The following is a 72,089-nucleotide window of genomic DNA, read 5'->3' as shown; positions in this document are numbered from 1 at the left end:
GTCAACAATAACTTATTCTGCGCTTTTCAGCTTTGCGTTAAATTTCCAGAAGACAAAATGTGTACTTTTTGGATAAAATATAAAAATAACTAATTTTCTAAAAAAAATAATGAGGTTGATTTTTAGCAACTATCAGGCTGACCGTTATGTGAGAGTAGATTTTTAAATCAGACCCGAGTGTACAAATAGACAATATTCACAATAATTCCAAACAATATTTTTCGTGTAATTTGTGATCTCGTTCCAAAAGGTATAGCTTTCCACACTCGTTATAATGCTGTCATGGTATCGACTATAAAAAAACGACACTGAACTGAAACTTCATGAAACTATTATCGGAAAATCGTGATTTCTAGAAAAAAGTTTCTGTTGTACTGTCAAAATCAAAATCACCACAAATGAAATCAAAGCATCATCCTTCCAACTTCCACTTATATTAGATTTCTTGAGCATTTCGTTCACTCATAATTTTTCGGAATTTAAACTCCATAGCTGTAATACGATAGCTAAATCAATTTCCATATCAATGGTTACCATATTCTGGTAAAAATCGAAGCCCCTTAAATAGATAAACGAGGTATTTAATCGTTCTTAATGGATCATTGAAGCCGACTTTTCCGCTACTCACCGCATCAAAACAAAAGCGCCACCGTATATGGACGGTAACACAGTGACAGCAGTCGAGTTACGTCAAACACACTAGGCTACGGTGGCGCTATCTGTTCATTTCATAGCGGCCGTTTTAGTTATTTTAGTGATCCATTGAGCTATCATTTATTTATTCTATAAAAACGCTATCCAGCCCCTAATTCTCCCCTATGAAGATTCTTTCCCCTATAGGAATGCGGCAAGGTTTGCGTCTCCAGTTTACTGTACACAAGGTGTGGATCTTAGATAGATCGTGGTAGCACAACACAATCAAATCTAGAGAAAAATTTAAAGCGATCGTTTTATTGGAGGAACCCCTACTATTGACCAATCCAAATGACTGAGTGGTAGTGATTTGTGTTCAAACTTCCCGTGTTAATCTATCTGTAAGAACTTTGTTAACATCTTTTGTTCTCACGTATATGGATAGGCTTGCATTAGGTTTCGTGAAACATTTTTTGGACAACTCAATGGATGGGCTAATATACTTGATTGCCATAGTTTATTATTCTATTAAATTTTATCAAACTTTTCTTTGAATTAGTTCGAAATTTTGCTAGAATTACTTCAAAGGTTCTTTCTTAATTTAAGTGCAAGAGTTCTGAAGGAAGTTTTTAATTACAGAGACTTACGGGCTGTTTTTTGTTTCATATTGTAGAAAGCAAAATTAAGCTTTCATTACACCGTTTAACACTAGCTCGCGTTATGGGATGAGAAAAAAAAGAACATTGGTTTGGTACCATAAAAATGTTATAGTGAAGAATTTTTGAAAAATATTGGAACGGGCCTTCACAGTTTATGACCGAAGTTTGTATGGTGAAGTTGGGGTGTTCGAACAGTGATGTTATTGGATATGATGCGAATGCCCATCATACGATATGGGCTTTTTAGATTTCATTTCTGGAAGTTAGATCGATTTATGAAACAGAGGCGATGAACCCACTTTTACAAAAGCCATCAGGCAAGAAGTTCATGATTTAACGTTGTGTAGTCCTACGCTGGCATGTGTCAGACGAAACCTCTATCTGATCACAAGCATTTTTTGTTTGAATATGAGGCTGGTCATCAACTCACAGAAACTACGAGAAATCCAAATTGGGAGTTTTATACCTACCTACTTCAAAACTTCCTACGGGCTGTCCATTTTAATAACATTCCAAATTTTTGTTATGGGCTTGAAATTAGCGCTACAACATTTTCAAGCTTGTTTCAACAGCAGTTGTGCTCCTAAAGAATGTTCTTCAAATAAAGATGTGCCTTGGTGGAATAGCAACCTGCGAAAACTACAAAACCACCCGCAAACAATTTAACCGGGAGTACACAACAGTGGAAACAATACAAAGAATCCCACACAATTTATAACAGGGAAATCCGAAGGTCAAAGAGGATAAATTGGAGGCACACATGTGAAAACATTAAGAGAAATCCAATTGCAGCCAGGTCGCAAAAAGTTCTCGCTAAAAACTATACATTTGGCCTGAGAACTCTTAAAAAAGAGAGCGACTCTTTTTCAACGAGTACCAATGAAATTTTAGATACAATGATAAAATCGCATTTTCCGTGTTACGCTTGTTTCAGCTCAAGACAAAGATGAATCTGTATCGCAAACTGATGACAATGAACCCAGGAGATATAGGTAGTCATGACATTCATAATACAACTGGGCTAGAAAGTTCCAGGAGTGATATGGGCATAGACGGATTTCGCGCCAACTCGAACAAATGTTGGCAGCACCCTCTCAGATTACAACGAAACTTTCTTGGTGTGTAGACCAGGGATGGGAACACTCACTTTTAAACAGTTACACTCACTTGTTGTTTTCTCAGCTCAGAAGCGTGCAATCAAGAAACAATGTATGGATGACTTTTGCATTGTGGTTTTGTCTAAAACTTTGCCGAACAGAGTAGGGGTCGCAAGCGCATACCAAAGTCATGACAGAGATGTAAAAGCGACTCTCCACGAGGTGAGTGTAAATTACATTCACCTCGTGGAGAGTTGCCTTCGCAGCTCCCTCACGACTTCGGTATGCATGTGCGACCCCTACTCTATTCGGCAAAGTTTTAGACAAAACCACAATGCAAAAGTCGCCCATACATTGTTTCTTGATTGCACGCTTCTGAGCTGAGAAAACAACAAGTGAGTGTAACTCTTTGCAAGTGAGTGTTCCCATCCTTGGTGTAGACCTTGTCCAGATAAGCCACTTTACATACTCATTTTTCTAATTTTTTTTCTCGACTGACTTTTGAAAAGGGCTAAACTTTTTTTTATGGATTTTTTAAAAATGTTTTTAATCAAAAAATGACTACTCCTACAAAAAAGTGTTGTATGTGTGATTCTCAAAAAATAAGTCAAATTTTAAGAAAAAAATACTGAAAAAAATCCAAAATGAGCCCTACACTGAAAAAAATCATTTCTAAAAATTCAAAGTTGATTTAAAAAAAAACACCATTTTTGATTTTGATGAAATTTTGTCTCAAGACAGGTAATTATGTTCCCTACCAACCGTCCATACATCACAAGATGGGCACTTTTAAGGAAAAAAAGTTTTTCTAACAAAAACTTTTTCTTGTTCGAATGATTTTTTTTTTTCAGTGTATTTTGTTATCAACAATAAAACCAGTGAAGGCCATAACAATCCCAGAATCCAATGAAACTAAATTTTCTAGGAGATTTTGTGTTATTTATTCAATCATTTGGAAGGGTTTTCCTATACATAAAAAACTTCAAAATATTACAAATGTATTTTCTTAGGAAATGTAATGTTTGATCGCAATATGTATTGAAGTGCACTTTTAAATATACAATTATTTATAATTATGAATTTTTCAAATATATATATATGTGTCTTAGAGCCAATTTCAAACATGTTCTTTTCTATTTTTTTTTCGATCATACTAAATATTTTTGGTTCATCTTCTGAATTAGAATATCTGTTTGCCTTTACTTTGTCGCCAGGAATAGGCAAAAAACTATGGAATTTCTGAGTGCCTGGTATTGTTTTGGCGTTATTGTATATTTCTTCGAGATCTTCTGACATTTTAATGTACTGTTCATTGGATACGTAACAGAAATTTAATTTAGTTATATTTTTAGCTGTCTGTACAACTGCCCAGTTATATAACTCTCGTGGAGTTGTTATGGTATTTCCATAATCTCGAGCAAGACTTGCTCTCTTTGCCATTCGCTTGAGAGTGCCACCAATAGCATCACATGGACCTTTACCGTGGGACGTTGCAAAAAATGCCATTCTGCTCTTAATGCATGCTTTGACTGGAATCTACATAGGCTAGCAAAGTTCTTCTTATTTTTGTATTGTGATGCTGCCCCATCAGACATAAAATAAATTTTAGAAAAGTTCGTTAATTGTTTCATAAAATCTATCATTTTTGAGATGAACAACTGGACCGCAACTGTATCGTGAGCCATTACTTCCGATATGATAATGAAGCTAACATTTACAAGTTTATTATCTTTCATATAGTAAATTTCAAATGGGTGTATTGTTGCTTGCGAGTTGTTCCAATGATATCCTTGAGCAGCGTTTTGAATTATGAATGAATAGTTTTCAGAGAAATCACAAATTGCAAGAATTTCATCATCCTTTAATGTATCTTTTTTATTTCTGAGAAATGATGATTGTTGTTTATGAATAAAGTCGTGTGTTATAAGTTTGTCAATTTTATCAACAAGATACGGAACAAATTCATCAACAGGTTTAATAATCGTTTCTAAATTACAGCGATCAGTATTCAACCACTGCTGAAATATAATCTCTTCTTTGTCATTTGATTCTAATATCAATGTAAGTTCCTCTTCAATGTGTTCATTACAAGCACACTTTTCACAAGCACGGAAAAAGCAACTATCTGTTCTGGAGGAAATATCCCAAAGCATTTTTTGTATTATTTCATCTTGTGACACAATTCTTATACTGTTGAACATTAAATTTACATTTTCATGAATAGTACATATGCATACATTATGTATACCAGTAGAATCAAGTAAAATACAATGCTTTGGTCGCAACTGTGTAAATACTGTGAAACCAATATTCACAGTTTTGTACATATCTACAAAAATCATATAAGCCTCTTTGAGCGACATCATCAAAAGTCGTTTTTGAACTTGTTGTTTTTTCCATTTCGAACCTCAGAAACAAAATCATATGTTCCTGGCATTGGCCTGCTGATATCATTATCATCAAAAAATTCTCTTACTATTTGTTTTGTATCGTCATCAATACCATGCCCCCTTCTTTTTTCGGTGGTACAAAGAATACCCTGTTCATAAACAAGATCCTTCACCTGCCTCGCCATATACATTGGTGCGTTAAACTCTCTTGTGATTTTATTTACCGACCAAGACTTAGGAAGTACAGATAGTATTTTAATCTGTTCGCTTCTGTCAGTTGTAGGGTGATTGAACTTATCCTTTAACTGCATAATTATCTCGTCATACGCCTCCACTTTGCCAACATCCGTTGAATCTATTCCGAAGATATTTTTTCGAACTGCTTTCGTAATCTGCAATGATTTGTTTATGCGATATTCCATACTTCTCATGTTTCTAGATGAGATTGGCGATAAACTCAATGTTTCAGCAATGGTATTAAACTTCTCAATATTATGGGGACCCTGTAGTTGATCTGTTGACGGAATTGACTCCAATGATGGAATAGATGGTACCATATCTGTCAGATAAAAGTTAAGGTTAACAATATAATAATGAATGTAGTGGAAAGTTAATGATAGTTATTTATGCAACGAGTTGCAAAAATGATTTTTTGTAATTGCGTTGCGTTTTCCCCTACTTTTCACTCGCGGTTGTAACGTTAAAACGGCCTACTTTTCTTCACTAAAACAAAAGTGCCGAAAAGTACTACTTTTCGGCACTCTTAAGAGTGTCGAAAAGTAGCACTTTTCGGCACCTTTGCCAGCACCCACTTTTCGATAACTTTCGAGGCTACCGTAGACACAGCTGCTACTTCTACATCCTCTGATGAGCTCGAATCCGAATCAAGACTAAATATCCAGATTCAGATTAGGACTGCGGAACAGTCGTAGAAGCAGCAGCTGAAGCTACTTTTGCTCCTGCCATGGTGCGGTTGCGGTATGACGACGACGAGAGCTTGCAAATTTCTGACACCTACCCTATCATAGCCTACCTGATCAAACAAAAGCACCACGCTGACGCGCATGAATGCTGCCACGTGGTTCGACTTGAAAGTACGTGTAGCAAGATTATACCAAGGATTATACTGAATGGGTATTTTTTGCAATTACAAAAAACTTTGTATGCAACTCGTTGCAAAACTCGATTTTTTCAGCACTCGTCGTATTTATCCAACTCGGCAAGCCTCGTTGGATAAATGTACGACTCGTGCTGAAAAAATCATCATTTTGCAACTTGTTGCATAAATAACTATTTTTTCGCACAAGTAGTACATTTATCCAACGAGGCTTGCCGGGTTGGATAAATACGAGGAATACTGAAAAATGTAGTTTTGCAACGAGCTGCAAAATGAGTTATATAAAAGAAGCTAACACGTTGAAGGCTTACTTACCCAGCTCATGTTCGATTTGTTGACCACTCGTTGACGGTTCTGGTTCTGGAACATCATGATGTTGCTGCCCACTAAATGATGGTTGCATAGTTTCGTCGTTTCCATCCGATCGGCGTTTTTTCGTATTCGGGCTTCTGTTGTGACTTATCAATCCACGACATGACTCACAAATACTCATCGATTCGCCGATTTCATGTGTATATCCCATGGAATGAATTTTATCTATCAATCTTAATGACATGCCCCGTAGATTATGACGGTTGCACTTTGGATTGTTTATTTTTGCACTGCACTTGAATTTGTTGAATTTTGATTTATACGATTGATCCATTACTTTTCAGAACTGCCTTTAATAACCAAAGAGAAGTAACACGTTGAATGATACCGATTCATTTTCTTGTTTTGTTCATATTTGCTTTAGGTACTCTTGATTTGTTTTTTTTTTCGATTAGGTAGTTCGAATCTAATAAATAGCCTTACCTAATATTAGGTAAGAACATGGGGTAGAAACGTTTGGGTAGAAATTACAGCAGCACGTATGAAATGCGTGTTCTAATTGTATATTGTTTCGTACTTCTAGAGTGTTGCTGCGTGAATATGAGTGCATTGCATTGTCGCATATGACACAATAAGTTTCATTGCATTTTGAGATTACTAGATAACCTTCACTGGTTTAGTTTGTTTTTAAAAAAAGACACTGAAAAAATAATAATTTGGACATGAAAAAGTTTTTGTTAGAAAAACTTTTTTTCCTTAAAAGTGCCCATCTTGTGATGTATGGACGGTTGGTAGGGAACATAATTACCTGTCTTGAGACAAAATTTCATCAAAATCAAAAATGGTGTTTTTTTTAAATCAACTTTGAATTTTTAGAAATGATTTTTTTCAGTGTAGGGCTCATTTTGGATTTTTTTCAGTATTTTTTTCTTAAAATTTGACTTATTTTGTGATAATCACCCATACAACACTTTTTTGTAGGAGTAGTCATTTTTTGATTAAAAACATTTTTAAAAAATCCATAAAAAAAGTTTAGCCTTTTTCAAAAGTCAGTCCAGATAAATTTTGAAGAAACTAAGTATGCAAAGTGGCTTATCTAGTCTTGGTGTACATACCCAGAAAGTTTCATTGTAATCTGAGAGGGTGCTGCCAACTCCGAATACGATTTGGGGCGAAATTCGTCAATATTGCAAGTATGCACTGTCACATTTGAGAGGTAGCACTTATTGTAACTAGAAGCTCTTTTCCGGCTTAATGAGATGGTCATTGTCTCCACCATAGTTAATAAGTATCGTTTTACCACCATTAGCTACCTATTTCACACGACATGTGCAATTAACTTCCACTAGTGAAGTACATCAAAGCAGCACGTTAATCAACGTTCGGTGAGCATTATTGGCACGTCGTCGTATAACCCCTTCAGAATGCCCACTAGGTAGGTATGTACTAGTTGCTCACTTGAGGTAGGTTTAGACGAAGAATTTCAAATAATCCACACATGTAGACGCCTTCGCCTTTTTTTTATGGCCTACATCTCTGCACGATCAAATATTGTCCGTCATTCGAAAACCGGATAGCAAACTAGTTTGCTGTTATGATACTTTACCGCTCATGTCTAAAAGGACAGATTTAGAACCATATACCGATTAGTAGCGGAACACGTTCCAACCATCAGACACAAGGGGTCTTAGATGCAATTAGATTCGTACTCGCATGGATGTGAATATTTGCAGTCAACCGTGTGAGACAGTAGCGTACAAAAAAAGTTGACAAGTCGTTTATTGTTTAGTTTTTATTAATAAATTTACTGACTAAATTTGACCAATTTGTTCGCCCCACTGCGCACCACTTCTTCTTGTACCGGTCGGATGACTCTCGAGAACCATTTTAGTCGGGTTGTTATCCGACAACCTGATGACGTGACCCGCCCACTGTAACCTCCAGATTTTTGCGGTGTGGACGATGGTTGGTTCTCTCAGCAGCTGATGCAGCTCGTGATTCATTCGCCAAGTCCCTTCTTCCATCTGCACTCCGCCTTAGATGGTACGCAACACCTTCCAATCGAAAACTCCAAGGGTCCTCTGCACGTAGGGTCCATGCTTCGTGCCCATAGAGGACTACCGGTCTAATCAGCGTTTTGTAGATAGTTAACTTCGTGTTACGGCGAACTTTATTCGATCGTAGAGTTCTGCGGCTCGATTTTCTGCCACAATGCGTCTCTGAATTTCTCTGCTGGTGTCGTTCTCGGTGGTCACCAGTGAGCCCAAGTACACGAATTCTTCAACCACCTCGATTTCATCACCGTAGATATAAATTCGGGGTGGCGGGCGCGGTGATTCCTCCCTGGAGCCCTTTGCCATCATGTACTTTGTCTTCGGCACATTAATGACTAATCCGATTCGCCTGGCTTCACTCTTTAGTCGGATGTACGTTTCCGCCATCGTGTCAAATTTACGAGCAATGAAATGACTTTACTATTGCGCTTTATTTGGAATTATTCCAGGAAAGCTCTTCCATGCATTGTTATTTCACGAAATTTTCCTGTAATTATCGCGAAAGGAACATTCTTGCTGGAATTCCTTTTATGAGTTTCGCGCGAACTCTTCTCTTCAAACTCCAAGAAAACTCTCGAGGATTACTTCCAGAGAAACCACCGGAAATTCCATTGAGGATTCCTTGATAAATCCCCAAGATATTCCCAAAGGAATTTCCAACATAATCTGAAATGTTTACCGAAACAAGATACTCACCGGATAACTTAAAATACCTTTTTGTATCCCTTCAAAATGCATCCCTGTCCATGGATTTCTTTGAAAATTTCCTAAGCTATTCTTTCAGAAATTCCCACAGAAAGTTTCTTTTTCAATTCTTCAGGAATTTTCCAAAAAATATCAAAAAAGATTAATTTTGAATTTAGTCCATGGGTTTCCTCAGAAATTTCTTCCAAAATTCCTCCTGGGATTCGATAGCGGATTCTATTGGAAATTCATTAAATAACTAGTACATGTTTTTCTTCTTTCATGTAATTATTCGAACATTTCTGAAGAAATTCCTCCTGAAATATGGCCTGGATTTTACTAAGAGATTATCTTTGAGATTTCTCTGATATTTCTCAACAAATTTCTTCAAAAGATGCAATTCTAGGAAAAAAATTGCAATAATTTGGAGATTGTTTCAAAGTTTTCCCTAGGGTTTTCGTTTTGAAATACAAGCTTTTTTCAGAAACTTTTTTAGACATTATTGCTTGAATTGCACCCTCGATTGCACCCCAGGTTCCTACCAGTGTTACTCCATTTGTTCAGGTTTTTTCACGGGCATTTGTTTGGGAATTCCTCTAGCAAATTCTCAATAGATACTTTGAAAGCTCTTCCAAGGGCTACTCCAATATTAGGTATTTCTCCAGGCATTGCTTTGAATTTATTCAGACCTTCCTTCTGAAATTTTTTTTTCCAAAGATTCTCTTAACAATTCCTGCAGAAATGACTCCAAAATTGGTTCTTTGGAATTTTTAATAATTTTTTTTTCAAGAAATTTTTCTATGTATACTTGCAAAGGGTTTTTCAGTTCTTCCAGGTATTATTTCAAAGATGCCATCAATCTCAATCATTATTTTTTTATGTCTTCAGTGATTCTCTAAGAAGCCCTCAATTTTTTTATGTTTCTGCAGGATTTCCTTCAGAAATTTATCCAGGAAGTAGTTGAGGGATGTCTGTGTACAAATCCCTTCAGTAATTGTATAAGAAATTCCATCAGAGGTATCACCTGGAGTTCTTCCAAGGATTCCTTCAAGAAATTTTCCCAAGGTATCTCCAGGAGTTTTTTTTTAGAGATTTCTTTAAACAATCATTCATGAATTTCTTAGAAATTCTTTCATAGATTACTTTAAGAATTCTTTGGTAGTTTTGTGAAATTTTTGGAAGAGCTTCAAAACATCCCTGGAGAAATATCCGAATAAATTGTACAGGGCTTTCTCAAGCCTTCCCTGGAGATATTCCTGATGCAACCGCTAGAATAATTTCTAAAAAAAACACCGAACGATTTTTTTCGGACAATTCGTGTAGAAACTTTGGGAAGCTCCATCGGAGAAGTTAGGAAGAAATCACTTGCTGGAATTTCTAAAAAAATCTCTAAAATTCTGAAGAATTCTCCGAAGGTAAAAATATCTCCACAAAGGAAGTTCTGAGGGAATCCCAGCAAGAATTTCTGAAAGAAACCCTGAGGGGTTCTGTGATCAGGAAGGCGGACTCTCCCCCAATCGGATAGTTTTGCCTGAAGTGTCAGCTTGAACTTATCATTCCATGAACGGATGAGTACACTTCGACAAAACTTCACATTTGGGTGCATGTAGTTTTGGTAGTGAAGAAATCTTCAGTAAAATCCCTGCAGAAATCTTAGGAAGTACTTTTGAACCTCTGGAGTAATATCAGAAAAAAAATCCCCGGGAAATTCAAAAGGAATCCAAGGAGGAATGTCTAAAAACTTTCTGAGGAAACTTCTCGGTTAACCCTTGGCTGAATTCCTAGAAAAATAATTAATTTATAGGACAATTTCTAGAGAAATCCTCTTGGAGGATTTTCTTAAAGCATTCTTGCAAAAATCTTTCCTAAAAAATCCGTGAAGAAATTGTTGGGGTTATTCTTAGAGGAAATGCCGGATAAATGTCTGGGGGAATACATCGAGAAATATTTGGAGGAAATCTTGAAGGAATCTCTCTTTAAACTTCTGCAGAAATCTCTAGAGGAATTCCTGCCTGAATCACTGAAGTTGTTATTACCAAAATATCTGGAAAAATTTCTGCAGGTTTTTTTAGGAATCTCTGCAGAAGTTTCTGGGCACATTCTTGTGTGAAATTTCAATGGAATCTCGAGAACAATTCCTGAACTAATCTGTTGGAATTTCTTAAGGAACATCTAGAAAATTTTCTGAAGAAACCAATGAAAATTTACTACAAAATCATTGAAATAATTTCTAATCGCTGTAGAATACTTTGAAGAAATTTTTATACGAACGCCTGGATGAATATCTGAAGTTGTATATGTAAGAACTTATGGAGGAGTCTGTGAAAGATTTTCTGAAGAAATTCTTGGTGAAATTTCTGGAGGAACCTTTGATTTTCCTGTGTTTTCTGAAGGAATCCGTGGATGATTCTGAGAAAGAATTCTCGTACGGATTCTTGAGGTGATTTTTTAAGAAAACTAATGTAAGCTGTATTAAGATGCATTTGTTGAGATTTTTTTGGAGAATCCTCTAACGGAAATTCTGGTGGAAATTCTAGAGCAAATTCTGAAACGATACATGGTAGCGAAGAACTTTCAAAAGAAATCCGTGGAAGACTTTCCGGAAGGAATTACAGGAGGATTTTCTGGAAAGTTCTATGGAATAATATCGAAAGGAATGCAGGGAGGGAAAGGAATGCGAAAAACGCCAAGTCTTGCCTCCTAAATCAGTTGTTTTGGACTCCCAGAAGCTACGTTCAAAGTTTGAGCAAAATCGGTTGAGCCTAAGGGGGTGCTCAAAACGCTTGAAGTTTGTATGGGAAAACTTGGTCAAATGTATGCAGAAAATTTAAGTTTTCGAATTTTGCCGCTAGGTGGCGCTGTAAGCGTTCAATAATGAAACCCAATGGTATTATTGTAGGTGACTATATGCCAAACAACTTTGTCGAAGACCGCAAAGTGATCCGACGTCTGTGAAAAAAGTTATACCCTAGGTAAAGTGAGGATAAACTTTTTTGTTGTTTTTCCAATACATGTAAAGGAATAATATCAATAATGAAATCTCAATACTTTGACTCACTTTGCCTAGGGTATAACTTCTTTCACAGCCGTCGGATCACTTCGCGGTCTTCGACAAAGTTGTTTGGCATATAGTCACCTACAATAATACCAAAGGGTTTATTTATTGACCGCTTACAGCGCCACCTAGCGGCAAAATTCGAAAGCTTAAATTTTCTGCATACATTTGGCCAAGTTTTCCCATACAAACTTCAAGCGTTTTGAGCGCCCCCTTAGGCTCAACCGATTTTGCTCAAATTTTGAACGTAGCTCCTGGGAGTCCAAAACAACTGATTTAAAAGGTAAGACTTGGCATTTCTCGAAATTTTTGTTTTTCATATAAGTGTGGGCCACCATAATACACATCCACTCCTCCGGTAATACTTCCTCCTCCTAAATCTTGGTAATGACCCAGTCACTGGCGTAGCCACGGGGGGGTTTTAGGGTTAAAGAGCCAAAATATGTGGAACAAATTTTTAGAAGAAAGCACTTTGCGACGATAATTTTTTTCGGCTGCGCCGCTATTTTGAAACGACAAATACAATTGCTCATTACTGTTTACAAAAAGTAAGTGTCAAATCGAAAAAGGTACCATTGATTGTTGAAAACCCCTCCCAGAGACAATTTCTGGCTACGCCACTGGACCCAGTGTAGTGCTCTCATCAGTGCTTCTTCACCGTGTTTTAGTAACTCGTTTGGTAGTTGATCTGCTCCAGCGGCTTTGTTGTTTTCAACCGGCTAACCTCCTCTTCAATCTCTTGCAGGTTAGGGGCTGGAAATCTTTCGTCCTGCGCACGTACTGCTAGATCTGTTACCACACCGGTGCTTGCAACACCGCCATAGGTGCTCATCGTAATGCTGCCGCCACCTCTCGACCACCTCACGCTCGCTCGTGAGTATATTCCTGTGATTATCTCGGCACATGTCGGCTTGTGGCACAAACCCTCTGCGCGAGCGGTTCAGCTTCTCGTAGAACTTTCACAGCTCTTCCATCGGTTCGCGATCTCGTTCTTCCTGCTGGCGCTTCTTCATCCGAACGACTGAGTTCTGCCTGTTCCGCGCCTGTCTAAAACGTGCCTCATTCGCTCTCGTACGGTGATGCAACATTCTCGCTCATGCTGCATTCTTCTCGTTTTTCAACTGTTCACATTCGCCGTCGTACCACTCGTTTCTGTGATTCGGAGTCGCGAAGCCTAGTGCTGTAGCCGAGGTACTACCTATGGCGGATCGGAAGTCCCTCCAGCCATCTTCAAGTGTAGCTGCGCCAAGCTGCTCTTCCGTTGGTAGGGCCACTGCTAACTGCTGCGCGTAGCTTGAGTCAATTCTACGTTATGGCTGGTTTCCACCTGATAAGTACTGTGTAAAAGGATAGGACAAGTAATGCTCACGTAAAACTTTTGCAATCAAAATTACTTAGGCGTTCGCAGTTGATAAGTAATTCACAGCCAGAAAGATTTGCCAACAGATGGCACTGTCATGCGATGCTGTCAGTCATGTTGTTGATTTTCCGTACGGAATAATATGTCGATGTATTATTCCCATTATTCCGTGAGTAAAAGGGACATTTCTCTTTCTTTGTGGTGCTCCTTTCGCGCCTGCGCGATCACAGTGTGCATTAGTATTTAGCCGTGTCGCTCTAAAATGTGTACTCCGTCGTCTCTCAGCATGGCTGTATCTGAACACGAAATTGAATTTCTTGAGGTTGAATAATTTGCCGTTACGTAGTTTAAAAATTTATAAAGACACCCCAAAACTGAATTGTTTATAAATAGTTAGACTATTGAAAAAAGTAAATAGCATTTGAGTTTAGCTGATGAGGAGACAATGATTCTAAAAACTGTTGCATCATAATCATTTCATTTCGTTTGTTGAATAAAATGTTCTATGGTGCACTAGAACCATGAGAAGTAAAGACTGTATTCGATGAAATTTGGACACAGAAAATAATGTAGCTTTTGATTGCGTTCACAAAATCAAATATTTTTTTGATCAGGAATAATACATAATGTGTAGCTAATACCATAACAATGACAACAAATTCAGTTTGGTATTGGCGCAGATATTGTTAATATCATAAAATAAGATTTTAGCAAATTTTCTCATCCGTTTTAAAAATTGTAAAGGCTATAATTTTGATGTAACTCGTCAAGACGTCTGAAAATTTGACTCGAAGTTCTTAACAGAGTATCAATAAACTGGTAAAAAAAATCCTAAAATCGGTTCAATACGTTTTTCTAGTATTCAAAACTCAAATCGCTTCAAGGCATATTTTAGCTACATTTTAACCATTTTATTCCGTGTGTACTTTTTTGTTTGTACAACTGTCATGACTGCTCCGATTTTTATTAGCATTTGAAACTGTAAAACCATTATAAAAACTGTTCTTAGCCAAATTGCTTGAAAACTTTTCAAGTTATAACTGTGTGAATGTCACGATACAAAAAAAAAACATTTTTGATTATTGTGACTTAGTGCCACATATACGGCTATAACTTTATTACGGCTAGATCAAATTGAATGAAATTTTTACACAATATTTCTACATGTATACTTTACATACAGAACAGTTTTGATTGAAATCGGTTCAGTATTTTTGAATCTAGAGCTATAACGGTGAAGAAACTTCTCAAATGGCAAAATTCTTGTTTCAACGATATCTCCACCAATATTCAACCGATTTTGATGAAATTTGTATAGTATAAATGGTAAAAAATTAGTCATTTACCATTTTATTATGAAATCTTTCTGAATTCCAATAATTCGTTCCAAGATCCCTACGAGAATTGCTCTGGGATTCCCTCAGAATTTCTGCTAGGGATTCCTCCAGAAATTCCATCCTAGATCTCTCTCGAAATTAATTCAGGATTGGTCCAGGAGTTCTTTCTGGGATACCTAAGGGAGTTCCCTCAGATATTATTCCAGCAATTTGTTTAGGATTTGTTCAGAACTTCCAGGAGTTCTCTCCAGGATTACTCCTGTAACTCCATACGGGATTCCTTCAGAGGTTCCTGCATGGAATTCTCTAGAAATTCCTTCCGAGATTCCTCCAGAAGAATCATATGAAATTATTCTAGAAGTTCTTTCAGGGACTCTTTCACGAGTTTTTTTATGATTTCTCCAGAACCTTTTGGAATGTCTTCAGATTTTTATCTGGGAAGAAACTATTGAAAGAATCACTGAAATCGCTCGTGTAGATATTCCCTGCAAAACTGCTGGAGATATTCCTTAAGAAGCTGTTGGAGGAATTTTATAAGGAACTCAAGAGCACGTCTTGGAGTACTTCCATGAAGAATAAAAAAAAACTTCTGGAGTATTTCCATGAGCAAAATTTAAGAAACTTCCAGAATGAATTCCAAACTATGTAATCTGCAAGGAATCCCAGTAGAATTTCTTGGAGGAATCCCGGAAGGATATCCTGGATAAATTATTGGACAAATCTTAGAAGGAACTCCTGGAAGAACCTTGACTTATTTTCCAGGAGTCTGGAAGTTCTGAAGAAATTCCGGAAAGAACTTTTGAAAATTCCCGGAAGATACCCCGGGTAAAATTTCTGGAGAGGTCCCTGATGCCACCCCTGGTGTAATCTTAGAAGAAAATCCTGGAAAAATACCAGAAGAAACTGTGAGAGGAACCCATGAATTTACTCCTAGAGGAAACCTAGAAGGAGTTCCTGGAGGAATCCCGGAAGAAGCTAGAGGAATTACAAAAGAAATTCTTTGAGGATTCACATGAGAAACGTCCAGAGAAAACCTAGATGAATCTCAAAAAGTTGTATCTTAGAAAGAAATTCTGGAAGAATCACTGAAGGAACTCCAGGACGAATCTAAGAATGAATTCCTATAGAAATCCTAGAAGGAATTCCTGAAATGATCCCGGAAGGAATTCCTGCGGCAATCTCCGAATAAATATCTGAGTGAACCCCGGATAAAAAATACTTAAGAAATCCCGGATGAAATTATTGTAGAATAGTTCGAAAAAACTCCTGGTAGAATCTTAGAAAACACCTCTGGAGAAAACCCTGAAGGAACTCCTAGAAGATCCCAAAATAAAAAATAAAAAAAACAAAATAAATAAATCCTGAATTAGATGAAACTCACGGAGGGATTTTTTGTAGAACTTCTAATGAAAATCTCAGAGACATTTTATAAGAATCCCCTGCGAACTTCAGGTGGATTTTTCGGTGGAACATCTGGAAGAAATTCAAGAGGACTTTCTGTGAAACCCCAAAGAAAAACCATCGTACGGAATGACAAAAGATTCATCACAAAGAATCTTTCGTGGTTCTTCATTAAATTCCCCGTGAAGCTTTGTCCTACCTCGTATTTCATCTAAAACTCCACAAGGTAACCGTCAGAGTCCCAGCCGAATTCCTCCCACCGTAGTCCGAACTCCAATATTGCAGAATTTATAATTAGTATCCAACCATAGTTCTCGCTGTAATACCATTGAAAGTTTTTTTTTTTAATTTCTTTTTATTTGTGAATTTTAGCTTAGGCTAATTCTTCACACACCCATTAAAAGTTCCCTCAGAATCCCAGCGTCTCTCATTAGCATTTCCCTTGGAACTCCGTTGCACGGTGTCAAAATTTCGATTATTATCGAACTTCCATGTACCTCGGACAGAAAGTCAGCATTTTGGCTATACTTTATAATTGGAAAGTTTTAAATATTCCATCGGGGAAATTTTGATTTATCTAAGTTTTTGGCTATTTTCCATACTAAAATTAATTAAATACTGATTTTAACCAAAAAACGTCCCATACAAAATGTATGGGAAAATTTTCACCGATAAAATATTTTCTCGTCTTCCGATTATGAATATATAGCCCAAATTCTAACAATTTCCGAAGAAAAATCCTAGGTACATGAAAGTTCAATAAAAATCGAGATTTTGACACCGTGGCGTTGAAATCTCACTATCTGGATTTTCCCCATACGCGCGCAAAAATTAAATTTAAATTTCAATCACACTTCCTGAGGAAACGAACAAAATTTTCTAAGTCCAAATCGTAAACAACAAGGTCACGAAACGCCACACGAACAACGAACAATTTATCTAGCAACCGCCGTATGCAGTGCCCTTTTCTTCACATCCTTCTTACAGCATCGTTTCGTAAAAATGCTGTCGGTTAAACAAATGTCAAAATTACTTACGGAAAAAGGAGGAATTTTACTTGAGCGCTCTACTTGGGAACTGGAAACTTACCATTACGCAGCTGCTCGAGGCTGAGTCACGGCGTTCGACTTCGACGCGTGGTAATAATCGTCGAACGTTTTGAGCGCATGCATACAGCTACTAAGTAGTGATCCGAATCTATATTCGCACTGCGGTATGTGCGGACATTGGTTTTATCCGATAAGAATTTACCGTCGATTAGAACGTGGTCGATTTGGTTTTTTGTTTGATGCTCGGGTGATCTCCAGGTGGCTTTGTGGATATCTTTGCGGGGCAAGAAGGTGCTTCGTACTACCATACCACGGGAGGCTGCAAAGCTTACGCATCGCTGGCCGTTTACACTCGATACGGCGTGCAGGCTGTTTCGCCCGATTACTGGTCTGTACATTTCCTCCCTTCCTACCTGCGCGTTCATGTCGCCGACAACGATTTTCACGTCATGGGCCGAGCAACCATCGTATGTTTGGGCGTAGAACGCTTCTTTCTCGTCATCAGGTGATCAGTGATGATGCTGTAGTTGAAGAAACGGCCCTTAACTCTCAACATGCACATCCTTGCGTTGATCGGCTGTCACCTGGTCATTCGCGGTCGTATCAATATAAATCCTGTTCCCAGTTCATTGGTGGAGCCACAGCTTTGGTAGAAGGTAGCCGCTCGATGCCCGCTTTTCCACACTTTCTGTCCAGTCCAACAAAGTTCCTGCAACGCCACGATGTCGAAGTTGCGGGGATGTAGTTCGTCGTAGATTATCCTGTCACATCCTGCGAAACCTAGTGACTTACAATTCTATGTTATCTCGTCGGGTCTTTGCCGATTGTATCGAGTCGTATTTTCGCCTATGTTATTCGCAATGGGGATTTTTACGGGTAGCTTATTGGGCCTACGCCAACACTCCTGTCTCGCCGGAGGGCCATCGAGCCAGTTCTGTTAACGTCCCAACCAACACTGGGACGAAATTCTGCAATGAACGTGATTGTTAAGTTGCTGACCGATCAACTTGGAGAATTCATTGTGGGACTTTTGCTATTCATAAGCCCAAAATACTTTACCCAAAAAAAAAAAAACAATTTGTCAAATGAATTCTGAACAATACTGTATGCGTGTTACTCGAACCTGTTTATCAATGAATTTGAAATCGAAATCGTTTCCAGGCGAACCGAGTTCTACTGTGACACCTCGTTCTCCGCAAATCTTGAAATCCTCCCGCATCTCGCATTTGCATTGCGGACATAAATCTCCATATTCTCGTAGGGTTGGGGCCCCGTCTAGAGCGCAGAGTTCTCGTCGAGGTGTTGCCGGGGCTGTTGACTGGGGGGAAGTAAGTTATCTATCGGTGATCGCCGTATAAAACTAGCGCCACGATCGCCTCGCGATCGCAGTATAGTTTGTCTCCTTCGAACGAGCGTTCCGCCGTCGCCGCCGCCGCCGGTAAAAACGCTAGTTGTGGTGCTGCTGGCTCGGGGACTTTTTGGGCTTTCCGAAAGCCTGATTAATTACCGGCGACGCAGCCGTGACGTGACGCCCTAACGCGAGAAGAGGCAAAATTGTGTAATCTTCGGACGCGTGGAGGCGACCTAGTGCCAAATGCTTTGGAGGCTGACTGTGTTGGGAGGAACCGGTTATATTGCGCGTGCGGGTTGAAACTGCTGGCTGGGGCGCCGGTGTGTGGATCAAAGTGTGATTTTTGCGTTAAGAATCAGTGCCAGTCGTGAACTGTGAGACGTTGACGTGACGGTGCGAAATGAAGTTGGTGGCTGTGGCTTTGGTGGTGATTAGTTTTGGTGCTGTGGTTTCTGGAAGGACTTCAGAGCGGCTGAAAGTTACGCTGCCCCATGGGGGGACACTCGTTGGAAGGTACCTGAGTTCGTTCAGTGGCCGAGGGATTTTGGCGTTTTTGGGAGTACCCTATGCGAAACCACCAGTTGGAGAGCTGAGATTTAAGGTGAGTGTGTTCAAGGGGCTTAAGAGGCTAAGACATATTGTCACTAACACAATATCTGATAGCTGAGTCGATAGTGGCCAGTCAACGCTTTGATCTGCATGTTACAATGCTGCTTAGACAGATTAGTTATAGATACTTCGCCATCACTAGAGATCGCTCAGTACAATGAAAATTTTGTTTGGCAACATAATTCAAAACTGTTACAGATATATGATATACGCGATACGAATCACATTTGTTATTTCCAGTGACAAAAGAATGACCAGGTGTCCATACAGAGTGGACAACTAAGTTTGCTGTATTATCCACCTCGATTTGAGTTCGACAAGCGATAGCTAACGATAAGTTAGCCGAAGCAAGCACTTCAATCAATGGTAGCCTGGCTATCTGAGCAGAACTATATCGCTTTGCCTACTACGCACTGCTCAAGTATTGATTGCACCCCGCACATGAGAGCAACGATTCCATCACGAAAAACTGTGCGTTGTCTACCAAGTTCTCTTCCCCAAAGTATCTGAAAATTCGGCTTTCTGGGGTAATCCCCGTCAGGATTCTGGGGAACTTGTCTTATGATTCTGGAAAAATCCTTGGAATTCTGGCGCTATATTTTTCAAGATTCTAGAGCACTTTCTTTCAGGATTATTAATTATTGAAGAATCTTTCACGAGATACTGGGCAGAATTCTCTAGAGAAATTTGGATTTTGGAGAATCCCTCGCATAGATTTTGTGATTCCTCTTAGGGTTCGGAAGAAATCCTTCTCAGCATTCTACGAGAATCCCTGTAGAATTGTGTTTTCTGTGTTCTGGAAGAGTTGCTCCCAGAAATCCCTTTCAGGATTCTGGGAGAATCCCTCTTAGTAATCAGGGAGAATCCCTGACAAGTTTATGGGAAAATTCTGGTGTAATAGTTTAAATAATTCAAGAGGAATCACTCTCAGAGTTCTGGGACAATCCTTTTCAGAAGTTTAGGGGAGTCCTTTCAAAGCTTCTAGAGGAATGTCTTTCAGGAATCTCCGGTGTAATTTTATGTTTTATGTGAGAATACCTCTCCGAATTCCAGTGAATCCTTCTCAGGATGCTGCAGAAGTCCATTCTAGAAGTTTTCATAATCCCTTCCAGGGAGAATCCTTATCAGATTTCTAGATATATTTCTCTCAAGAATCTGGAATTACCCCTCTTATGATCCCTCTCAAGATGCTGGGATCACTCGAATTCTGAGGAATACATTACAGGATTCTGGCAGAATTATCCTCAGCATTCTAATGGATTCCATTCAGCTTATTTTGGGAATTCTGGAAGAATACCCCAAAGGATTCTGGAGGAATTCTTCGGAAGATTTTGGGGTCCTATCTCCCAGAATTCTGTGAGAGTATATCTCAGGTTTCTTTGGCAATCCCGCCCAGTATTTTAAGGGAACCTTTCTCAGGATTCTGGAGTAATCCTTCTTAGGGTTCTAAGCTACCCTTTTCAGGATTCAGGGTCATTTCTTTAAAATTTCTGGGGGAATTCATCTTAGGAATCCGAATATCTTTTATTTTTGTGAGAATCTCTCACAATTTATCTGAAGAATGTGGAAGAACCGCTCTTGGTATTAATATCAAAATTCTGGCAGAATTCATCTTAGGATTCTAGAACATTTTGGGAGGATCCCAAGGGAAAGCTTCTCTTAGGATTCTGAGACAATCTATCACATGATTCTGGGAGAATTCCTCTCGGGACTCTGAAACAATCCGTATCATAGATATGGTGTTATCTCTCTCAGGATTCTAGGAAACTCCCTAATAGAATTCAGAGGGAATTCCTATCAAAATACCGAAAGAGTTTTGCTTTCTTTTCTAGATAATGTCGCTCAGGATTCTGGTGTATTTTCAGCATTCCGAAGAAATCTCACTCATAATTGTACAGGAACTCCTTTCAGAATTCTTTAGGAGTCTCTTTAAAGATTCTGGAAGAATTTCTCTCACCAGTCTGCGGGAATTCATCCCAGTACTATATAGGAATACTTCTCAGAGTTCTGGGGAATTCCAGGATCTCAGGATTTTTCTTTCGATTAAAAAATATTGTTTTGTTCAACTACATGCAGCAAACGAATCATTTTATAGTTTTTTTAATATTTGGGTAATTCTCGCTGAGACCGGCCCACTATTTACACCTTGTCTTCAAAAATGTTTAAGGTGCCGATTTTCTGAAAGCCCTCGCCTAAAAAGTAAGAAAAATGCATTTGGTTACTCAAATTGATGGACCCCCCGTTAGTTAGAGCCACAACAATTTTTGCAGACCCCTCGATTTTGGTCAAATGGTGGCTCACTTAAACCGTTATAACTCGAAAGTTTCACCGAAAACCACCTCAAAACGAAATGATGCTGAAAAGAGGAGAGATAGAGCTACTTTTTACAATAATAAAAAGTTGGGTCGGCCATATTGATTTTGGCCGCCATCTTAGATTTTTATACAAAAACATTTTTTTCACCATGAGGGTAACCACCGATTTTCGAAATTTTTGCATCAATTGAAAGCTGGGACATTTATACATAACATATAAAAAAATTAGAGATGTCTTTTTCTTCTTTCAAAAGTTATCTGCCGTTTCGTAAATCATGCCACTTTTGCGCACTGGGCCCGGTGCCGACCGTTTACATAAATGCAGCGTTTTTCCGCAGTGTTAACGAACAAGAATCAAAATTATGAACCCACTAATGGAAAGTTGAAGGTTTAAGCTTTTCAAAACACTAAAAGAGTTATAAAAACAATGCCCAAATCATTGAGAAACAGTCAAAAACGGAAACGAACCTCCGATTTGGCCAAATTTTGCGGCACGCGCCTTTGTGTATACATGCAAACTAACCAATATGAAAAGTGCTAAAAATACCGAATTTTAGCGAAAAAACATAGCAATAAGTACGCATGTACAACTACCAAAAAACCCCATAGACAAATGCTCAGCAAAGCCTCCAAACAAAGAACGATTCCACTAATTTTCCCCTGAAGATGGTAACAACCGTTACCGAAACGTAGGGACGAATCGAAAACCGTTATCGTTCTAGAGAAAAAAGGACTGATAAGCCGAATTTTCCTAACCTAGAATATAGATCCAACAGTCGAACTCTCGCACATCCATTACAGGATTAACTTCAAGATTTTTTCCAGGACTTTTCATGGATGAATCATGAGATTTCAACGAATCAGATCTCTATCTCGTTGTTAGTTAGATCTGAGCTCGGTAATCTACCGTGTTGAACTTTAGAATCCGGCGACCCGGCAGGTATGGTAACTAGCTATCACCAGGTACTAGACGAATGAGATCATCGAGAGCGATATTTCAACAAGTAAGCCCGGAATACTTCCAGCAATTCCAATAGGGGTTCTTCCCGGAATTCCTCTTTGAGATTCCTCCTGAAATTCTTCCAGGAATTCCATCAGTCATTCTTGTAGGAATTTCTTGGAGGAATTTTCGGCCGAAGTATTGGAGCAAATCTTGCAGAAATTGATATTAGAGAACCTGTCGGAATTTTTGAAAGAATTTCTGCAGAAATTCCTGGACGGATTCTTGGAGGAATATCTGCAGAAATTCTTAGAAAAAGTACTGGAGGATTTTTTGGAGAAAATTTTGGAGGAATTCTTGGAGTATTTCCTTGAGAAATTCTTGGAGGAAATCTTGGGAGTAGTCTCGTAGCAGTTCCTGGAGAAATCCTTGAAGGAATTCTCGGAAGAATCTCTGGAGTTGTATCAGAAGTATTTTCTTGAATTATTTCTGTAGGTTTCCTGGAGAATCTAGGAGGTATTCATAAATGAATTTCTGGAGAATGTTTCGAATAAATTCTTGAAGCAATTTTTTGAAAAAAAAATCCCTGGAGGTATTCCAGGTGAAATTCATGAAGGGATTCTTGGCAGAAATCTTAGAGGGTCCTCGGGTGAAATTCTTGTGGAAGGTCAAGTATGAGTTTTTGGAACTTCTGGAGAGATTCTTGGAAGAATTCTAGGCAAATGTCTAGGAGGAGTTCATGGAGAAATTCTTGGGGGAGTTCCTGGAGATATTATAAGAGGAATTCCTGGAGGACTTCCTGAAGGAATTTCCGGAGAAATTTCTGAGGGAATTTCTGGAGGAAACTCTGGACGAATTCCTGGAGGAATTTCTGGAAGAATCCCTTGCGGTATTCCTAAAGAAACCCCTGTATTAGTTGTTGGAGGAAATCTTAGATAAATTCCTGAAGGGGCTCTGGAGGAATACCTGAATGAATTCCTGGATGAGTCCATTGAGGAATTCGCGAAGGAATCCCTGGGGGTATTTCTGAAGGAATCCGTGACGGAATCCCTGGAAGAGAAATCGCTGGAGGGATCCCTGGAGAAATTCATAGGAAAATTCCTGGAGGAATCCCTGAAAAACTTCCTGGAGGAATCCCAGGATAAATTTCTGGAGGAACTCTTGGGAAAGCTTCCTTGAGGAGTTTTCAGGGAACTCCTGGAGAAATCCTCGGGGGACTCTCGTAGAATCCTCGGGGAATTTCCGAAGCAATCCTAAGGAACTTACGGAGGAATTCCCGAAGAACTAACGGATTTTTCGAAAGGTTCTCAAAGTTATTCCTGAGGAATCCTAAAGGAATCCTAACATATCTTCTGAAAAATTTTCAAGAAAATGATGGTAAGCTCCTGAAGAATTTCACGAGAAGTCCTGAAGCATTCCCTAGGAACTCGTAGAAGTGTTTTCGGAGAACATCACGATGAATTTCTGAGGCACATCTGAAGTAATCATGGAAGATCATTTGTATGTCAGTGGATGCACAAGTAACACAAAGAAATACTCAAAATATTATGAGATACAACTGAGGTAATCGTGAAAAAATTACATCGATAAAATTAAGAAATACAAGAGTAGAGCTTGTAGAGCTTGAAGGTCTTAATTCCAGAATAGTTTGGATGACCTAGATCACCAAATGAATGTTGCTACCTTATTAGAATTACACTCTGAGGCTCTAAGAGTAGCGTAGATTGTATTCCCCGAACATTCGCTACAATAAAAATATCCTAAGATTTACAGATATTGCGACCCATACTTCAAAATACATTGGATCCATTTGTTAGCCAGTGGACACCCAAATAGCAACAAATAGAGATACTCGTAACATAATGAGGTGCAACAGACACAATCGTGAAAGAATTATGCCAATAGAGTGAAGAAAAACAAGAGTAGAGCCTGTAGACCTTGAAGGTCCTAATTCCAAAATAGTCTGGAAAGCTTAGAACATCCCATGAATGTACCAAAAGCATACCAGCTCTGCACTGAGGGTTCATCAGCAGTATAGAATTCATTCTACGATTATTTTTTTCAACTAAAGCATGATACAGTATGTAGATATCGTAACCCAAACTTCAAAGAGTATTGGAGGCCATTTGTATTTCACGAAATGTCCAACTACCACAATATCAAGTTGCTCATAGCATGGACTTATCCACCGATGAACCAAATTCTTCGCGGTCCGAGAATTTTGACACTAGAGCGGGGTCTGTTCCAATCAGAATCGTCCAATTCTGATTGGAACGGCCCCGCTCTAGTGTCAAAATTCTCGGACCGCGATGAATTCGGTTCATCGGTGGATAAGTCCATTGCGAGGTCTAATGGACATCAACATGACTAAATTTCATGAACAGAGTGAACACAAACGATGGTAGACGTAGATATTGTAGAACTTAAGAAAATGAATTCCAGAGTAGTTTGCATGACCTAGATCATCCAAATTATGTGCCATGAATTTTCAAGGGGTGCTTCGAGGCTTTTTGAGTACCGTAGACTATGTTTTCTGATCAACCCACCTAGCTCGCTGCGCACCATGTCTTCTTGTACCGGTTGGATGAGTCTCGAGAACCATCCTGATGACTCGGCCCGCCCATCGTAGCCTCCCGATTCTCGCGGTGTGAACGGTTGTTGGTTGTCTCAGCAGCTGATGTAGCTCGTGGTTCATTCACCTTCTCCAATTCCCGTCTTCCATCTCCGCCGTGGATGGTACGCAACACCTTCCGTTCGAAAATTCCAAGGGCGCGTTGTTCCTCTGCACGTAGAGTCCATGCATAGAGGACTACCGGTCTAATCAGCGTTTATTAGATAGTTAACTACGTGTTACGGGGAAATTTGTTCGATCGTAGATTCTGCAAAGTCCAAAGTAAGCTCAATTTGTCATTCGATCCATCGGCGCCTTGATCAATCGTATCAGTTTATCCGGGAATCCGCATTTCTGTCCTCTGCCGTTTTGACGTAGTCATTTCCTCCGTAGTCGTGATCTCTCGTGATTCACGTTCTCCAAGTCATTCAGGTGAAGCCGTTGCGAGATGCGTTGAGCTTCTGGTAGAACTTCCGTATTTCATGGGAACGGCACAGCAGTTCCGTTTGTTCACACTCCGAAGAACCAGGCGGCACTTTTCTCCCGAAAGAGGTACGTCTGCTGTTTCTGCTGTTTGTAACGTTCCACGTTCTGCCGGGTCCCTTGCTGCAGCATTACCGGCCGCGCTGCGTTCCTCTCCTCCAAAACCGTTCTGCACTCTTCGTCGAACCATTCGTTCCGTCGATTCCGTTCCACGTGCTCTCGGCTGCGTCGTTGATGGGTGCTTTCACTGTACCCCAGCAGTCCTCTAGAGGGGCCTCATCGAGCTCTCTCTCGTCTGGCAACGCGGCCTCGAGATTCTGCGCGTATGCTGAAGCGACATCCGGTTATTTTAAGTAGTCACTCTAGGCTATACCGAGGCGGTCACCGGTACCGTACATTGTTGATGACGGAGAGTTTTGGGCGTAGTCTGACCATCACTAGGTAGGGGTCGGAGTCGATGTTGGTGTCACGATTGGTCCTGACGTCGATAATGTCGGAGAAGTGCCGTCCGTCAATCAGAACGTGGTCGATTTGCGATTCCGTCTGCTGTGGTGATCTCCAGGTGTAACGATATGGAAGGCTGTGTTGCAAAAAGGTCGTACGTATGGCCACATTTTTGGAGGCGGTGAAATCAATGAGTGCCGTTTTCGTTTGAGTGCTGTTGGGCGCTGAACTATCCAATTTTTTGTCCGTCTCGTTCCTTCTCCTGGCCTACATGAGCGTTTAGAACTCCTATGATGATCTTGACGTCCTGGCTTGGGCAGCGGTCGTGCTCGCGTTCGTGCTGTGCGTAAAAAGCGCCCTTGTCATCAGTGTGCTTCCGGAGTGTGGCCTGTGCACGTTTATTATGCTGAAGTTGAAGAATCGGCCCCTTGATCCTTAACCTGCACATTCTTTCGTCGATTGGCCAACAGCAGATCACGCGCCTCTGCATATCGCCCATCTCGATGAAAGCTGTTGCGAGTGTTACCGCAGCTCTGGTAGATGGTATGATTACCTCTACCATGGATCCTGTCCAACACACCTCCTGCAGAGCTATGAAGCCGAACCCGCGGTCCTTCAGTAGATCGGCAAGTATGCGGGTGCTCCCAATGAAATTGAGAGATGGACAGTTCTACGTACCGAGTTTCCAATCGCAAATCCTTTTTGTTTGCTGGGCTAGTAGCCGTTGGTCTCGGTTCGTATTATTCTGTTGCTGTTTTTCCGTTACAAGGTTTTTTTACGGCTGGCTCGTAGGGTCTGACACCAACCCGCTACTTTCCGAAGGATCATAGCGCATTGTTGAGCGGCACTCGGCACCCTGGCACTCGGACGTTGATCAGCTGCCCCTAACATGGGGATCAGCCGCTGTTGCGAGCCGCTTCTCCTGGAGGACAGACGCTCAGGTTTGCAGAAGCAGGTTATTCTACAAGAACCTTAGAATTTCTTCTGGACAAATTTATTTTAAAAATTGGCCAAAAACCAATTTACATTCACCGAGTAACGTTCGATGCACTGATCAATCAAACACCCCTGCAAACACCTCAGCTCAAAGATGATTGATCCATTATTCATTCACCGGTGTCATGTACCGTGCTGTCAACAGGTAACGTATTACGTATACTACTTTCCAAAAGTATGGAACAGGTATTGCTGTAAATCCAACATCAAAAGGTTCTCAATGCTGTAATGCTTTAAGGTTCAGGTTCAGCAATGAAACCGACTCTATACTCCTGACGGGTAGTGTGCACAACGAGCGTACCTCTTTTTCGGGCCACTGACGGTGTACTTCGAGATGCAACGATACAGCAAAATACGAGCAATCAACTTCAAACTGTGACATATTAGACAGTGTTGTCGTAAATATGCGCACTAATCGAACATGACTTGATTGACGTGTTTGGTCTGCGCTAGCAATGACACGTGATTTGTGTTGTCTCAGGAAAGCAGTTTGTCAGTGAATATAAAATTTCCGTTTTTTATCGATTAAGTGGTAGCAATAAACCTGACCTGAGATATAATTGAATTCCGATTGTGGTTCTAGATTGATGTGAATATAAATTGAACCTTGTATCGTAGATGGCTTGGTTCAGTTGAGTTCGTTCTAGTTAACACTGCAAACTTTATCAGAGAAGTACGCACCTGGAAAATCATTGAATGAAGCAAAAAGGTTTTTGTGACAATTAGATTTTTTTTTTCACTTGTTCATCGATTTCAAATCGGCGTATGATACAATCGATCGAGAACAGCTATGGCAGATTATGCACGAATACGGATTCCCGGATAAACTGATACGGTTGATCAAGGCGACGATGGATCGAGTGATGTGCGTAGTTCGAGTATCAGGGACACTCTCGAGTCCCTTCGAATCTCGCAGAGGGTTACGGCAAGGTGATGGTCTTTCGTGCTTGCTGTTCAACATTGCTTTGGAGGGTGTAATACGAAGAGCGGGGATAAACACGAGTGGGACGATTTTCACGAAGTCCGTTCAGCTGCTTGGTTTCGCCGATGATATTGATATTATTGCTCGTAAATTTGAGACGATGGCGGAAACGTACATCCGACTAAAGAGTGAAGCCAGGCGAATCGGATTAGTCATTAATGTGTCGAAGACAAAGTACATGATGGCAAAGGGCTCCAGGGAGGAATCACCGCGCCCGCCACCCCGAATTCATATCGACGGTGATGAAATCGAGGCGGTTGAAGAATTCGTGTACTTGGGCTCACTGGTGACCGACGACAACGACACCAGCAGAGAAATTCAGAGGCGCATTGTGGCAGGAAATCGTGCCTACTTTGGACTCCGCAGAACTCTACGATCGAATAAAGTTCGCCGTAACACGAAGTTAACCATCTACAAAACGTTGATTAGACCGGTCGTCCTCTATGGGCACGAAACATGGACCCTACGTGCAGAGGACCAACGCGCCCTTGGAGTTTTCGAACGGAAGGTGTTGCGTACCATCTACGGCGGAGTGCAGATGGAAGACGGGACGTGGAGAAGGCGAATGAACCACGAGCTGCATAAGCTGCTGGGAGAACCAACCATCGTCCATACCGCGAAAATCGGGAGGCTACGGTGGGCGGGTCACGTCATCAGGATGTCGGATAGCAACCCGACTAAAATGGTTCTCGAGAGTCATCCGACCGGTACAAGAAGACGTGGAGCGCAGCGAGCTAGGTGGGTCGACCAAGTAGAGGACGATCTGCGGACCCTACGCAGAGTGCGGAACTGGAGACAAACAGCCATGGACCGAGTGGAATGGAGGCGGCTACTATGTACAGCAGAGGCCACCCCGGCCTTAGCCTGACCGGTAAGGTAAGTAAGTGACAATTAGATACCAGAATGAAATGTACTTGTACTTTCGGGATGAACCTGCCTACGGCAGAAAATCCCTAAATAAAAAAGAAAAAAAAAATGAAATGTACTTGTTTGAAAAGTTTTCATTTTTGATAAAACATGTTCCTAAACATTGACCGAATGTTGTATAAAGCGCTATAAACTTACTTTTAATTGAATTGTTACTGTTTGTTACTTAATATTAATAAAATTATTTAGATCATTATGGTCAACGATTGCTCTACAGACCACACTGATTTTGTGGCTTTGTCGAGTAAGTTCTCCAACAAACATCAAACAAACTTTCAAGACCATTTAGGCTGGGGATCTTCCAACAGCACTTTCAACAAACGAGCGAAACTTTTAAGCTGTAAGTGTTTATAGGTCCCAAAGGCCAGGGCCGTGCGGTCAAACCGAGAAAATCCTCATGACCAAAGTGCGAAACTTGTTCCTATGGCGTTAATTAATTGAAACTAACCGCACTCTTACCGCATGTTTGCTGCAGTTCGTCTACTTACCTTCCTTACTTGGTTCGTATCTATGCCCACCGGTGGCCATGTAGTTTGTTGGCTGGTCTCATTCTCACCACAAGATGCACCAGACTACCTCGCTCCCCTCTTCGGTTTGGATGCTGACTGGAGCAACACCGACCGGACTATACGACCATCGGGATAAACGCCACGCTACGGAACTCGTCCCTTGGGAGGATAATGTTTCGAGCTGGGAAAAGTCCCGAGCCGAGCTGGTCGAATGCGGAGAAGCAAAAATGGCTAAATTACATTACCATCCATGCCAGCTCCTCCGCCAAAACGGAACAACTTTCCACTCTTCATTAGCGAAACAGCGAAAACAAGTTGAAAAGTACTTTATTCTGATGAATGATGTTAAACTGGGCAGCAGACCAACGACGACGCCGACGACGACGGTTGTCGAGACGAGGACGAGAACACGTCAAGCGGTATTTAGCTGCAGCCTGCCAGGGCGCAAAATTTTCATAGTCATTGACTGAAAACAGCACGAATTTGAATGATTATGCACTGAATATTCAAAACAATCAAATTCATTTTCGCTCTCCCTCTTCACACAGTCAGTCAATTCGTAGTCATTGAATATGAACCCGATCGAGAAACATCTTCATAATTACCTACGTTTATGGCTACGATTCCTTCCAAAAACACTCCACAACAATCAAATGGGGAAAGATCTGTGTAAAGCACCGTTAAATGTAATCGAAACGTTAATATTTTATCAGCAATTTAACACTTTATAAGATGTTTACAAATATTCATTGACTTTCATTCAGTTGACAAACGAGTATCGAGCAGCTGAATATGAATGCAATGCCTGCAGCATTGCTGATGCTGGGGGTTGGTGATCTTTGCACTACTTGCACTGCACAGTGTCAACTTAATAAGTAATGGAAAGACTTAATTGTATGCTGTAATGAGCGACGACGTAAGTTTTCTCATTCTAGAGTTTTATAGCCGATGCCGGGTTAGTTTGATTCTAGATGGGAACTGGTTATATTTTGTTACAAATTTTACGAGTTTTAAGATTCGCTGTACAGTCCAGGTCGTTGATAATAGGTATATCGCATTCAAGCCCAAAATAAAAATTGCGGCATCTATCAATGTAACGAAGAACGACAGTCAGTTTTACCATAAAAAAGGCCAAATACATAAGGCCAAAACGTCGGGCAATACGAAGCATATCGGGATGACCGCGATATGAGCTTTGGAAGTGATGATCGGGATGACCGGAGTTACTGGAAGCGGATCGGGATGACCGCGCTGTGTGTTGGTGGAAGTGGATCGGAATGACCGCGCTATGAGCTTTAGAAGCGGATCGGGATGACCACGCTGTGAGTTGCTGGAGGGTAATCGGGATGACCGCGCTATAAGTTGTTAAAAGCGGATCGGGATGACCGCGATGCAAATTGAGGGGCTCAGATGCAACGGGGTAAAGGCTGGGTATGCTGCTCAATTCAGATCCCATTGTGATCCATTAGCCTCTACCCAGCAACTCCTATCCCTACCTCCTCGCGGTACCGGCCGGAAACTATGAGCAACCTTAGGGAAGATCGGGTAACCAACTCCGGTGGGAACTTTAGTCGTAGGCTGACAGGGAAGAGGGGGTTTGCTTCGGCAAACCTGAGCGTCTGTTCTCCAGGAGAAGCGGCTCACAACAGCGTCTGATCCCCATGTTAGAGGCGGCTGATCTACGTCCAGGGAAGGACTCTAAGCTCAACTGTGCACTATGGTCCTCCGGAAAGTAAGGGGTTGGTGTCAGGCCCTACGAGCCAGCCGTAAAAAAACCATTGTAACGGAAAATCAGCAACAGAATCATACGAACCGAGACCAACGGCAACGACCCCAGCGAACAAAAAGGACTTGCGATTGGAAACTCGGTACGTGGAACTGCCGATCTCTCAACTTCATTGGGAGCACCCGCATACTCGCTGATCTACTGAAGGACCGCAGGTTCGGCATCGTAGCGCTAGGGACGAATGACCGAAAGGTTAAAGTCCCTCTAAAAATCAAAAACACACACATCGTAGCGCTGCAGGAGGTGTGTTGGACAGGATCCATGGTGCGAACGTTTAGAGGTAATCATGCCATCTACCAGAGCTGCGGCAACACACGCGAGCTGGGAACAGCTTTCATCGTGATGGGTGATATGCAGAGGCGCGTGATGGTGGCCGATAGACGAAAGAATGTGCAGGTTGAGGATCAAGGGGCCAATTCTTCAACTTCAGCATAATAAACGTGCACAGCCCACACTCCGGAAGCACTGATGATGACAAGGACGCATTTTACGCGCAGCTCGAACGCGAGTACGATCGCAGCCCAAACCACGACGTCAAGATCATCATAGGAGATTTAAACGCTCAGGTAGGCCAGGCAGGAGGAGGAATTCAGACCGACGATTGGTAAGTTCAGCGCCCACGAGCAAACGAACGAAAATGGCCTACGCCTAATTGATTTCGCCGCCTCCAAAAATATGGCCATACGTAGCACATTTTTCCAACACAGCCTCCCTTATCGTTACACCTGGAGATCACCACAGCAGACAGAATCTCAAATCGACCACGTTCTGATTGACGGACGGCACTTCTCCGACATTATCGACGTTAGGACCTATCGTAACGCCAGCATCGACTCCGACCACTATCTGGTGATGGTCATACTGCGCCCAAAACTCTCCGTCATCATCAATGTACGGTACCATCGACCGCCATGATACAACCTAGAGCGACTGAAACAACCGGATGTCGCCTCAGCATACGTGCAGAATCTCGAGACCGCGTTGCCAGACGAGGGCGAGCTCGATGAGGCCGCTCTAGAGGACTGCTGGAGTACAGTGAAAGCAGCCATCAACGACACAGCCGAGAGTACCATCGGGTACGTGGAACGGAATCGACGGAACGAATGGTTTGACGAGGAGTGCAGAACGGTTTTGGAGGAGAAGAACCCAGCGAGGGCGGTAATGCTGCAGCAAGGGACTCGACGGAACGTGGGACGTTACAAACAGAAACGGAAACAGCAGACCTGCCTCTTTCGGGAGAAAAACCGCCGCCTGGAAGAAGCGGAGTGTGAAGAAATGGAACTGCTGTGCCGTTCCCAAGAAACACGGAAGTTTTATCAGAAGCTCAACGCATCCCGCAACGGCTTCGTGCCGTGAGCCGAAATATGCAGGGATAAAGACGGAGGCCACTTGACGGACGGACGTGAGGTGATCGAAAGGTGGATGCAGCACTTCGATCACGGCAACGGAGGAAACGACGACGCCAGTGCAATGGAGGACGGAAATGAACCAACTCCCACGCTGAGGGAAGTTTAGGATGCCATTCACCAGCTCAAAACCAACAAAGCAGCTGGTAAGGATGGTATCGCAGCTGAACTCATCATGATGGGCCCAGAAAAGTTGGCCGCCTGTCTGCATTGGCTGATAGTCAGAATATGGGAAACCGAACAGCTACCGGAGGAGTGAAAAGAAGGAGTAATCTGTCCCATTTACAAGAAAGGCGACCATTTGGAATGTGAGAACTTCAGGGCGATCACTATTTTGAATGCTGCCTGTGGTAACGACCTAATAGGTTCAAGATTGATATCACACGCGCTGCGGAGGACTATGAACTGTACGCGTGCATGGTAGCAGAGAGACTGAAGTAATGCGCAACAAAGTGGACGGGATGAGTTCAATCGGGTGCGCACGAAGTGCGTACGAATATTCATCAAGACTCTACCACACTGCCTACAAAGTGCTATCCCAGATCATCTTCCGTCATCTGTCACCTAAAACGACGATCATGGACGAAAACGGCTTTCCTGGGAAGCTGACTAGACTGATTAAAGCAACGATGGACGGTGTACAAAACTGCGTAAGGGTTTCAGGTGAACTATTCAGTGCATTCTCGCCGGGGACTGCGACAAGGTGATGGACTCTCATGTCTACTCTTGAACATTGCTCCGGAAGGTGTGATGCGACGAGCCGGGCTCAACAGCCGGGGAACGATTTTCACAAAATCCGGTTAATTTGTGTGCTTTGCGGACGACTTGGACATTGTCGCCAGAACATTTGGAACGGTGGCAGAGCTGTACACCCACCTGAAACGCGAAGCAGCAAAGGTCGGACTGGTGGTGATTGCATCAAAAACAAAGTACATGCTGGTAGGCGGAGCCGAACACGACCGAATCCGTCTGGGTAGTAATGTTACGATAGACGGGGATACTTTGGAGGTGGTGGAGGACTTTGTCTACCTCGGATCCTTACCGGCTGATAACAGGGTTTTTTTTTATCATCGTACAAATGGGTACGATGGTTTACAGAATTCAATGACATTTTTTCACGGGTAGAGCTTACATATACACATATGAACAAAAACTAAATTGACAGACTCGACAGACACCACCTACTTTGAAAAGTCATAACTCGAGAACGAAGTATCGAAGACACATTTTTTTTTGTAAGATCATAAGCAAATTTTTTCCAGTAATTAAAAAAAATATAAAATAACAATTGCTTGCACAAAATTTTCCACAGTTGAGGAAAATCGGTTGGAAAAGTCGGAAAAACTGTTTAGGAAATCCAGAAAAATGCTCTAAAAATATTTTTGGAAGAGAACAACATAAGCTTTATTCTGTGAAATTTTCAATATGTGGTTTTCTCCGTTCTTGACTTATGACCAATTTTGTGAAAATTGTCCAGATGTGGTATATGAGCCGTCATCTTTGAAATATAATAACTTAAGAAAGAAGCATCGTAGACACAATGTTTTTATTTTTCTAAAATCGTAAGCAAGTTTTCTCAACAATCCAAAAAAAAAAAATACGAAATGAATATTGTTTTCCACAAAATTTTTCACTGTTGTGGAAAGTTGGATGGAAAAGTCGGAAAAATTCTCATAATAAAACATTTTTGGAAAAGAAATTTTATGAGCTATATTCTGTAAAATTTCGAGATGTGGTTTTTTTCGTTCCTGTGTTATGACCGATTTTGTGGAAATTGTCCAGATGTTGGTTGATTTTTGACCGTCTCTATTATTAATTTGCACAAAATTGGTCAAAACTCCGGAATGGAGAAAAATCACATCTTGAAAATTTCACTGAATATAGCTCATAAACTTTCCTTAAAAAAAATGGGTATTTTTCCAGACTTCGAAAATAGTTTTTCTGACATTTTTAACCAATTTTCTTCAAGAGTAGATAATTTTGTGTAAAACAGTTTTTATTTTGTATTTTTTTTAAATTGCTGAGAAAACTTGCTTAAGATTTTACATAAAAATTGTGTCTACGATGCTTCGTTCTTCAGTTATGATTTTCAAAGAAGGTGGCGTCTGTGGAAAATGTTTGTTTTCCACTGGAGTTTGAAACTCGCTGGCTCAGCGGGATGGGGATCTTCAGGGTCGTTTATGTTATTTCATTGACCCAATACTCAGGCAGAGGATGATTCATCCGAGCAGGAGCAACATTTAGGAAGGCTCTTCACAAAACGGCTGAATATACAGAACAGGCAAACATATAATAAAGGGGGGGGGGGGGGGGTCAACTTACTTCAACTGCGATCCAAGCAAGACGAGGCCTGACGGTTCCGTTTTGAACCCGGGGAAATGAAGCAAAGGAATATTGATGAAAGGCCTTATAAACTCAGGGCTGCTCTTTCTTTCTAGGGATAGGCTACACCTGAGGCAATTTCGATCTGATCTTACAATATATTTATGACGTCAGAATATGGGTTTCTTACTTGCATGCTTTCATTGTCTGTTCTCACGGATCCGGAAAAGGGTTGGTGGCGTTTATAGAAGGGGGGGGGGGGGGTCCTGGTGTTCGGCCTTTCGAAGGTGGCCGGAATCTTGACAGGCGATTGCGGTCGAGCTGTAGGGGCAAGCTACTCTGCGTGATCGGATACAATGGCGCAATGGCACCGGGGCACAAACTATCCACCTTCCATATCGTCGGAATCAGGGTTGCTGGAGTCACGTTTACTCACTTGATCTTCTCCGGGAACCGCCCACGGCACTGCCCTATCGGCGATCTTGATAAAAGATAGGAAAGAAAAAGGTCTTCTGGCGTGGACCTGAACACCATGGATTAACACCCTACAACGTCACACCTAACCTCTAACTTTTCTTCTGTACTATATTTACCTTTTTCTAATAATTTCAATGTTCTCGTTTTACTCATTTGTGTTTATCGTTTGTTTTTAGCACTTTTCTTGCATTTTTACTATAATTTAATTCAATCACTTTAGTTTTAAGTTCTATTTTAGACCTTAACATTACCACAGAGAACAGACATTCAGGCTAGAACAAATTTCATTCGTAAAGTTTTGTAAGGATTTGAATCTTTACTTGAGTAAGGTTGTAAACCAATACACGATGACAACACTAACGCCACCAAACACCATATTGCCACATTCAGTGGTGAATTGAAACATTTCAAGTGGTGAATTAAATTAGTATGGAATATTAACCGATTGCAGCGCCACGTTATTGCCACTTGTGTTGCCGATTTCAAATGGCCGTTAAATTTCTTACACAGTTTCGGAACTGGACTTGGATGTCTGTTCTCTGTGACATTACTAACCATACTAACACATTTTTCACGCACAATTTTGTATATAACATTTAGTAACTGTTGGCGCGTATCCGGGGCCAACTCCGGCGGGTCGGATGGACTGTGTCACTTGTCGGGATTTCGGAAATGAAAGGTACAACACCAATGGATACACTACTCACTACACTTTATTTGTACTCTGCACTTACACTAATACTTAACACTACTTAGAATTTAGCACTTTTACTTTTGCACTCGAACGAGGTATATCACGCGGCGGTAGAAACATAACTGAAGCTCTGCGGCGAACTATTCGCATATTTATAGGTGCGCACAATCTGGAATGTTCGCGCAATATCGCGACGCTGGTTCCAGATGCGGGTGGAACTCTCTCGATGGCTGTCACTCTCGGGGTGCTGCTGTGGTGAGTTTTGCGTTAGTCACCACACTTCGGAGACCGCGACGATGACGGGACCACTCACTTGCGCTCACTGCTGGTACTCACAGTGGCTGTCGGTACTCACGTTCTCAATGACGTAGCAAGGGTGGGTCATGTTGGGGGCGGCAAATCCGCAAATGTTTCGCATTCTGTTGATGGCAGTGGCTGGGTTGGGCGATTGATCGAATACTCGTTGACTGATCTCTCGTTCCGTACGGAACAGTAACATTTTTAACGATTACCCTTCACAAATCCTATAATTTAAGAAGAGAAACAACACAAAATTTAAAAGGAATTTCACCAACAATGAAAAACACATCTAACATTTACTTTTAATATTTATACGCGCGCACTACAACTTATTATGAGGATCAACTATTGTTTCCAAAAAAGAAAGAATTTCTATAAAGAGGATACTTTTATAGAATACTAATCAGCATCAGGATGCGAAATGGCTTCTATGTTGCATCTTTTCATGCTTGCCCATCCTGTTGTACGTACGCAGCACCCTCTGTGGGCGAGCAAGATATCAACAGGGCTGGTTAAGTATTTTGCCCGAACTCAAACTGCTCGAATTCTCTCGCATCTTATCTGGCCTGGCATGGAATCAATGATGAACACGCACTCACTCGCGATTCCTCGACCAGTGAGCGTGACTGTTTTTGATTACTTGAGGTGGAGCCTTCAAGTTCAAATTGGAACCGAACGGTTACAAGTTTTCCGAAAAATTAGGCGCCCCTGATTTTTTCAATTTTGTTTTTGTTCATATATGTATATATGAACCCTGTCCCTACATATGAAAAAAATCATCAAATTCTGAGAACCTTCGTACCAATTTGTACGATAGTAAAGAAAATCCCCTATTGCTACTGCTTGTTGTGGGAAAATCGTGCAAACCCAGTTATTTAGAAAAAATAGCAATCAATTCTCCGGCCCAGAAATACTGCGTGCCTGAAATCCAAAGCGCCGAAATTCCACCACCATTCGACAATGAGGTAAAATCAATTAGCAAATTAAAAGCAATTAAACTTTTTAAAATGGAAATTAATGCCAACCGTTGTTAATATTTAGGTACCTAGTCAATGCAGCGAGAAAGCGAAATCAGAAACCGTCCGCGGCCGTCACGCCACTTCGGGACCGAAAACTCATTGGGTAAATTTATGCAAATAGGATTATTATTTTCCCTCCAAGCGCAAACCAAGTCGACCGAGGAACCGAGGTGAACGATGCGATGTGACGACTCGGACGGGGCGATTCAATTAGTATGATGCCCCCCAGTCCTCTGACCCCGGTCGGGCAATGATAAAATGATCAATTTTTCGCGCAATTCACAACTTGCGATGCGGTTGCTGGCTGGAGCGAGAGAAATTGTTAATATCATTCAAACAATTGTTTAAGTTCCAGGGAAGTCACGCGCACCCCGCCGCCGGGACGCGGATGAGAGCGAGGGGGTAAATACCATTTTCCCACGGCTAAAATTAATTTAAAACGGCAACACCAACAGACACACTTACCATTTGAGCACAATTTAAAAGTTTTGCGTTCCGCTCGTCTGGCGGGATCCATCGACGGACGGCGGAGTTGAAGGGTGGTGGGCTGGCAGGCTGGGGTAACCACAACGTCAAACTTTCGACAAAAGAAAAAGCTCAAGAGCTTTTAAGATGTCATTTTTCTTTCTGGCTGCCGGTGATTTTTGTTGGGCGGTCGTTACTTGATGAGAAATTTACATGCCATGACGCAGTCAGGATTGATCGAAGGGATCTAAATTTGGATATGGATTTGGGTTGAATTTGGATTGTATTTGGATTGTATTTGGATTGGATTTGGATTGGATTTGGATTGGATTTGGATTGGATTTGGATTGGATTTGGATTGGATTTGGATTGGATTTGGATTGGATTTGGATTGGATTTGGATTGGATTTGGATTGGATTTGGATTGGATTTGGATTGGATTTGGATTTGGATTGGATTTGGATTGGATTTGGATTGGATTTGGATTGGATTTGGATTGGATTTGGATTGGATTTGGATTGGATTTGGATTGGATTTGGATTGGATTTGGATTGGATTTTGATTGGATTTGGATTGGATTTGGATTGGATTTGGATCCAAATCCAATCCAAATCCACACCAAATCCAATCCAAATCAAATCCAAATCTTGTCCAAATTTTATACAAATCCAAACAAAAATCAAACCAAATTCAATCCATATTCAATCCAAATCCAATCCAAATCCAATCCAAATCCAATCCAAATCCAATCCAAATCCAATCCAAATCCAATCCAAATCCAATCCAAATCCAATCCAAATCCAATCCAAATCCAATCCAAATCCAATCCAAATCCAATCCAAATCCAATCCAAATCCAATCCAAATCCAATCCAAATCCAATCCAAATCCAATCCAAATCCAATCCAAATCCAATCCAAATCCAATCCAAATCCAATCCAAATCCAATCCAAATCCAATCCAAATCCAATCCAAATCCAATCCAAATCCAAATCCAATCCAAATCCAATCCAAATCCAATCCAAATCCAATCCAAATCCAAATCCAATCCAAATCCAATCCAAATCCAATCCAAATCCAATCCAAATCCAATCCAAATCCAATCCAAATCCAATCCAAATCCAATCCAAATCCAATCCAAATCCAATCCAAATCCAATCCAAATCCAATCCAAATCCAATCCAAATCCAAATCCAATCCAAATCCAATCCAAATCCAATCCAAATCCAATCCAAATCCAAATCCAATCCAAATCCAATCCAAATCCAATCCAAATCCAATCCAAATCCAATCCAAATCCAATCCAAATCCAATCCAAATCCAATCCAAATCCAAATCCAATCCAAATCCAATCCAAATCCAATCCAAATCCAATCCAAATCCAAATCCAATCCAAATCCAATCCAAATCCAATCCAAATCCAATCCAAATCCAATCCAAATCCAATCCAAATCCAATCCAAATCCAATCCAAATCCAATCCAAATCCAATCCAAATCCAATCCAAATCCTATCCAAAGCCAATCCAAATCCAATCCAAATCCAATCCAAATCCAATCCAAATCCAATCCAAATCCAATCCAAATCCAATCCAAATCCAATCCAAATCCAATCCAAATCCAATCCAAATCCAATCCAAATCCAATCCAAATCCAATCCAAATCCAATCCAAATCCAATCCAAATCCAATCCAAATCCAATCCAAATCCAATCCAAATCCAATCCAAATCCAATCCAAATCCAATCCAAATCCAATCCAAATCCAATCCAAATCCAATCCAAATCCAATCCAAATCCAATCCAAATCCAATCCAAATCCAATCCAAATCCAATCCAAATCCAATCCAAATCCAATCCAAATCCAATCCAAATCCAATCCAAATCCAATCCAAATCCAATCCAAATCCAATCCAAATCCAATCCAAATCCAATCCAAATCCAATCCAAATCCAAATCCAATCCAAATCCAATCCAAATCCAATCCAAATCCAATCCAAATCCAATCCAAATCCAATCCAAATCCAATCCAAATCCAATCCAAATCCAATCCAAATCCAATCCAAATCCAATCCAAATCCAATCCAAATCCAATCCAAATCCAATCCAAATCCAATCCAAATCCAATCCAAATCCAATCCAAATCCAATCCAAATCCAATCCAAATCCAATCCAAATCCAATCCAAATCCAATCCAAATCCAATCCAAATCCAATCCAAATCCAATCCAAATCCAATCCAAATCCAATCCAAATCCAATCCAAATCCAATCCAAATCCAATCCAAATCCAATCCAAATCCAATCCAAATCCAATCCAATCCAAATTGAATCTAACTCCAATCCAATTCATATCAAATCCCTAACTCAATTTAAAACCAAGGTGTTTTGAATTCATATTAAACTATTGGACATATAAACATATTGAACTGATTCAAATAAAATGTTTTTTTTTGAAATTACGAGTTTTACCAATAAACCCTAAGCACGTTCATTAATATGATGCTCGCAAAATTGACGGAATAGGTATAAAAAGGTATACCCTCTACTTCCTTCCCATAGCGGTGAAGATGAACGCAGCATGAAGAAAAATTCAAACTTAAACAGAATGGGAAAGTTATTTTAACATTCCGAAAGTACACGTACATTTTACCACCGCTGCTGGGTGGGCGGCGCGCGGAGGTCTGTGGAGCTTCCGGTGCTTTTTTCTTACCATGCGGGGCCAGATGGGTAGCGCGGGACCCGGAGGCTAATAGCGTCATCCCGTGAAGATTTTTCTACTGCTATTCGCGAGAGGAAAAACAACAAAAGACAAATAGCAGGAAATTTTTAGCGTGATATGAATTTGCGCTGCATAAATTCAGGCGGAAACTTTGCGACCTTCTACGTATACGTACTCAATGCTTCCCAATTACGTAATAGATGGCGCGCTATGGTTGAGGAGATGTGACAGTTTTAGAGCATGTAGTTAAGTCTCTTACGACATTTTCTCGGCTGTCTTGCATAAAATTAGAAAAAGAATTACAAAAAAAATCATCTACCAAACAATTCAACCACTTTAGATGACTCAACTGTGTTTAACATATTCGAAAACAGCGTCTTAAATACACATTGAAATAAAAAGCTATATAAAAAAGAGTTTCGAAAAAGTCTAGTGAGTTTTGAACCCACGACTTTCCTTATCGCTAGACATACCGCGTTAACCAAGTACGCCACATAACAAACAGCGACTTGAAAGCATATTTTATGGGTAAATTACGATGCGGTTTGGTGATATTCCCACCCAATGTATGGATTTCAGTGAGTTAAATTCGATTGAGTGACATTTGTTCTCCAACAATCAATAACCTACACTTAGTTGTAATTGAATTAGATTCGGAATGCTCGAACCCGCACACGTAGTTTTAAAACTCCACTTATGGTTCCGTGACACTAATCACTCATTTCTAAGACACAAACATTTGGCTGACGATAATTAGAACAAAATGTAGGACGTGGCCTGATGCTTACCCTCGAATGTTGCGTGGAATTTTAACCAACCAGCAATCCAACTGACTTCGTGACGCGACGCGACGGGTGGAAAATTAAGCGTGGCTTGATTTTTCCCACCCTCTCTGAGATAAGCAGTGAGACAGTACCTCACCCGGGTTTCAGCACTAGTAACAACAACGGGGTCGGTGGTGAAGCGGCTTCGGGTAATTACCGCTTAACTAATTCATTACATCTAATTAGGTGCCATCAAAAAGCTCTTATCGGGACAGAGCGTTGAGAGAATGTCGCTGCAATGAGTTCACTGTTCTTCTGGAATCGGAGTTTAGATGTTGGATTGCCCTGTTCATTACGGAGTTGTTTGAGAATGGCTGACTAATTTATCGTGGTTAGTTGGAAATTCGTCGCTAATGTATCCTTACCAGTGCTGAAAACGTTTTTAAGAATTTAGATTAAGGCAGAAATCTACTTCGTCATATGCGCCAATTCCCGTCATATCTGAAGGAAAATAGCCGATAATTAAAACCTATGCCAATAACTCATCAGATGGAAGAGCAAAGATGTAAAACTATCAAAAAACCACCCAAAAGGCACTGTGAATTGAATAATTACGAAAAATTTCAACTTTCAATTTCACTCCACTTACGATTTAAGTTTTTCCAGGCTTTCAGATGTAAAGGGGGGATGGTCAGAGGGATTTCAAGGGAGTTTTTAGAGAGGGGCAGAGGCGTTTCCAGACGCTTAAGGGCGTTTCAGGCCGTTTCAGGATGTTTCAGAGGGCTTTTAGGGGGCTTCATATGGTCTCAGGTTAGCTTCACGGGAGTTTCAGATTCGTTCCAAAGCGTTTCAAAGCGTTTCAGGAGATTTCAGAGGCATTTTAGGGGGTTTTGTGGTTTTCAGGTGTGTTTCACATGGATTTCATTTGTGTTTCAGTGGTGTTTCAAGGCGTTTCAGGAAGCTTCAGAGAGATTTTGTACGGCTTCAGACATTTTCAGGTGAGTTTCACGGAGGTTTCATGGGGGCTCCAGAGGCGTTTCAAAGCGTTTCAAGGGGCTTCAATGCTTTTCAGGGTGTTTCATGGCCTTAAGGGAGGTTTCAGGAGGTTTAAGGGGCGCAGGTGATTTTGACGGAGGAGTAATAGGGGTTTTAGAGGCGTTTCCCAGCACTTCAAAGCGTTTCAAGGCGTTTCAGGGCGTTTTAATGCGTTTCAGGGCGTTTTAATACGTTTCAGGGCGATCCAGGAGGTTTAAGGGGGGCTTAAGGGGGACTTAACCCTTTGAAGCCGGAATTTTTCCAAGCGTTCTTCTGGAGTTTTTTCTACGTTTTTCTGTAGTTTTGGTATTCAATAGTATAAAAACAGAAGAATATTATGCGGGTATTTTTTTTTGGACATACCAGGTCATCCGAACTGTTCTTGAGTTTAGATCCTAAAGTCAACGGGTGTAACGGTAACTAATTTCATTATACAAAGCTGCGATTTGTAATCTATCATACCCAGTAAGTCTTCTGAAAGGTTAATAGACAATATCAGATCAGTCGGGATATTCTAGATCATCCAAACTGTTCTTGAGTTTAGATCCTAAAGTCTACGGGTGTAACGGTAAATAATTTCATTATACAAAGCTGCGATTTGTAATCTATCATGCCCAGCAAGTCTTCTGAAAGGTTAATAGACAATATCAGATCAGTCGGGATATCCTAGGTCATCCAAACTGTTCTTGAGTTTAGATCCTTAAGTCTGCGGGTGTAACGGTAACTTCTTTCATTATACATAGCTACAATTTGTATTCTGCCATGTCCAGTAAGTCTTCTGAAAATTCAATAAAAAGTATCAGATCACTCGGGATATCCTAGGTCATCCAAACTGTTCTTGAGTTTAGATCCTAAAGTCAACGGGGGTAACGGTAACTTCTTTCATTAAAAACTACGATTTGTAATCTTTTATGTCCAGCAATCTTCTGAAAGTTACAGTGGTTGTTTTTATCAACTAAGCTTCATAACAGTAAGGAGCCCATAATATTCAAAAAATATATAACAACGCGTATTGTTCCTCTAACTGCTTTGGTAAGTACAGTGAATTATTCAACACCTCGTAGTGACAAAAGCTGTTATCACAAGTGTAGACCTGAAGCTTTGGTCACAGAGAAACAGACGTCACACTCCCCTCACTTCCCATCGATCACCTTTTTTAACGGTTGTTTCAAATTTTCGGTAGTAGGTCGATAGACCACTCGCTGCGCTGGCGTCGTTTTTGCTCCTGTTTGACGTTTGCTCACTAATGCCACCTAGTGATGGCCCGGCCAAGCACAGTTCGATTAGCATTGAGCGATTATGTTTTGGTGACGATGTTTTTAAATGAAATTTGTTCTAAGAGTTACGTCTGTTTCTCTGTGCTATGGTCTCCAGAGTAGTGATGTTGATCTGGAATATCTCAAAACTATCATTACAGATTACAGTCTAAAGTTCATTGTGAGACTATTCACTGTTACTATCAAGAGCTAAACTTCAGGATAGTTTGGACGACCCTCAATGTCCAAAGGTTCATAAAAATACGTGGTAGACTTTAGGTTGGTCCAGTCACCGCTATTGATTATGAAACGTTACTCAGTATGTCATATATAGCTGATGTTACGAGTGTAGACCTGAAGTTCTGAGCTCATGGATAGTTTGGCTGACCTGGAACATTCCCATAGTGTCTCTAAATGACATTTGAGATTTCAAGAGCTTCACGGATCTCAGTAGATGCTATGCTATTTTTTATGGTGAAAACACATAAAGTTTTTCTTGTAGGTTTGAAGGGCTTCATTATAGAACAGTTTGGACGACCGTGAATTTCCCTAAGGTTTATTATAAAAAAGTAGGCTTCAGATGGCTTCAGTCACTGCGGTTGAATATGTAGTGTTTCACAGTATAACAGATATGAATACAGCTACGAGTGTAGACCTGAAGTCCTGAACTCCAATGTAGTTTGGCTGACCTGGAATATCCCTGTAGTGTCTCTGAATGACATTTGAGATTTCAAGCGCTTTGCGGACCTTAGCAGATTATACAATACTATTATATATGGTGAAAACACATTCAATTATTCTTGTAGACTTGAAGGACTTTATTAAAGAACAGTTTGGACGACCCTAGATCTCCCAAAGGTTTATAATAAGCTAGTAGACTTCAGATTGCTTCAGTAACTGCGGTTGATTATGTAGCGTTTCTCAGTATAACAGATATGAATACTGTTACAAGTGTAGACCTGAAGTCCTGAACTCCAAGGTAGTTTGGCAGACCTAGAATATCCCTGTAGTGTCTCTGAATGACATTTGAGATTTCAAGCGCTTTGCGGACCTTAGCAGATTATACAATACTATTATATATGGTGAAAACACATTAAATTATTCTTGTAGATTTGAAGGACTTTATTATAGAACAGTTTGGACGACCCTAGATGTCTCAAAGGTTTATAATAAGCTAGTAGACTTTAGATTGCTCCAGTAACTGCGATTGATTATGTAGCGTTTCTCAGTAGAACAGATATGGATACTGTTACGAGTGTAGACCTGAAGTCCTGAACTCCAAGGTAGTTTGGCTGACCTGGAACATCCGTATAGCGTCTATAAATGACATTGTTAATGTCAAGAGCTTCATTGATCCCAGTAGCTTATGCAATGCTATTAATTGTGGCGGAAATACATAAAATTATTCTTGTATATTTCAAGGACTTCACTACAGGACATTTTGGAGCTCCTAGAACATCCCAGAATATAAAATACCTTTTGATATTCTTGACAAAGGCGTGATGGATACATATACACGAAACCCACGTCCAAATTCAGCTTTTAGAACAACTTGTATGTCAATTATTTCGTTTTTCCAATTCTCATGGTGTTCGGGATGTTCTAGGTTATCAATGAAGTCCCAAATACAAATATCCCCATTTTTCCCTAATAGAGGACTCAATTTGCAACAACTTTGTCTAAGACAGAAGTCTGTTCCAATGAATGGGTGAATTTATACAGCCATTTCTATGTTGGGGTCATATATGACCCCTCCGGCTCCAAAGGGTTAAGGGAACTTATGGCAGCTTCATGGGGGTTTCAGAGGCATTTCAAAGCGTTCCAATGCGTTTCAGGGCGTTTCAGGGCATTTCAGAAATTTTCCGTTGAATTTAAGGGGGTTTAAGAGGCTTGCAGGTGAATTTCACGGAGGATCCTGAGGCTTTCAGAGGCGTTTCAAAGCGTTTCAAGACGTTTCAATGCGTTTCAGGAGGTCTCACAGGGATTTTAGGAGTCTTCAGAGGATCTCAGGTAAATTTGACGGAGGCTTCATAGGGATTTCAGAGGCGCTTCAAAGCGTTTCAAAGCGTTTCAAGGCGTTTCAGGGAGATTCAGGAGGATTCACAGGGGTTTAAGGGAGCTTCAGAGTAGTTGAATTTCACGTAGATTTTAAAGTAGTTTTAAGGGTGTTTCAAAGCGTTTCAAGGCGTTTCAGGGCGTTTTAATGCGTTTCAAGGCGTCCCAAGAGGTTTCAGGAGAATTTTAGGGGGCTTCAGAATCTTGCAGGTGAATTTCTCGTAGGTTTCAATGGCGTTTCAAGGCGTTTCAAAGCGTTTCAAAGCGTTTCAAAGCGTTTCAAAACGTTTCCTAGCGTTTCAAAGCGGTTCAAAGCGTTTCATAGCGTTTCAGGGCGTTTCAGCACGTTTCACAAAGGCTTGAGGGGCCTTCAGAGGCTCTCAGGTGAATTTCACGAAAGTTTTATAGGAGTTTGGGAGGCGTTTCAAGGCGTTTTAAGGCATTTCAGGGCTTTTTAATGCGTTTCAGGAGGTTTAGGGGGCCTTAAGGGGGTTTCAGAGGCTTGCTGGAGAATTTCACGGAGGTATCATGGGGGTTTCAGAGGCATTTCAAAGCGATTCAGATCATTTCAAGCGGTTGCGGGATTTTAGGGGCCTTCAGAGGCTCTCAGGTGAATTTCACGGAAGTTTTATAGGGGTTTAGGAGGCGTTTCAAGGCGTTTCAGGGCGTCCCAGGAGGTTTCAGGTGAGTTTGAGGGGGCTTCAGAGGCTCGCACGTGAATTTTTCCTAGGTTTCATAGGCGTCTCAGAGACGTTTCAAATCGTTTCAATGCGTTTCAAGGCGTTTAGAGTATTTCAGAAGGTTTCACAGGGGTTTTGAGGGGCTTCAGAGGCTCTCAGGTGAATTCCACGGAGTTTTCATAGGAGGTTCAGAGGCGTTTCAAAGCGTTTCATGGCGTTTCAAAGCGTTTCAGAGTGTTTCAGGGCATTTCAGAAGGTTTCACTGGTTTCACTCAAAGGATTTCTTGGAGACCCTTAAAGATTCTTTGAACTCAAAACTTGATAGATCATAGTTATCGGAGGTTGTGTGAGTATGAACCTTAGTCGTAAATTTCTTAGAGACAACAAAATACGTTAGTAGATCCGATGATCTATAGGAAGTTCTTGGAGATCCTCAAGCTGACAACGAACTCACCACTTGATAGCGCATAGCTACATGCGGCTGTGTAAGCATAAATTTCATTCACAACGCTCAAATAGATCCCTGATTACACTTGTAGATCAGATGGCCTTAACTCCAAGGAGCTCTCGGATATTCCTATTCAATCATAGAACCCACCACACACAGATGCCAGGGGCTGTGTGAGTACAAACCTTATTCGACAACTACTAGTCCTCGTAGATTCGATGACCTATACTCAAGGGAGTTTTTGGAGAACCTTATAAAATCATTGATAGATCCGATGACCTATATCGTAAGGAAGTTCTTGGAGATCCTCAAACTGAAAACGAACTCACCCATTGACAACACATAGCAATATGAGGCTGTGTAAGCATAAATTTCATTCATAATGCTCCAATAGATCACTGATTACGCTTATAGATCATATGGCCTAAACTCCAAGAAGATCTCGGATACTCCTAAACTTTTATCTCTTAAACACTCCGTAAACGTCCCTTAACTCTTGATTCTGCTTTTTCCCGTAAACCAACTTTATCTGTAATCCTGAGTACTCCAACTGCTCTGATCATAATCAAATTCTATATAGGTAACGTAACCTAAATGGTGGGACCTAAATAGGTTTTACATAAATGGATCCTACCTAAATGGAGGTTTCAGTGTACATTAAATAGAAGCTATTTTTTAAATTTGTAATTGATTTCAAATTGACCATGAGGCGTTAGGCGAGGTGTAAGAATAAATTTGATCATTATTGGTCGGTGCTGGGATAGACGGGAATTAGATAAAAACGTAAAATCCCTTATTTGTAACTTTCTTCTCTTCCCCGATAGGCCCCACTTCCCTTCGGACCATGGCAGGGCGAGCGCCGGTCAATCGTCGATGCCCCCCTGTGCACCCAGCGTGACCCTTACCGTCGAGATGACGAAATTTCCGGCGTCGAGGACTGCCTTCAGCTGAACGTCTATATTCCGGAGAGACCCAGTAGCAGTGAGGGACCCCTTCCGGTGATGGTGTTCTTCCACGGGGGCGGTTGGCAGTGCGGTTCCGGTACCAGAGGTTTCTACGGGCCGGATTTCCTGCTGGATCACGACGTGATCTACATCGGAGCTAACTTCCGGTTGGGTCCGTTGGGCTTCCTGAGCACCGAGCAGGAGGACTGTCCGGGGAACAACGGTCTGAAGGATCAAAATTTGGTGCTGAGGTGGATACGGGAGAATATCGCATCGTTCGGTGGTGACCCCGGGTTGGTGACGGTGTTCGGAGAGAGTGCAGGAGGGGCCAGTGGAACCTACCACATGATGTCGCCCATGTCGAAGGGGTTGTTCCACCGGGTCATATCGCAGTCCGGGGTAAATCTGGATTCGTGGGCTCAGCCGACTCATAAGGGGGTGGCGAGGAAGCGTTCCATACAGCTGGGAGAAATGCTCGGCTGTAAGCAGGGCCATGATGGACGATTCCGGGAGATGTTGGAGTGCCTACGGAAGGTTTCCGCAGAGGACGTGACGAAGGCGTTCTATGGATTCTTTGTAAGTGATGTTACCGGTTATCATAAGAGGTGAAATTAATTGAACCCTTTTAGGAATGGGATACAGATCCGATGATACCGTTCCCACCAGTTGTGGAACCTGATCTTACCGGAGCGTTCATTACCAAGCATCCACGTGACGAATACGAACCGCACGCAATGGGTCTGCCTTGGATGACGGGTTTGACGATGGATGAAGGGGCCCTGAAAAGTGCATGTAAGTATTTTTTCAGTAACTCGAATTTCGGAAAAGATCCATCAGAGGTCTAAGATCTTCAAGATCCACACATTATTCTACACTTCTAGAGCAATTTAATTCATGTGACAATCGTGGAAATTCAGAGGTATAATTTCTGCAGAGATTCCTTCAGATAATCCTTCATTTTTCCAGAAATACTTCTGGTTTATTTTGGTAAATCTATCATTTTTCAAAGAAATTTTTAAAGGGGTTATTTCAGAAATTTCTCCAAAATTTCAAAAAATTCTTCACTATTTCATTTAAAAATAAAGAAGGGTTCACTTGGGAAATTTCTCATATACAGATTTCGAAATTCCTACTAAGATTTCTCTAGAAATAAAAAAGGACGCGGACACCATCTTCAGCCAGACTTCTGGATGTACACTACTACTATGCTTACTAAGTTTCATCGCCCGGAGCGGGAATCGAACCCTCACCCCACAGCATGGTGTGATAAGAAACTTGGCGATTTTAAGCGCACGGCTACGAGAGTCCACGATTACACTAGGGATTCGCCATGAATTTTACAGCAGAATTCTTTTAGAAAATCTGGCACGAATTGCGTCAGGAATTTCTCTAGCAATTCTTTAAGTACATGGATTTTTCTAAAAAATCCAGTAAATTTAAACTAATTCAAACCTTTTTCCAGTGATTACTTTAGAAGATCTTCCAGAGATTTCTTCAGAAAACCTTCCGGTGGTTCTCACAAAATAAAAAAAAAAGATTTTTTGCAGGGATTGCTTTATCCAGGATTTCCTCCACGAAAAACTTTTCCTCCATATTTCTTATTCAGAAACTCCGCCAGGATTTTTTTTTCACTCATTTGTTCAGGAATTTCATCGTAACATTAAGTTGTTAATGAAGATTTTTTTCGTAGGTATCTTTTAGAAAGTGCTTAAAAACCCATAAAAAACTCTCTCGGAGATTTTATTACAAAAGTTTATAAAAAATCTTTGGAAATCCCTCCAAGAAATCCTTTAGACAGTTCTCCATAGATTCCTCTCAGAAATACTTTCGGGAGCCCCTTCACGGATTCTTTCAAAAACTCGTTCTATAATTGTTTCGAATCTTTTGGATTTTTCTTTATAACTCATCCATGGATTCTTTCAAAAAATCCTACAGGATTTTTTTTTCAGAAAAGCTTTTAGGAAGATTTCCAGGTACACCCATATATTTGGAGAACGGAAAGCTCTATCAAGCTGAAATTTTGTCATTTTGCCAAGCCAACTTTGATTAGTAATCCGTCAAAATTTCATCAGCTTGTAGCGTTCCGTTTTCGAGATATAATTAGTGGATCCGAATGACAATAGTTAAAAGATCCACTTTAATAAATAAAAAAAAAAAAAAAAGATATAATTATGGGAAGCGCCAGAACCCCACTCCGAATAATCGAGTCCTACCTGTATAACTTCAGAAATTGGTCAGATTCGTCTATATTTTCTTTAAGTATTTCGTAAGAAAATTTGTTTAGGATTTATAAAAAAATCCTCCAGGGATTCTTACTGATAATATTCAAGGTTTCAAGGTTTCAAGGTTTTCTTTTAGAAAATCTCGCTTAAGAAATTCCTAGAAGTGTTTTTTCAAGAATTTCTCAAAAATTTACTTCAGAAGTTGTTCTAGAGTTTCAAGAGTATCAAGACATTTCTTCAAGAATTCCTAAAGAAACCTACCCTAGATTCTCTGAATTATGCCTCCATGGAGTCCTTCCAGGGTTTCTTCATAAAACTCTTCCAGGAGCTTCTTTGGAATACAGTCCCGATTCGTTGGTTGGCGGCTCGTTAGATGGGCAGTCTCGATAGTTGAATGTTCACTGGTTGGGGCAAAACCCAACTAAAAAGCACTGTCAATGTCAAAATCGACGTCACTTGCATGTGTCTAGGGCATTTTGATCAGTTGTCAGTTGCCCCAGCGAACGAACACGATTTGCTAATCGGGGCGCAGTCGTGACCCAACGAGCGAATCCTCACTAAGGTGTAAAATCTTCCAAAGGTTTTTTTTTTTTTAGAAATTCTCTAAAAACTCTCTCAAAAAATCCTTTCATAAAATCTGCTAGGCATTCCTTTAAAAATTTCACCTGGGAACCTTCGGAAATTCCACTAGAGATTTCTTCGGAAATTTCTGCAGGAGCTCATTTAGAAAATCTTCCATGGAGTTCTTCCGAATTTACTACATGGATACATTTTGAAAATTAGGGATTTCTTTGATTAGTTACTCCATGAATTTCTTCGGGAATGCCCCTAAAATTTCCTTCTGAGCTTTAAAGATTAATATTGAAATTTCACTAGAAATTTCTTCAAAGTTCTTTTCAGAAAAAAAACTAGGGATTTTTTTTTAGAAAATTCTGCTTATATTCCTTCAAAAAATTCTCAGATTTTCTCAAAGATTTTTACAAGGATTCTTATGGAAATTTCATTAGTGGTTTCTTAGAAAATTCTTCCATGTACTCATTTGGAAATTCGTACAGGTATTCCTCCACGAACTACCCCAGGGGCTTCTTTTGAAATTTCATCTAATATATTAATGCAAATTCCCGAAGAAATGTTTCCACGTTTTTCTTTTTCAGGGATTACTCCAGAAATTCTTATTTGAGTTCATTCAGTGCACTGCAGTGGTTCAAGCAGAAATTCCTCTAGGAATTCCTCCGGATATTTGTCTATGTATTTTCTCAGAAATTTCTCCAGGATTATCTCCAAGATACCTCCAAGATTCTCAGAAAAATTTTCATTCTTCTGTAGATTATTTTAGAAGTTCTTCCAAAGTTTTGTTTAAAAGTTCTTCTAGAAATTTCTAAGAAAACCTCTCCGAGAATCCTTCGACAATCTGCTGAGGAGTCCTTCAGAAGTTCTAGAAGTTTCACCGGAAATTTATTCAAGAACTCCTTTAGAAAATCCTCCATGGATTTCGTCCGAAATTGCTACATGGATACCTTTTGAAAATTCTATAGGGATTCTTTTTTAAAAATCTTCCGAGGACTGCTTCAACATTTTTACAGGCATTCTTTATGAAAATCTTGCATGGATTAGTTACTCCATGAATTGCTTCAGAAATTTCTCAAAATTGCGTTCTTAAATTTAACGATTAACAAAATTCCTCTAGAAATTTCTTACAAAATCTGAGTTTTCTCAGTTTTTTCAAGGATTCTTTTGGTAATTTCTTTTGGCAATACCGTCACAAATTCTTTCGCATACTCTTTCAGAAATGTTTACAGGTTGTCTTTCACAAACTCCTCCAGGCAGGCCCGTGCACAGATGTGGCGCCAAGGGAGGGGTTTTTCCTAATTTCGGCAAAAGGCGGAGGGGCGCCTAGTGTATGAAGCGTCGATAATGGGGAGGGTTTAACCCCCAAAACCCCCCCCTTGTGCACGGGCTTGCCTCCAGGGACTCTTCAGAAATTTGTTCTAGGGTTTCCTCTGATATTTGATTGGAAATTCCCGAAGAAATGTTTCCACAATGTTTTTTTCAGGGATTTTTTGAATAATGTCTTTCAGTGATTCATGCAGAAATTCCTCTTGGAATTCCTCTGGATATTTCTAAATTTTTTTCTCAGAAATTTCTCCAGGATTCATTCCAAGGATGCCTTCAGATCAGATAGAAATTTCTCCAAAAATATTTACTTAGAATTTCTACTGGAATTCCTTTTGAAACGTCTCAAAAGATCTCAAGGGAATATTAACAGATGTTTGTGCATTTATTGCTCCAGATATCCAGAACTTGCAAAACATTTCCGTGAGTGGAAATTCATATAGGTGCTTCTTCAGCAATTTTACTTTTGTTTGTTTTAGAAAATCCGTTGAAAATCCCTTTAGAAATTCTTCCGTTTTTTTTAAAGAAAATCTACCTATACATCATGTTTTTAAAAACTTCTCCTGGAATTCGTTCGAAAATTTCTCCAAAGATTCGTTCAAAAAGTCCCCCAGAAGTATTCTTAACTTATTCTTTCGAAAAATCATCAATGGTTCATTTGTTTTTTTTTTTATTTCGAGCTTCCCTAGAGGGATTCTTTCAGAAATATAACAAAAGAATTCTTTAATAAACCGGGCAAGCAAAGCTTTAGAAACTCTTCCATGAATTTCTTCATTTTTATGGAAAGCTTTTAAATTCCACTAGGGAATTCCTTCGTAAATCCACTTGAGATTCCTCCAGAAATATAACAAAAGAAATCATTGAAAAAATCTGGCAAGGATTGCATTAGAAGCTTCTCCATAAATTTCTGCAGAAATTCCTGCTGGGATTCTTTCGGAAATTTGTTCAAGGATTTTTCTAAAAAATCCTGCAGGTATTTATTTTGACATTATCACAGAGATTCCTTCGGAAATTCTTCTTTTAATAAAAGGAAATGAAAATAAAAAGAAATTCCTCAAGAGATTTCTTCAGAAAATTTTTCAAACATTCCTTTTGGACTACCTCGGACTCTTCAAGAATTCCTACAGAAATTTTCCCAATTATTGCTTATAGGATTCTTTTAATAACTTTTTCAAGCATTCATTTGGGTGTTTTCTTATGAGATTTTATTCCAGAAATTCCAAAAAGAATCCTTCTAGAAAATCTTACATCAATCACTTGAGAAACTTAAGCAGAATTTTTTTCTTAAGTCATTCCAGGGGTTTATTTCACAAATTGATTCAGTGATTTCTTCGTAAATTCCTCTAGTTATTTATTACGAAATTTTTCCAGGATATCCTTAAGACTATTCTAAAGAGATTCCTTCAGGAATTCTATCGGGGTTTTTATCCACACATCTAACTCTTACAAAAATTCCTTCAGAAATTCCTCCAGAGGTTCCTTTGGAAATATCACCAAGGATTCCTTAAGAAATTCTTCAGAAACTCCTTCACTACTTTGTTCAAAAACGCTTTCAAGGATTCTTTCAAAAAATTTCTGTAGAGATTGCTTTAGCACATATTCGAAAATTCCTCTAGGAATTCTTTCAATAAAAAACTATGAATTTATAATGGTATTCCATTATAAATTCATAGTTTTTTATTTACAAATTCCTCCAAAGTTTCCATGAAAAGATTTTTCAGCGTTTTCTCAAGAAAACACTCGAAAAATTCTTCCATTTAGTCTTCTGGGGATTTCTTTATCGCAAATTCCTCTGGAGTTTTCTCAGCTTTTCGTTCAAGAAGATCTTGAAGAAATTGCTGAATGGCTTCTTTCGAAAGTTCCACAGAGAATTCTTTCAAAAAATCTTTTTAGGACTTCTTCAAAATTTATCCAAAATTCCTTAACAACTTCTCCATGGATTCCTTAGAATCCTTCTGGGAATTCACTCAGAAAATTTTCCGTGGATTCCTTCAAAAATTTATCTAGTGATTGCTTCAGAAAATCAAAAAGAATTTGAGATTTCCTTGTTATTTCTACAGGATTTTAGGGTTTTGGAAGAAGATTTTTCTAGAAATACTTATCCACTTGTTTCTCTCGACGTTCCTTCGGGATTTCTTTCTAAAAATCATCTAGCAATTATATTAAGGGATTTCTCCAAGAATTCTTCAGATTGCCTTTTAAGTCGTCTTTTTGTCGTCTCTATGCTGCTGTCCTTTCACTGTTTCTTATGCCGTCTTTTGTAATCTTCTTGTCATCATTTCAGCCTCTATATGTTATCCTCCTTTTTATTGTTGATGTTTTGTATCATCTTTTGGTTGCCTTTTCATCATATATTTGTCGTGTTTTTGACGTCGTTTTGTTGTCTTTTGTCGTCTTTTTGTCACCTTTTCGTCATCTTTTGTCGTCTTTTGACGGTTTTTCGGCTGTCAGTCAAAAAAAAAAGAAAAAGAGCAGAAAAATGATCTACTCTTTGTCGTCATTTTGTCCTTATTTGTAATCTTGTTTTCGGTTTCGTTGTACTTTTTTCATTTTTTGGTCTTCTTGCCATCTTTTTGTTGCCTTCTACTCTTTTTATATCTTTTTTATCCTCTTTTTGTCGTCTTTTGGTCGTCTCCTTGTTGTTGTATTTTCATCATTTTTTCTGCCGCCTTTTGTGCTCTTTTTGACATCTTTTCATCATCTACATGCCTTCTTTCTTATCATTGTTATCTGGGTCTTCTGCATCTTCTGGGTCTTCTGGGTCTTCTGGGTCTGCTGGGAATTTTGGGTCTTCTGGGTCTTCTGGGCTGCTGGGTCTTCTAGGTCTTCTGGATCTTCTGGGTCTTCTGGGTCTTCTGGGTCTTCTGGATCTTCTGGGTCTTCTGGGTCTACTGATTCTTCTGCGTCTTCTGGGTCTGCTGGGAATTTTGGGTCTTCTGGGTCTTCTGGGCGGCTGGGTCTTCTGGGTCAGTTGGGTCTGCTGGGTTTTCTGGATATTCTGGGTTTTCTGGGTCTTCTGGGTTTTTTGGGTTTTCTGGGTCTTCTGGATCTTCAGGATCTTCTGGGTCTTCTGGGTCTTCTGGGTTTTCTGGGTCTTCTTGGTCTTCTGGTTTTTATGGGTCTTTTGGGTTTCTGGGTCTTCTTGGTCTTCTGGGTTTTTTGAGTTTCCTGGGTCTTCTGGGTCGTCTGGCTCTTCTGGGTCTTTTTTGGTCTTTTAGGTCTTCTGAGACTTCTTGTTCTTCAGGGTCTTCTGGGTCTTTTGGATCTTCTAGGTCAGGGGTTCCCAACCTTTTTGAGGTGGCGACCCCCTTTAAGAATTCTCAAAACATCTGGGGCCCAATGAAAATTTTTAGAAAAAAATATGAGTAAAATGAACGAAACCGATTTTTTTGGGTACAGTGACGTAACCAGAAATATACTGTGGGAGGGATTTTCGACGAGCAATAATATGTTTGTTTTTATTCGACAATCACATTTTGTAAACAATTATGTCATGTTCATTCAATTTGAGCCGTATCTAAAAAATAGCGGCGCAGCCGTTTTAAACTGAAAATTTGTTCCTCAAATTGTGGCTTTTGGGGTGGCGGTATACAAAATTGAAAATTTTTATAATTTGCACAAAATAGTACAATTTTTTTCGGTAACATCGCGGCCCCCCAGCACTGGCTTCACGCCCCCCCCCCCCCCTCAGGGGGCCACGGACCACCGGTTGGGAACCCGTGTTCTAGGTCTTCTGGATCTTCTGGGTCTTCTAGATCTTCTGGGTCTTCTGGGTAATTTAGGTCAGCTGGGTCAGCTCGGTCTGCTAGGTCTTCTGGTTCTTCTAAGTCTTCTGGGTCTTCTGGGTATTCTGGGTCTTTTGGATTTTCTGGATCTTCTGAGTCTCCTGAGTCTTCTGGGACTTCTGGGTCTTCTGGGTCTTCTGGGTCTTCTGGATCTTCTTGGTCTTCTGGGTAATTTAGGTCAGCTGGGTCAGTCGGGTCTGCTAGATCTTCTGGGTCTTTTGGTTCTTCCAAGTCTTCTGGGTCTTCTGGGTCTTCTGGGTCTTCTGGATCTTCTGGATCTTGTGGGTCTTCTGGTTCTTCTGCGTCATCTGGGCCTGCTGAGAATTTTGGGTCTTCTGAGCATTCTTGGGTCAGCTGGGTCTTCTGGATCTTCTAGGTCTGCTGGGTCTTCTGGGTCTGCTGGGTCTTCAGAGTCTTCTAGGTCTTCTGGATCTTCTAGGTCTTCTGGGTCTTCTGGGTCTTTTGGATAATTTAGGTCAGCTGGGTCAGCTGGGTTTGCTGAGTCTGTTTGGTTCTTCTGGGTCTTCTGGGTCAGCTGGGTCTTTTGGATCTCCTGGGACTTCTGGGTCTTCTGGTTCTTCTGCGTCTTCTGCGTCGGCTGAGAATTTCCGGTCTTCTGGGTCTGCTGGGTCAGCTGGGTCTTCTGGGTCAGTTGGGTCTCCTGGGTCTTCTGGGTCTTCTAGGTCTTTTAAATCTTCTAGGTCTTCTGAGTCTTCTGGGTTTTCTGAGTTTTCTGGATTTTCTGGGTCTTCTGGGTCTTCTGGGCCTCCTGGGTTATCTGGGTCTTCTGGGTCTTCTGGGTCGTCTGGGTCTTCTGGGTCTTCTGGGTCTTCTGGGTCTTCCGGGTCTTCTGGGTCTTCTGGGTCTTCTGGATTTTCTGGGTCTTCTGGGTCTTCTAGGTCTTCTGGGTCTTCTGGGTCTTATAGGTCTTTTCGATCTGCGGGGCCTTCTGGGTCTTCTAGGATTCCAAGGATCTTTAGCAATTTTATCATGGATTTTTTGCAAAGTTTCTTTATATAGGGATTGCTATAAAAATCATCTAGAATTTCCTACATTTCTAGAATTTCCTACATTTCCTGGGTACACCTTGATTGCTATCTTTCAACAAATCCAGAAAGTTCCACCTTCCACGTGGTCGCCACCATTGTTATTTCTGTCAGTAAATTACATTCTCTGTTATTATTCATGGTGGGCACTGACATAAACAGTTTAAAATATATCGCGCACCATTCAGGGTTTCATAAATTGTGGAGCCTCGTGGCCGTGCGGTTAGCGTCACTAAGCGTATAATCGTACCATGCCATGGGGTGAGGGCTCGATTCCCGCTCCGACTGATGAAACTTTTCGCAATAATGTTTCTTCTTCGTATCCACTGGTGCTCGTAATGTGTGTCGTGTCCGTTGTCTAGTGTTAAATTTTCGTTCAGTCTGTACAGCCTCTGGCTGAAGACAGTGTCCGTGTCGTTTTTTTCTTTTTAAATCCTCCGCATATCATTCCGATCCATACTTTCCTGTGCTACAGAAACCAAACTTCCTCCGTGCTCTGCCGTTACTTGCAGCTGTGGATTCGTTTCTCTTCTGCTCGTGCTACCTTGTACCGAGCTCTGTTGAACCGGGGCCACTAGCATTCGACTCCTGGCAGAATTTTGATCTTCCATTACACATTACATAGCTCGTGTAAATTGGTCGATGGTTGTTTTCTTCCGTGTTCAAAAAGATTGTCATGGACCACGTCTTTAAACTTATATATATTTTTTTTTCATTTCAGCCCTTATTAATCTACCGGAGCTTCGGGCTAGCCTGAACCAGCACTGGGATAGAGCGTTGCCGTTGTCGTTATACTATGACCACCATGAAGATCCCACCAAACGGCAGGAAATCACCGAAGCCATTAACAAGTTCTACTTCAACAACCGCAAGCTAGTCAAGGAGACGGAACAAAACCTGACCAATGTAAGCTATGCAGATCGAAAGACAAATCCATTGTCTGAGAAAACATACATCTATGAAGTTTTCCCATCAAACATCTGTTATTAAATCCTCTTTAAAGACTATGATGTATCTGTAAAACATTGAAGTTTGACGGCGATCCATTAACTAATTCCTTTTGTGGTTTCAGCTCTACTCGGACGCGTGGTTCCTTGCCGGAATGGACGAATATCTGCGCATCCGGTTAACAAAGAGTAATACCCTCGGCACGGTTGGCCCAACCTACGTGTATCTATTTGCCCAGCGAACGGCCGCCAGTTTCACGGAGATTTTCGAAGGCGGAAAAGAAAACTACTACGGTGAGCCCAATTTATATACCTCATTTCCATTTTATTCCAGTAAACTTACACCTTTTTCTCCCGTCGCCCAGGTGTATGTCACGCTGAGGAGTTGCAATTCCTATTTCCCATTGCCAAGGATCTTTTTGTGACGGCGGTGCCAACGCCGGAGGAGCTACAGGTGCGGAAGGTCATCACCAAACTGTGGGTTGATTTTGCCCGGTTTGGCAATCCAACGCCGCCCGGTGGTGGGGAAGGTTATTTGCCCGAGTGGCCCACGACGGACGGATTTCCGCTGACGTATTTGCGAATAGGGAGCACTCGGAGCAGCGATGGCGAGCCGTTGTTTGCGGTGGAGCGTGGACTGTTTGAGGAGAGGTCCGCTTTTTGGCGGGAGCTGCGAGCTCATCATCCTTCGGAAGGTGCCGTGAGAGATGAACTGTAATAGGTGGTTGGGTTTTATTCGTGAGATAGTTTTGTGAATAAAAACGTTTTGATCAATTAAGTTAGCTATGTTTGTATTTTCGAGAAAGCATTAAACTTTGAAATTCTTTTTCTCTCTACGTCTCTTGAACAACGCCTGATTTTTCACAACTGAAAGTCAAATATTAACTTTGTTAAATCTGGCCAAACATTCGGTCCAAAATATTTGTCGAATTAGCCGTTGATCAAATATTTGACACAAAAATATTTTGTCAAAGTTTTTGACAAGTGCTGTTTTGTTCGAAAGTGAAATCTGTAAAAGTTGTAATAAATGGATTCTGCAGCAATTTGCTGCAGTTTTTCATTAGTTCTGGCCAGATGATCTTGAACTATCGATTAAGAATTCGCACCAAAAAGTACCAAAATACGACATTTTTTCAAATATCTCAGAAATCAGTGGAGGTCTCGCAATTTTGAGCACAAACTTGGCCCAATCGCGTTGGATTCTAGAATCACCGATTTAGTCTAGAAAAATTACGCTTGAAAATTAATTTTGAAATGTTTTTTGAAAGTTGGCTCTAGCAAAAATTTCACTTAAACACTTTTCGCCACCCCTAAATATCAACCAAAATCGCACATTTTTGTACAGCTCACTTATTTCGATTAGTAGATCACTGTCCACAAGGGAAATCATATCCTGGAGAGATATTTTAAAATTGGCCTCGCCCTTACCCTGCCTGGATATACCTTACCTGATACCTTGTTAGCTACACTTGGTACAACTCGTGATTCATGCGTCTGCGCCACACTCCATTTTCTTGTTTCCCACCGAGAATTGTCCGCAGCGCTTTGCGCTCAAAAACTCCAAATGCTTTTCGGTCTACCTCCTTTAACGTCCACGCTTCGTGACCGTAGAGAGCAACCGGCGTTCCAGCGTCTTATACAGAGCAAATTTTGTTTGCGTTTGCAAATTACGGGACCTAAGCTGGCTACGCAATCCGTAAAAGGCCCTATTCGCAGCTGCAATACGCCTTTTAACTTCACGGGAAACGTCGTTGTCACATGTCACAAGTCTTCCAAGATAAACAAATTCTTCAACAACTTCAAACATTTCCCCACCAATCACTACCTCAGCACTAACACCACTAGGCCTGCTTCTGTCTCTACCCGCTATCATGTACTTCGTCTTGGTAGAGTTAATCGTCAAGCCTATCCTCGCTGTCTCTCTCTTCAGAGGAGCATAAGCTTCCTCCACTGCCCTACGATCGATGCCGATGAGATCAATATCGTCCGCAAAACCGAGGAGCATGTGCGACCGTGTGATGATAGAGCCATTCCTCTGCACGCCTGACCTCCTAATCGCTCCTTCGAGTGCAATGTTGAACAATAAATTTGAAAGAGCATCCCCCTGCTTCAATTCATCCAAGGTCACAAACGACGTAGACACTTCGTCCGCGATCCGAATACTTGACTTTGATCCATCGAGCGTTGCGCGTATCAGCCTAATTAGTTTCGCCGGAAAACCATGTTCTGACATTATCTGCCAAAGCTCATTTCTTTTCACTGAATCGTACGCTGCTTTAAAATCAATGAACAGATGGTGAGTCTGCAAGTTATATTCCCGAAATTTATCTAGGATCATCCGCAGGGTAAACATTTGATCCGTCGTTGATCGGCCCTCACGAAAATCAGCCTGGTATTCGCCAACGAAGGACTCCTCAAGAGGTCGCAGTCTGTTGAACAGGACACGCGACAGTATCTTATACGCCGAATTTAAAAGGGTAATCCCTCTGTAATTGGCACACTCCAGTCTGTGCCCTTTCTTGTAGATTGGGCATATGAGGCCATCCAACCAACTGGTGGGCAATTCTTCATCCTCCCAAATCTTTATAATAATCTGATGGATTGATTGATGTAGCTGCTCGCTTCCGTGCTTAAGAAGTTCGACCGGGATCTCGTCCTTCCAAGCAGCCTTGCTGTTTTTCAGCTCCTTAAGGGCCTTTTTAACCTCATCCAGTGTTGGTGGTTCCACTGCTTGACTGTCCTCCATTATGTTAATCCTGTTCCTGGGTGCTCCTTCGCTGCTACCATTCAACAAATCTTCGAAGTGCTCCTTCCACCTGGCTGCCACCATTGCACAGTGGGCAGAAACGGGCCCGTAATCGGACTTATTTAGAAACCGCAGGTTTTGAAACTCGAACTGATGCATTTTCCATGGAAAATGGGCAAATAAATCGAATGGTGATGGTTTCATCCTGTGCAGACCTCGAGAAAGGGTTCATTTTGCCCCATTTTACCCTACATCAGTTTTTTTCAATGGGTATACTTCCATAACTCTACACGCCGCTTATTTTTTGTATATAAAGTGACGAATATGATATTATTATGTTTACAGAATAGACTGATGAAGAGTTCATGCAGTGCTGAGCCTTATAAGTGACCCGTTTTGCCTTATTTCACCCTATATGTATTGTATTGATGAATACATGCCTGTAACTTCAATTCATTCAGATTTATTTGTACATGAATGAAGAAATTTAATGCTATTATATCTACAAAATTGAATGACGATAACACCATGCTACGCTCAGTTCAAGAAGTGGCGTATTTTACCCCATTTCACCCTATATTAGTAATATTGATGAATATAACGTCTATATCCTCAATTGCTGCCATAATTTAAGCTTATAATTGGACAATTAAGATGTAGCCAGCTCTTTAGTATTGAATGATGATGGGGTAATGCTGTGACAAGTCTGAGTAATGTCCCATTTTACCCCATTTCACCCTATATAAGTTATATTGCAAACAAATCTCTATAATTTAGTTTGCTGCAGAATATTTTACTAACTCATCGACAAATATTATATTATCATCTATTCTGATTTTAATGATAGTGATGGCATGCGGTGCTGAGCTCAAGAAATAGTCAATTTTACCCTACTTTACCCTATATTTATAATTAAAATGAAAATATTCCCCAAAATCCGATTCTGGTTATTTTTTTTGTAAAGTGAAGGTCAAAATTGATTTTTTTATTTTTACAGAATTGGATGGTGGTGATGGAATGCGGTGCTGAGTTCAAAAAGTGTCCCATTTTACCATATTCCACCCTACATTTACAATTTTAGTGAAAATATCGGCTCTAAATCAGATTCTTATACTATTTATATAGTATTACTTGGCGTAATGCTCTACAGAATAGCTTCCAGGGAATCATTGAGAAACAGTCAAAAACGGAAACGAACCTCCGATTTGGCCAAATTTTACGGCACGCGCCTTTGTGTATACATGTAGGCGTAAACTCGGATGCTGTTGCATGTCGTTGCCGGTGCGCATGGAAATGTATGGAGAAAACGTGGCTTGATTTACAAAACTGCAGATAACTTTTGAAAGAAGAAAAAGACATCTCTAATTTTTTGATATGTTATGTATAAATGTCCCAGCTTTTAATTGATGCAAAAATTTTGAAAATCGGTGGTTGCCCTCATGGTGAAAAAAATGTTTTGGTGTAAAAATCCAAGATGGCGGCCAATATCAATATGGCCGACCCAATTTTTTATTATTGAAAATAGTAGCTCTATCTTTCCTCTTTTCAACAACAATTCGTTTTGAGGTGGTTGTTGGAGAAACTTTCGAGTTATAACGGTTTAAGTGAGCCACCATTTGACCAAAATCGAGGGGTCTGCCAAAATTGTTGTGGCTCTAACTAACGGGGGGTCCATCAATTTGAGTAACCAAATGCATTTTTCTTACTTTTTAGGCGAGGGTTTTCAGAAAATCGGCACTTTAAACATTTTTGAAGACAAGGTGTAAATAGTGGGCCGGTCTCAGCGAGAATTACCCAGTACCTGAAAATTATCCAAATATTATTCAGCATAATGCTGAATTAATCCGTCATAAAGGTGCTTGTTAAATGAATGATTGTTGGTTAGGAATCAATGTTCGCCAAAGTTCGGCCAACGGACTTCGCTTAGTCTTAGCATCTCAAGCTTCATACGGTAATGCCTCATTGTCTAGTTGTGCCTGTTTACCATACTGGGCTAGGGTTAATACATTCCAAGTTTTTCGTTATTTCGCGCTAAAAGTCGTTGCCGTTGAATCAGTTCGTAATCTTTCAGTTTCAGTTTCTGTAACGGTTTTTGGGTTCCATGAAAAGTTGGTTGTTGGCCTAAGGTCCCCTATCCACCGTGATGCGGCTGCCGATGGAGGAGAATTTCATACTTAGCAGCTGGATGCTACAACTGACGCTGTTTGAGCCACACCTCCTTGGTAAACAGACGCTCGGTACGTACCTCCTCAATCTAGTTGAAGTCAGAAGGCCAACAGTGCCCAGCAGTGGTGTCATCAAGGTTACTTCAAGCTACTCTCTGAGTAACCATCAGCTCTTGAGTTCAAACACATTTTTTAACTCCCAGTATGAGCGCCCTCGAAAATATAAGAAAAACAAACGCCTAAGGCAGCATCCAGATATTACGTAACGCTAAAATCAACAATTTATGACCCCCCCTCCCCCCTCCGTAACGCTTTTTGTATGAAAATCCTAAATTTCTTGTATGGGCCGTAACGCTTGGCCATACTCCCTCCTCCCCCTAGAGCGTTACGTAATTTGTGGACGATGCCTAAGTGATTTTTCCGATATTTGTGCGCCCCCTATGACCGTGCACAGAAATCTCATATATTTAGAAAAAGCTAGTAACCTTTGAGAGTTTCCCAATTTTTGCACCCTTATATGTGCAAAACAAACTCAGTGATATTGTGACTTCATCCAGGGATTTCTTAAAAAATCTCTGCAAATTAATGCAATATTTTGAAGATTCTTTCAGAAATTAATCGCGGCATTTATTCACAAATTTATTCAAGTATTGTCCCACAAATGCCTCCTGAAGTTCCTCAACGGCCTCTTGAAAATATATATAAGATTCATTCGAAAATTTTCTAGTTTCTCATAGATATCTTCAGGAATTTGTCAAAAATCCTCCATCTTAAGAATTTTCTCCAGCGATTCCTTCAGATAATCTTCCAATGAATTTTGAAGAAATTCTGCCATGAATGCCTTCGAAGACCTCTGTTAGAAATCTTTCAGGAATTATTCTATTGATTTTTTTTAGAAAATTTTAATTTCCTTACGAATTTTATTCAAATTTTTCTAGAGATTACTCCAGAAATTAATTTAGATTTTTTTATATAACCTTCTATGGATTCCTTCTGCTTCAGAATCTCCTCAAGAATTTCCCTCGGAATTTGCTTTAGAGGACTCTCCTGAAATTTAGGATTTTACCAAGAAGGAACTTTATAAGAAAATGTTTCTTAGACTCCTTCAGAAACTGTTTCTGAAATTCGTCCAGGGAAACCTGAAGAAATTTTGCTTCAAAAATTCCTCATAAAATTTGTATGGCTTCTTAAGTGTAGAATTAGCATTTAAGTTAAAATGCACGTTAATAAAAACAAAAAAATTCTATGGCTTTTTTTCCAATATTGGTCCATGAATTCCTTCATAATTTCAGTTATCTCGTCATGAATTTCTCCAAAATATTCTCCAAGAATTCTTTTATGTTGGTTCAGCTGGGTTCCTTCTGAGACTCTACCAGGAATAACTTCATGAATTATTCCAGGGATTTGTAAAAAAAAATCAACGACAATATCTACAGGGATGCTTTTAAAATATTCTACAGGGATTTCTTTAAATAATATTTCAAACATGCTCTAATCACATTTCCCGTGGTTTCTTCGAGAAAGTTTTGAATTATTTCTTCAGCAAAATGGTCAGGTATTTTTTCATAAAGCCAACCAGAGTTTTTTTTTTCAAAAATTGGTTCAGGGATTACATAGGAAATTCTCACATGAATGTATCCAAACATTTCGTCAAGGATTCATCCAGTAAATTCTGCAGGAATTCCTCCAGAGATTCTCGCATTATTACTTTCAGTGTTTCATGTAGGAACTCCTCCAGAGATTTCTGCAAGAGTTCATACAGAGATTCCTTCAGGATTTCCTCCAGATATTCCTCCATGTGATACCCCAGAAATTTATTCGGCATTTCCTCTATGTATTTCCAATAATTTCTCCACGGGCTCTTTGGGAAACATTCCTAAGATTTTCTTTGGAAATTCCTGTAAATTCCTCAGCATTTTTTTCAGGAATTCCACCAAGGATTCTCGGAAAGTTTCTGCTTCAGGAAGTTTTTTAACTCCTAAACTACCAAGGGTCCAAAAAAAGTCGGAAGTCCAACTTTGACAATACATTTCTCGGCCGTTTTTCAACCGATTTTAAAACTTTTTTTTTGCGATGGAACTGGACAGGTTTCTAGAACAGCGTCCATCCTAAAGATTTAAAAATAGATGCGTCTACCCAAAGTTATTAAGCAAAAGGCACTTCCTACTTTTTTGAGAATGCCTTTTTTTGCACACTTTGATCAATAAAATAAAATTTAAAGCGATGACATATGATTTTTTCGACCCTAAATCATGCGTACAGCCGGAATGAACATGTTTATGCAAAATAAGTGATTTTTCAGTACACTGATATTTTAAATTACTGAAAAAAACTGCTAAAATACCCTATTTTTCACATAAAATATGCAATAAATCAAAAATCAAAGCGATGACATATAGTTTTTTGGTCTTAAATTGTTCGTAGGATTGTACTGGACATTTCTGATTAAAAATAAAAATGTTTTAATTACACTCTTATTTTGTTTTACCCGAAAAACTATGAAAATTCCATATTTTTTTACAAAAAGTAGTCAACAAAACTAAAATTAAAACGATAACTTGTAGTTTTTTAGTCTTGAATTGTTCTTAGTAGTTTGGGAGACATACTTGAAGCACAGACTGTCTGTGCTTGAAGAATAATAGTGATGATTTCATTACACTCATATTTTGATTTACTCAAAAACCATCGAAAATACCACATTTCTCACACAAAGTGGTTAACAAATAAAAATGGCTTACAATGCATTGCAGTTTTTTGCCTTGAAGTTATCCGTGAAAGAGTTCAGGACATATTTGATGAACAATAGTGATGTTTTTATAACACTCTTAATATATTTTACTCAAAAAGTTACAAAAATACCATAATTTTCATACAAAATAGTCAATAAACCAAAATTTAAAGCCATAACATTTAGTTTTTTGGCCTTAAATTTCCAAAAGAATGTACTGGACATGATTTTGATAAAATTTTAAAGTTTACATCTCGCTTATATTTTGTTTTATCAAAAAATGTACGAAAATGTCACATTTTTACACAAAAAAGCCAATAAGCCAAACTTTAAATCAATGACATGTAGTTTTAATACTTTGAATTAATCGTGGTAGTTTAGTGGGTTTATTCGAACAATACTAGTGATGTTTTTATAACACTCATAATTTATTTCACTCGAAATACTAGGAAAATATCGCATTTTTCACACAAAGTTGTCAACAAATAAAAATTGGAGGCAATCAATGTCATGAAATTATTCGTATTGAAGTAAGAGACTTGTTTGATAAACAACAGTGATCTTTCAATGCTACTCGTATTATATGTCACTAAAAAAATATAGAAATACCATATATCTATAGAAATAGAAATCAAAATTTAATGCGATAGTATATAGTTTTTTGGTCTTGAAATGTTCGTAAGAATGCACTTAATATATTTAATATATATAAAAATGAGTTTGAAGTTCCTTTGAGGCAACAAAACTCAAGAACGGATGAACCGATCAGCATGATTCTTGCACGGTTCGGTTCGTATTCATGGTGGCTGTGTTTATATGTACAAAAAGTTACGAAAAACAATATTAAAAGTAAGAAAATTTATAGTACTGTTTTTTTATAAGCTGGGAAGAAAATCAAGCCGATCAAAATAAAACCAATCTAGAGTGCGGTGCTGCAGACTTCAATAGTTGTCAAACCACTGCAGCTTGGCAAGACAAAGTTTGCCGGGACAGCTAGTATTTAATAAATAATAGTGATATTGTCGTCATACTCACACTTAGCGAAACAGTTAAAAACGAAAAAAAAAACATATTTTGCATTCTGGAACCATCCTTGTACATACATGGAATTTGCAGAATCGTATCAAAATCGACAGCATACCGGAAATAGCTGCTAGAGTGCTAGATATAGGAGCCCTCTTCTTATTCCTCTACCACGGTTGAACAGATTCTTTCTTCATTTAACTTGTTTTTCGAATAATCTTCCAGAAGAATCTTCAACTTCTTCACGGAACGACACGCTTCCAGTAAGAACCTTCAGCATTTCGGGAAAATATTCGTTTGACACTTCCTACTACAAAGAAGTAGTAGTAGATGCTCATATTCGAAAGAAATAAACACTATTCTTCAAGTATGTCTCCCAAACTACTAAGAACAATTCAAGACTAAAAAACTACAGTTATCGTTTTAGTTTTGTTGACTACTCTTTGTAAAAAATATGGAATTTTCATAGTTCTTCGGGTAAAACAAAATAAGAGTGTAATTAAAACATTTTTATTTTTAATCAGAAATGTCCAGTACAATCCTACGAACAATTTAAGACCAAAAAAACTATATGTCATCGCTTTGGTTTTTGATTTATTGCTTATTTTATGTGAAAAATAGGGTATTTTAGCAGTTTTTTCAGTAAAATAAAATATTAGTGTACTGAAAAATCACTTATTTTGCATAAACATGTTCACTCCGGCTGTACGCATGATTTAGGGTAAAAAAAATCATATGTCATCGCTTCAAATTTTATTTTATTGATCAAAGTATGCAAAAAAAGGCGTTCTCAAAAAAAGTAGGAAGTGCCTTTTGCTTAATAACTTTGGGTAGACGCATCTATTTTAAAATCTTTAGGATGGACGCTGTTCTAGAAACCTGTCCGGTTCCATCGCAAAAAAAAGTTTTAAAATCGGTTGAAAAACGGCCGAGAAATGCCTTGTCAAAGTTGGACTTCCGACTTTTTTTGGACCCTTGGTAGTTCGCGGGAGTTTTCACCCCCTCAGTAGTTTAAGCACCGACAAACCGACGTGCCAGCTCATACAACTTTTCCATTTTTTCTTGGCAAATAAGTTCTCCTTTTAATCACTAGCTCCATCTGTGCGATGATTTACACAGCTTCCTCTTTATGTGTGCGTGCGTACAAGAACTTTACCTTGTCATAATATTTTACACATTTTGAAGTAATAACCTGCATTCAATGTTTTGCGCAATCAGAAGATATTTCGTTATGAACGTTGGAATGAAATTTCATCCGGTGAAAGTTTTTATGTTTGGGAAATTTTATTTCGGACTTATTGACTATTTTGCTTCCTGTATCGAAGGATTTCTTTGAATAGCTTCATTGAATGGTTCATTGTATCTTCTATTGGTGAGATAGAAATAAGAGTGTATGTGATGTTTACATTGATCAGCTGGAAATTTTTGCGCTATTTTATGACATCTTCTTCAAGGTTTCTTTTGTCAAAAGACGAAAATGACAGAACGAGTTACGATTTCTAAACGGTTTGAGGTTAGAATTTCTCGCCAATCTTGGAAACAGAGTGTCACGTCGGTTTGTCGGTGGTTTAAGTGTTAAGAAATTTATCTTGGGATTCCTTCATAAATTTCACTGGTATTTCTTCGAATACTACTCCAGAGATTTATTCAAATGTGTTTCTTAAAATTTTTAAAGGGATTTTACTGAAGAGATCTTCAGAAATTTCTTAGGATTTTTATCTCCGAAGGCTTTCTCAAATTTTCAGAGATTTCTTCAGGAAATTAAGCAAGTAATCCCTTATATCTTTAAAACTTTTGCAATAATGTAGTTTTTAGATATTATTATTTTTTTACAAGTCCTTAAGGGATTTCTTCGCCAATTCTCAACGTATCACCAATAATTCTTTGTAAAATTCCTTCAATGGTTTTTGTCAAAAATCATACAAGTTTTTGTTTTTAGAAATTACTCTTGCGATTTAATCAGAAATAACTCCATGGGTGTCTTCAGAGACCACTGCAGAATTTGTTCAAATATTATTAACGGGAATTTTCAGATATTCTTCCAGATATTGCCTTAAAAATACTAAAGAATTATTAGAAGAATTTCTACGAAATCTTTTGAGGATCGTTTCAACAATTCCCTAAAAATAAAATTCTGTCAAGATATTACTCAAAAAACTCAGAGGAATAAATTTGGAAACTCCTAGAAGAAATTCCTGACTTTTTTTTTATGGGAATTCTTGAACAAAAATGCCTTGGATAATACCTAGGAGAATATTTGAAAACACCTTAAGATACCCCCTTTTTCTAAAAAAAATCATGAGACTTATGGAAATACTCTACAAGTAATTCCAAGACAAAATTATTCAGTAACTTCCAGTAAATCCGTAGGGTAATTCCTGAAGGAATATTTGAAGAAACTCCGAAGAAATCACAAATAAACGGATTGGTGTAATTCATCTTCTTTCTTCTCTCAATAAATTTGTAAGGGATCCCAGAAGTTTTTTTTTCAAAAGGAATTATTGAAAGATATCCTCGAGGTACCTGAAGGAATTCTCAGAATTTTTAATAGATATCGCAAATCTGAAGGGATTTGTACACAAAAATCCCTAGACCTTTGTCGGTAGAAAAAAATCCAATTAAAAAAAATCTTGAAAAATAAAAAAAAGAAATTTTGAAGAAATTTTACAAAAATAAAACAATTACTTGAACAATGCTAAGGAATAGATTCTGGTGTAATTGCTGTTGGAATTGTTGGGAAAATCTTTGAAAAAATAATTCTGAAAGAATCCCTGAAGGAAGGTCCAAATAAATCCAAAGCAATGCCTTGAGGAATACGAGGAATACCTGGAGGAACTTGTAGAAGTATCCCTTGAGAATTTTCTAGAGAAGTTTAGGAATTTCTGTAGAAATTTATGAAGAAATACGTGAGGAAACTTATGTAGCAATCCTTGAATGTATTTTAATAGAATCCCTTCAGGAATACCAGCAGGAGTTTCTGCTGAAATTTCTGAGTAAACCCGTGGACCAGTTTATAGATTAATCTTTTGAATATTTCTTGAAAACTGTTGAAGAAGTGCCAAGGGAAATTCCTGAAATAATCTCTGGGGGAATACCTGCAGAAGTTTTCAAAGAGATTTTTAAGGGCATTTCGAAGGGTTACTAAGAGAAATGGCGAAAATTTCCCAAATGGAGGAGAACGTGTCTTCTGTCGACCTTCTGATACCTAGCAATCTTTAGAGGAATTATTCTAAAATAATTTGAAAGATTTCAGATTTTTTTTTTGAATCCTCAAAGAATCCCATACAAATGTCTGGCGGTGTCCCTGTGTAAATTTTAAGAAGAATTCTTGCAAAATTTATGTGTTTTGGAATTCCAGCAAGAATGTCTCTTCCGATATAGTTATTTAAACATTTCGTGAAATAATAATGCAAGGAGAGGTTTCCCCAGAAGAGTTCTTAATTAGACACAATAGTGAAACCATTTCTTTTGGGGCGTGCTAGTAAAGGGGACGCTGAAATTTGGAGAACTGGAGAAACCAGTTCTGATTTTACCATGCTAAGCTGACAACTTTTAGCTGGCGGTCTTTGTCATCTTTTGACCCCCCAAGTAACACACTTGCCACAGTGCTGGTTTTGGACTGTTTGCGGTTTTCTAAGAACTTTCTTCAGCATAAGTAATTGAATCTACATGCATAACTTGTGTGCTTAAATAATAGAATACAAGTCATGCTTACACACACAGCCTTATGCAACTTCGTGATGACAAGTTGTAAGCTCAATGTTCGTTCAAGAATCTTCAAAAGCTCCCTTGAGTATAGATCATCGGATCTACAATCGTAAACAGTCTAAAACGTCTTGAATCTGTTCTGAAACCACCTGAAACGTTTAGGAAACGCTTTAAGCGCCGCTGAAATCTCTCTGAAGCTTACTTAAGAACTGTGATCCAAAAAGTAGTTTCAGAAACTGTAGGTTCCCTTAACCCCCCTCAAAATTCCCTGTAATACCCCTGAGACCCTCCAAAACCCCCCAAAGCGCCTGCGTAACGCCTCTGAAACCCCCCTGATACTTCCTAAAACGCCCTTGAAATCCCCCTAAACCTCCTCGGACCTCATGTAACGCACATGAGACCCTTAGAAATCCCCGAAAACGCTTTTTTAACACCTTCGTTACGTCTGAGTAACGCCTCATGAACTTGCCAAAAATCAACTGAAGCTGTCTGAAATGCCCTTGAAATCCCCCTAAAATCCCCTCGGACCTCATGTAACGCGCCTTAGACCCTCAGAAATCCACAAAAACGCCTGCGTAACGTCTGAGTAATGCCTCTAAAACTCGCCATAAATCATCGGAAGCTATCTGAAATGCCTTCGAAAGTTACGCACCTGGGATCCTTGGAAATACTCGAAAACGACTTCGTAACACCTGAGTAACGCCTCTGAAACTCGCTAATCATTCAGCTTTCTGAAATGCACTTGGAATCCCCTTAAAACCCCAACGGATCCCATGTTAAGCAACTGAGACCTTTCGAAACTTCCCGAAAATACCCCTGAAGCCCTACCCTCCGGTGCAACGCCTCTGACACCCCCTCTTGAAAATCCCCTTTAAATCTCCAGGTCACTCGCCCTTCTTAAACTTCTTTGCAATCTTCAAATCCATTTAGGTAATGAATCCATTTAAATAAAAATTCTATTTAGGCATTCCCGACTAGTTACCTAAATGGAGGAGATTTTGGTGTAACTGATAACTTCCCTTGCTAATGTCCATTTTGCATGTGTATATCGTGTGGCAGGTACGAAGATAATCTTTACCCATAGAAGGCAAGGTAATTTCCATTACGTAAAGATCCTGGACCGACCGTAAATTGAAATCGTCACTCTCAGTATGGTCTTGTTGAATACCCACGCGCTAACCGAGTCTGCTATAAGGACTGTATCGGAAATTAACTATAATCATTCAAAATGCTCTATCTGGACGCACGGTTGGACTTTTCATTCCAGTTCTTCTATGAAATCTTCACAATATAGTTAATTTTAGAACAGCTTGAATAAAATTGGAAAATGTTTAGTATTATTGAAAATATGGGTATATGAGTATGCCACACAACATAACAATTTGGACAAACGGTTTTTATTTTAAATTTTTTTAACGTTTCAATCATTTGTAACGAACAAAAATTGTACGGGGAAAAATCTGGAAAATAATGATTATTACTAGCAGTTATGTACACATAACATATCACTCAAAACCGACTTTTGAAATGCTTATTTTGGGTAGAAAAACCTCCAACATTAACAATATGGTCTATCCCAAAAAACACCTACTTTTTGGTCGAACCTTGACGCTCTGTTTTAAAAATCTTTAGAGGTTATAAAATTCCGTTCTCTGGTAAGACTACCTCTTCAATAGATTTAAATACATACCCAATCGAAAAAAAAATCAGATTTTCAACTTTTTGTATTTATTATTGGCGTAATCGTTCTTTGAAGACGCATAAAAAAAAGAGTTCCTCGAAAAATGGCCTTTTTTCATTTTTAAGAATTGCCCTAATCTTCGGAGGGAATTTTTCTTGATAAAAATAATTTTCCTATATCATGAGCATTCTGGAAAAGAATATATTTGCGCAAAAATAAGAGAAAAAATTGAATATTTTCCCACAGTTTTCGCAATTTTAAATTTTTGGGAGGTGTCCAAAATTTTAAAAACATTTGTGCAATCTTTGAGATAAAAGTCCAAGTTAAATGATTATTTTTTGAAAATTAGAACTGCCATTCTTTATTTAAGAGATTTATATAGTATCTCCAAAAATAAAGTTATGTTTATTTCGAACAGATTATTTTTTAGGCAATTGTGAACGTTTGTAGTTAATTTCCGATAC

At 39.8% G+C, this 72,089-nt stretch overlaps 1 protein-coding gene across 1 annotated transcript; it reads left to right on the top strand.

Moving 5' to 3' along the window:
* Positions 1 to 18,340: 18,340 nt before the first annotated feature.
* On the top strand, positions 18,341 to 58,333 carry LOC109419295 (juvenile hormone esterase). The gene is made up of 6 exons (XM_029868120.2): positions 18,341 to 19,100; positions 47,562 to 48,257; positions 48,311 to 48,473; positions 57,349 to 57,533; positions 57,700 to 57,868; positions 57,940 to 58,333. The coding sequence occupies exons 1-6, from the start codon at positions 18,900 to 18,902 to the stop codon at positions 58,290 to 58,292; spliced, it is 1,767 nt and encodes a 588-aa protein (XP_029723980.1). The 5' UTR covers positions 18,341 to 18,899; the 3' UTR covers positions 58,293 to 58,333.
* The last annotated feature ends 13,756 nt before the right edge of the window (positions 58,334 to 72,089 follow it).

Source organism: Aedes albopictus, chromosome 3 (genome assembly GCF_035046485.1).
Source record: "Aedes albopictus strain Foshan chromosome 3, AalbF5, whole genome shotgun sequence".
In the NCBI taxonomy this organism is placed as follows: Eukaryota; Metazoa; Arthropoda; class Insecta; order Diptera; family Culicidae; genus Aedes; species Aedes albopictus.
The sequence above is the reverse complement of the archived record's forward strand: the minus strand, read 5'-3'. Positions and strand labels throughout refer to the sequence as shown.

Excerpts from the sequence above, each read along its gene's own strand:
- LOC109419295 (XM_029868120.2), top strand. The coding sequence starts at position 18,900 with ATGAAGTTGGTGGCTGTGGCTTTGGTGGTGATTAGTTTTGGTGCTGTG. Across the intron at positions 48,474-57,348 it reads AGGGGCCCTGAAAAGTGCAT|CCCTTATTAATCTACCGGAG; the intron begins GTAAGTATTTTT and ends TTTTCATTTCAG. Across the intron at positions 57,534-57,699 it reads CGGAACAAAACCTGACCAAT|CTCTACTCGGACGCGTGGTT; the intron begins GTAAGCTATGCA and ends TTGTGGTTTCAG.